Source organism: Salmo salar, chromosome 20 (assembly GCF_965601325.2).
Source record: "Salmo salar chromosome 20, fSalSal1, whole genome shotgun sequence".
Classification (NCBI taxonomy): Eukaryota; Metazoa; Chordata; class Actinopteri; order Salmoniformes; family Salmonidae; genus Salmo; species Salmo salar.
Window position 1 is genome coordinate 9,966,758 of NC_138310.1, and position 72,089 is coordinate 10,038,846.

At 41.9% G+C, this 72,089-nt stretch overlaps 1 protein-coding gene across 1 annotated transcript; it reads left to right on the forward strand.

The window, feature by feature from the left end:
• Window positions 1-2,503: 2,503 nt before the first annotated feature.
• LOC106580143 (uncharacterized) lies at window positions 2,504-60,159 on the forward strand. Its single transcript, XM_082966839.1, has 14 exons — window positions 2,504-2,867; window positions 4,520-4,694; window positions 9,498-9,625; window positions 11,064-11,357; window positions 16,956-19,034; window positions 30,334-31,452; window positions 36,226-44,160; window positions 44,330-44,443; window positions 44,726-44,839; window positions 49,341-49,499; window positions 50,108-50,190; window positions 56,680-56,824; window positions 57,108-57,290; window positions 57,395-60,159. Exons 1-14 carry the CDS (start codon window positions 2,504-2,506, stop codon window positions 57,556-57,558), a joined length of 13,056 nt encoding a protein of 4,351 aa, XP_082822965.1. The 3' UTR covers window positions 57,559-60,159.
• Window positions 60,160-72,089: the final 11,930 nt, after the last annotated feature.

Sequence of the window (72,089 nt, forward strand, 5' to 3'; positions counted from 1 at the left end):
TCATGTTGCGCAACATTTCTATTGGCTATGCAAAAACAAAGTGATGGCCTGTACTAAAAAGAGGTGCATCCCATCAGCTTTCTATGGGCAAGGCCTACTATATTTTTTTCTCAACTTTCCTAATATTAAGCACATAGTTTATCTTTACAACAGGAGTATAGCCTACCTGACTGGTATGAAAATGAACCACGGGAAAAGCGTCCTCCATTCGCTATTTTAGTACCTAGATGATATGTATTTCTTCCCGTTGTCCCTGTTTCGAGATAGGTGCATGATAATGGCCCATTCCAAGTCAAAACACATTTCACACATGCAGTACCAGTCAAAAGTTTGGAAACTCCTCCACAATCACCCCGACCTCAACCCAATTGAGATGGTTTGGGATGAGTTGGACTGCAGAGTGAAGGAAATGCAGCCAACAAGTGCTCAGCATATGTGGGAACTCCTTCAAGACTGTTGGAAAAGCATTCCAGGCGACTACCTCATGAAGCTGGTTGAGATACTCACAAGTGTGCAAAGCTGTCATCAAGGCAAAGGGTGGCTACTTTGAAGAATCTAAAAAATATTTTGATTTGTTTAACACTTTTTTGGTTACTACATGATTCCATATGTGTTATTTCCTAGTTTTGGCGTCTTCACTATTATTCTACAATGTATAAAATAGTAAAAATAAAGAAAAACCCTTAAATGAGTAGGTGTGTCCAAACTTTTGACTGGTACTGTATATTATTTAGTATGTATAAAGACAAGATTAAATCAAGAATAGTCTGATGGGTGACAATATTAGCCTATCACTTATATATTATCACTTGAGAATGATGCCCAACATAAACTGCCTTTTGTGACTTTTTCAAATCATAGCAACACGTGTTGCTACCATGCTGTGTTGTCATGTGCAGCTGCCATGCTATGTTGTCGTCTTAGGTCTCTCTTTATGTAGTGTTGTGTTGTCTCTCTTGTTGTTGCCTCGGCTGTCGAAAGGAGCGGACCAAAGTGCAGTGTGGTTATAGTTCCACATTTTATTAAATCCGTGAAACTTTGCAATACACAAATAACTGAAAATGACAAAACAACAAAACGTGACGCAGAGAGAAACAAACACTACTCAAAATATAATAACCCACAAACCCCAGGAAGAAAAACTCCTACTTAAATATGATCTCCAATTAGAGACAACGAGGACCAGCTGCCTCCAATCGGAGATCAACCCCCAAAAAACAACATAGAAATAGAAAAACTAGAACTAAAACATTAAAAAGGTATTTTGATGCTAGTGTTTGTATTAATTTGGGATCCCACAAATGTCCCAGACTATGTTAGGAATATGTATTTCTTGCACGGAATAGAATAGGTAAACTTTTGTACTATGGGGATAATAGATTGATATAGGCTAGTGATTTTGCTGTTCGTTAGGCCTACTCATCTTGTTGGCTGACAAAAAGTAAATGTGGACAGTTCTTCCAATATCTTCAATATGCACCTCGGAATTGGATAAGGATGCGCGCAGTTGCGTCCCCAATGTGTCTGTCTTCACTTGTAGCCTATGAGAAAGACCCGATCACGTGATGGAGAGCCATGTGAGTGAGAGGTGCTTAGGAGCGTGCAGCACTCAGGAAGAAGGGCGCAACGCAGCACTCCGGGCCAAGTGCACAACGGCCACTGGCTGCAAAAGGCATGGATTTTTGTGCTGTACGGCCACAAAGGGGATGCTACCGTGAAATTCGAGGCACTATCAAGTTCTTGTCAAATTGTGAATGAAAGACATGTAGTGTGTACAGCCTGCGCAAAAAAACAAAGCAGAGCTCACGCCTTTCAAGTAACTTTTTCAAATCATCATTCGAGTCGCATCATGCAGCCTTACAATGTATTAAACATCTAAACATACAGCCCAACGTTTGTAGAACAACTAAAGTTACATTAATAACGTTAAATTAAGCAAATAGGAGCACCTATTTATGTTAACCACTCAACACAGTATAACCACATGTGCCCCCTCCTTAAATAATTTAGAGAAAATATTTATATTTTATTCAGCTTTGTTCAATTGTATTCTTCATACTATAAAATAATACAAAATAATGCCACGGAATTTTAAGCAAATCTTGTCTGCTAAATGAACTAGTGTAGCCCACAGCAATTTGGCATAGCCAGATCAGGACCTAACATAAGGACAACTCAAAATATGCTATTAGGTTCTTCTGAAATAGACTACATTTTCTTCATATCATGCTTCTTTAGACCTGTCTAAAATAAATAATGGATTTATTGTGATGGTGTAGGCTATATTACAGGGATTTATTAGACTTTTTAAAATGTAGATGTTCCAAAAGTCTGCATCAGTAGCTTGTAGGCTATGTGTGGAAGCCAGGAGATGCTAATTGTGTTCATGTTAATTAACGGTCAATTACCGTGAGACTGACAGTTATTTGCTTGACAATCATCTATTTTGACTGCCTTACCTAGACTTTTTGTACTTTGTTTCCCAGTCTCCAACACATTAACCATGACGAGGCCCGTGAGTGGCTCCCTCTCGGGGAAGGTAGTTTTGCCGTGCCACTTCTCCACCATACCCACTACCATGCCCACCATCAACGCCAATGGCACCACCCCCAGCACCGACTACCTGCGCATCAAATGGACCAAAATGGATGGGGAAAAGGAATCCACAGTGCTGGTGGCCCAAAATGGCAAGATTAAAATAGGCTCCACCTACAGGAACCGCGTGTCGGTGCCCAGCCACCCAGAGGATGTGGGGGATTCTTCTCTGACCATGGTGAAGCTCCGAGCCAGCGATGCCGGCACCTACCGCTGTGAGGTCATGTACGGCATCGAGGACACGCAGGACACGGTCAACCTCAATGTCAACGGTTGGTGTCATCTGTTTTTTTCTCTCTTTTCACCACTGTTATTTACACCTCTCTAAAATGTATAAGAGGTCAAGTGAAGGTTAACCTTATAATAGTATGCCCAGTTCAGTCTTGTGTGCTATGGAATTTTTGTTGTTGTTGGTATGACGCTTATATTTGGCATAACGGTTTTGCTGATGCTTACTTAATCCACACTCAAAACATTTACAGTTATAAGTATAGTCAGTTTCTCTGCTCATTCCGTTATGCTGGAGCAAAAATCTTCTAGGCACATTGACACCCTGGTAAGTTCATGTTGGAGAAATATTAATACTTCTGAAGTTAATGAGCCAAGCTTTGAATGTATTGGGCGGTGGCGGATACGTTTTAGTGACAAATCAAAGCACTTTCCCTCAGTGTGCCAATCAGTAAAGATGAAATGAAGGAGCACATGTGTTGACTGTAGACTAGGGGTTTCCTGCATTTTGTGCAATAGGCACACATTCTCACTAGAGATGTATCTCATATGGGTTTTCTTAAAGACAGTTTCTGATTGTAAACAGTGGGTAGTGGATAGGCTCGTTGAGTCTTCTCATCAGGAAAACTGCATGATCAGAGTAAAGACAAACACGTTGCGGTCAGTCATCAATAAGGTGTTACCATAAAAGTAGAATCTTGTTGTTTGTAGTCTATGTTCCAAGTTGGATAGAACAGTTCCAAAGCTATGCCATCTGCACCATAGCCTCATATTACCAGACTGATTACCGCTGATTACCGCTGCACTATCATTTAACTGTGTAGCGAACTGTGGTGTAAATCTTAACTTAATAAGCCTCTATTCCCCCATCTTTATTTTGGGAGTTACTTTATCTGGGAGACATAGCTCAAATTTGGGATATGTTGAAAACAGGTATGGGTTGATATGGGATAGCTTTGGCTTTCACAGAGACCCAACTGCCCATCTCTCCAACTCGCTTCAATTATAATCAAGGCATCAGTCAGTCTACTTACGCAAATATGGGAAGTCAGGGCCATGGCATCGTCTATAAATCATCCAGAGTTATCTTGTGGTCATTGCAGAGGATTCTAGTAATCTTCCACTAAATTGTAATATACTGTATCATCACAAGAAACGTAGACCCTGATTTATTTCACACTTGTGCTATTTAGCCTTGTTCACAATGCAGGCCTTAATGCTCAAATTGTTTTAGTTTTTCAAATCCGTTTGGGAATGCTGACTCTACAATCGGCAAGTTACAAGTGGCCAAATCGGATGTGTGTGTTCAGACAGAAGTAATTTGCTGACATGGCTACGCTAGTTCTCATTGTAATGACGGGTGAGTGGGCAGTAGTGCAGGCTGATATCTCAGAAGTTATGTAGCAAGCTAAGGTGACAACAATGCCTGCCATAGATGGAATCAGATTTGTATCTGTCTTCAAACCATCTACGAAGGTGGTTTGAAATGTGGCTTGAAATATCCGATTCCATGTGCTTTTTGGCTGTTCAGACTGCAGGAAAAAGAACAGATTCGAATTGGATATGCAACAATTTTGATTTGAGTCACTTCAAACAGGCAATGTGACCAAGGCTTTAGACATTACCCCTGATTCAATTGTACTCTTTTACTTTTTTTTACACAGGACCTAATTTGTCTTTATGTGTTTATTCCCAGGTGTTGTGTTTCACTACCGGGCAAGCACCAGCAGGTACACCATGAACTATGAGAGCGCTGTCCAGGCCTGCCAAACCGTAGGAGCCTCCATTGCCACGCCTGACCAGCTGAAATCAGCGTATGAGGACGGCTTTGACCACTGTGATGCAGGTTGGATCGCAGATCTGTCAGTTAGGTAAGAAAATGAAATAATCTCCAAAATATCGCTATTTCTAAAACAAGAAATAGAAAGTTGGTCTGTTTAATCCACCAGAAAAGACAGAACAAATAGTAAAACAAATACTGTGGTTAAACTCAAATATACTAATTGATAAAGAAACATTCAATTATATCATAAATAGGACTGGTGGAGTTATGTCACACACGCAGCTAACAAAAATATATGGAAATGTCTGTTCTACCCAAAATTACAACCAACTAATTGCAGCATTACTGCAAAAATAGAAGAGGCAAGTAGAAAGGGGAAAAAGTATGGAACTTGTCTTTTGGCCCTGCATTAAAGACCAAAATTGGTGAAAGAAAATTGTGACAAATAAAAAAGTATACCAGTTTCATTTAAGGACCAAAAAATTGACAGCTGTGCCATATATATTGCAAAATAGTTGGGAAGAGATTTTCGATGTACCGATTCCATGCCACATGGTTTATGAACTGATAGGCAAAACAACGCCAGATTCAAAACGTATAATTTTTCAATGTAAATGATTATGCTAAATTCTTGGAACCAATAGAATGTTTTATATATATATATATATATATATATATATATATATATATATGGGGGACACAACCATCCCAGCTTTGCAGATGTCGCTGCGAAGAGACAAAATTATTAGATCTTTTGTTTTGGTACTGTCCATATGTAGCTTGTTTTTGGTCACAGGTCCAGGAATGGCTGAAGAAGTGCAACATTTACCTGGAGCTAACTCTGCAGATAACACTACTGGTTGATTTGAAAAGTCATAGTCAATCGATCAGTAATATAATAAAACTTTTAGCAAATATTTTTATCTTTAATTTACAATATGTAGAAACTTTGAGAATAGAAAGGCTCAGAACATTTGTGAAACATCACAGCTGAAAAATATATGTCAAATATAAATAAAAAATGGATGGTGTTAAGAGATAGATGGGAGGGGTTGTGTGTGGAGCTGAAGGGTGGGATTAAAAACAAGAAGATAGCTAATGTAAAATATACTGTGTCCATAAAATGTATATAGGTTCAGAATTTTTTATGAACAGCACAGTTAAAAATATATGGCAAAATAGAAATACTAGATGGTCTTCAGAGATAGATTGGAGGGGTTGATGGTAGCTGAAGGATGGGATTTAAAAACAAACAAAAGATAACTATTGTAAAATACATTGTGTCTGTATAATGTATATAGTATGTTTAAGCTGGAAATAGAAGCTGAAGTGTTATTGTCCATTCGTTTACTCCAATTAGCGGAGGGGTGGTAGGGTTAAGGGAAAATAATAAACAAAAATATATTTTAACCTGTTGGGGCTACAGGTTAGCAATGAACCCCGAGCCGGGATTGCTAACAAGGCTGGAAATTCAAAACATCAAAAATCTAATCATTTCAATTTCTCAAACAATCAACTATTTTACACAATTTAAATGATAAACATCTCCTTAATCTAACCACATTGTTCGATTTTCAAAGAGGCTTTACGGCAAAAGCATAAAGTTAGATTATGTTAGGACAGTACATAGCCACAAAAGTACAAACATCCATTTTCAATTCAAGGTCAGGCGTCACCAAAAGCAGAAACCAGCTTGAATTATGCACTAACTTTTGTCAATCTCCATCAGATGACACTCCTAGGACATTATGTTATACAATACATGCATTTTTTGTTCCATCAAGATCATATTTATATCCAAAAACAGCATTTTACAGTAGCGTGAAATTCAGATTTTTTTCTTCTCTGAAATGCTTCCGGTGAACATAACAAAATTACTATTCGAAAACATTGGTAAATTATAATATTGTCATTCAAAGAATAATATATTATCATCTCGTAATTGCTACCGAATGGCCAGATCTCAAAATAACTTTACTGGGAAATCACATTTTGCAATAAACGGGGTGCTATGCTAAGAACAACAGGCTATGCTATACAGTTAGCATCATCTAAAATCGATAATAACATTGTAAATACCCCCTTACCTTTGATTATCTCCATCAGAAGGCAGGATCCCACGTCCGGAAGGCATTCCAGGTCCGGAACAAATGTGGTTTCTTTTGACAAAGTTCATAATTTATGTCCAAATAACACCAAGTACTTAGCGTTCATTATGCTCCCACAAAACGTGGTGGGGGGCTGGTAAAATCACGCCGAAAAGCTAAAAAAAAACTAGTAAATAATCTATTTATGTTCGTTCAAACATGTCAAATGTTGTTTAGCATTAATCTTTTGGTCCATTTTTAATGTTAAACATCAGTAATATTTTCACACAACCTATCCTATGTCTAGATAAAAAATGATGACAAACTCACGTTTCTCAGATTTATGCGCAGGCGCAAAAAAATGAAGTGATGACATGTCAACTTCCTTGGATTCTAATTTGCTCTCTGTTTATCATAGACGCTTCAAACAACTTTATAAAGATCGTTGACATCTAGTGGAAGCCGTAGGTGTTGCGAAATGAATCCTTTCTCACTATGGTATCTATAAAACAATGACACTAAATAGTACAGTCACAAAATTCACATTTTTTTGGATCTATTTTTCACAGGTTTTTGCCTGCAATATGAGTTTTGTTATACTTACAGACACCATTCAAACTGTTTTAGAAAATTCAGAGTGTTTTCTATCCGAATGTGTTAATAATATGCATATCCTAGCTTCTGAGTTGGTGTAGGAGGCAGTTAAAAATGGGCACATATTTTTTTTAAATGTCTCAATACTGCCCCCGAGCCCCAACAGGTATATAAATATATTTTGTTATATTAGGGATTGGAAATGATGTAGACAATTCAATTGATGGAAGCTACAATATATCTGCAGTACTAAGCTAATCTACCCCCTAAAAAAAAAGATGACCATCAATTATACACTGCTCAAAAAAATAAAGGGAACACTTAAACAACACAATGTAACTCCAAGTCAATCACTCTTCTGTGAAATCAAACTGTCCACTTAGGAAGCAACACTGATTGACAATACATTTCACATGCTGTTGTGCAAATGGAATAGACAACAGGTGGAAATTATAGGCAATTAGCAAGACACCCCTAATAAAGGAGTGGTTCTGCAGGTGGTGACCACAGACCACTTCTCAGTTCCTATGCTTCCTGGCTGATGTTTTGGTCACTTTTGAATGCTGGCGGTGCTTTCACTCTAGTGGTAGCATGAGACGGAGTCTACAACCCACACAAGTGGCTCAGGTAGTGCAGCTCATCCAGGATGGCACATTAATGCGAGCTGTGGCAAGAAGGTTTGCTGTGTCTGTCAGTGTAGTGTCCAGAGCATGGAGGCGCTACCAGGAGACAGGCCAGTACATCAGGAGACGTGGAGGAGGCCGTAGGAGGGCATCAACCCAGCAGCAGGACCACTACCTCCGCCTTTGTGCAAGGAGGAGCAGGAGGAGCACTGCCAGAGCCCTGCAAAATGACCTCCAGCAGCCACAAATGTGCATGTGTCTGCTCAAACGGTCAGAAACAGACTCCATGAGGGTGGTATGAGGGCCCGACGTCCACAGGTGGGGGATGTGCTTAAAGCCCAACACCGTGCAGGACGTTTGGCATTTGCCAGAGAACACCAAGATTGGCAAATTCGCCACTGGTGCCCTGTGCTCTTCACAGATGAAAGCAGGTTCGCACTGAGCACATGTGACAGACGTGACAGAGTCTGGAGACGCCATGGAGAACGTTCTGCTGCCTGCAACATCCTCCAGCATGACCAGTTTGGCGGTGGGTCAGTCATGGTGTGGGGTGGCATTTGTTTGGGGGGCCGCACAGCCCTCCATGTGCTCGCCAGAGTAGCCTGACTGCCATTAGGTACCGAGATGAGATCCTCAGACCCCTTGTGAGACCATATGCTGGTGCGGTTGGCCCTGGGTTCCTCCTAATGCAAGACAATGCTAGACCTCATGTGGCTGGAGTGTGTCAGCGGTTCCTGCAAGAGGAAAGCATTGATGCTATGGACTGGCCCGCCCGTTCCCCAGACCTGAATCCAATTGAGCACATCTGGGACATCATGTCTCGCTCCATCCACCAACGCCACGTTGCACCACCGACTGTCCAGGAGTTAGCGGATGCTTTAGTCCAGATCTGGGAGGAGATCCCTCAGGAGACCATCCGCCACCTCATCAGGAGCATGCCCAGGCGTTGTAGGGAGGTCATACAGGCACGTGGAGGCCACACACACTACTGAGCCTCATTTTGACTTGTTTTAAGGACATTACATCAAAGTTGGATCAGCCTGTAGTGTGGTTTTCCACTTTAATTTTGAGTGTGACTCCAAATCCAGAACTCCATGGGTTGATAAATTGGATTTCCATTGATTATTTTTGTGTGATTTTGTTGTCAGCACATTCAACTATGTAAAGAAAGAAGTATTTAATAAGATTATTTCATTCATTCAGATCTAGGATGTGTTATTTTAGTGTTACCTTAATTTTTTTGAGCAGTGTATATTCTAGTCCATTTTGTGTCAAAGACAAAGTAGACATCTTTGGTTTAATCAGAAAAGGACTGGCTCCCAGGCTACTGGTAACTGGTTTTTACAGGGCCTAAAGTATAAAACTGCTTGGTTTACACACTGCTATAGTTGTCATTGGCCTGAATGTGAACTGCACATATACTGAGCTTGTTCAAGCCAGTGACAGTTCCAGCTGTATTCTAACTCACCTGCCAGTCCCTTTTGTCTTTGTCATAATTTTATGGTGTGAGGTTATAGGTTGACTGACACAATGACATTTCCAGTTGCAGATCAATTACATTATCTTATCTTTTCTTTTCATGTTTAGATACCCAATCACTAGACCGAGACCTGGCTGCTATGGAAACCTGCAGGGGAAGCCTGGGGTGAGGACATATGGACCCCGAAAGGCCACAGAGACCTATGATGTGTACTGTTATGTGGACAAGCTGAATGGTGAGAGAGCAAAATGTGGTACATAGTGGCCTAGTGATACATACAATGAAAACCTATGCAGGATCAGCACATCCAATGGAACCACGCACAGGTGCTGAGTACACTGATGCTAGTTAGGGGAGAAGTGAGTTTCTCTACACCTGAAGATGGAAAGAGGTGACAATGTACAATTTAGGTCTTTGTCTGGTATTTTAATGTAAGCAAGTAAATATACCTGGTGAGGCATTTCCTCTCCAAATATTTACTGGGCTATTTCTTGTTTTGTTGACTGTTAATAACATATTTTGGGGTATGTAAATAGAAATGAGTGAAAGGTACAGTAACTCTATGTAACTTTGACAAGCAGCAAAGTGCCAAATGTTTTTTCCCCGACAATCACAGCGATCAACAGAGACAAGTTGTCAGTCTCAACATTGGACCAGGCTCTAAAAGGCTCAACAAAAAAAAAGACACCAGAAACTATGTGATAATGGGAGCTTTAAATGCTGCTGGCACCATAAAGGAAAAGCTTCAGAGCTGCCAGTACACTTTATCATCTTTTTGTGTATCCTCCATGCTGAGCCTGATGACAAATTGAACCTCAGTTGCAGCGTGCCCCATTGCTCGTTTATAAGCTCTTACATCGCTCCTCACGCCACTAAACTGAAGGCACACTTTTAGAAAGAAAAGCTCTTTCTAGAACCGAAAAGGGTTCTTCGTAGGTCTCGATAGGAGAAACCTTGGTGGGAGCCTTGTTGGTACTAGGTAGAAGAACCCTTTTGGTTCCAGGTAGAACCCTCTTTGGAAAAGGGTTCTACCTTGAACCAAAAAGGGTTCTCCTATGGGGACAGCTGAAAAACCCTTCTGGAACCCTTGTTTTCTAAGAGTGCAGGCGTGAGACTAAAGATATTTGGGCCTACATTTTGATAAATTAATTTGACTACATTAACTATGGACTGCCACACCCACTGTGGGGGACCTAATGGCATGATAGACAGACTGTCTTTGTGAGTGCAAACACATAGTCAGCATTGCTAGCCCACCTCAGGATAATGGAATGAATGCTGTACTGTAGTCCCAAATGAATTAGTGGGAGAACGTTTGGGCCCAGAGCCCTCCACAGCATTGACACTGGGTTGTAATTATGGGTCTATATCTCTATGCAACTGCTACCATGGTCAAATTGGAATGATAAGTCATTCCCCCATATCCATATCGACTGGATATATTACTGTCACATAGAAGTTTATGAAAAGGTAAATCCAAATGCTTATAATAGTGAGGACTGAACTCAAATGTAGGTATAACTTAGTGATAACACTATGGTTAGTGTTAGCAGTTACAGTTCAGTATTTTAGCACACTAAATCAGTCATGGCAAACATAGACTTTTTATTAAAACATCCTGATGCTCAGTCACTAGAAAGTTGCCTTTTACATGTAATCCCTATTTGTCTCAGGTGAGGTGTACTACGCACCTGTGACCCATAAGATGACGTTTGAGGAGGCAAAGGAGGAGTGTGAGAACAGGAACGCTGTCCTGGCGTCGCCGGGTCAGCTCCACTCCGCCTGGAGACAGGGTCTGGACAGGTGTGACTATGGCTGGCTGGCCGACGGCAGCGCTCGCCACCCCGTCGCGGTACCCAGAATGCAGTGTGGCGGTGGTCTGCTGGGCGTCAGGACCTTGTACCGCTACAGGAACCAGACAGGCTTCCCAGAACCCATCACCCAGCTGGGAGCATACTGCTTCAAAGGTAAACATACATAGGCATTTTACTGTTATATTCTCATCTATGTGCAAATGTTACATTTTGGATTTGAAAGAGCACTCTATGAGCACACTACTCATAGAGTTGAGTGTTTTTGCTCAAGGCCAGCGCTGTGAGTAATTGTGATGTTACGCTCTTAGGGTGTAGCTCCTGCACCCCTCCCCAATCCTCATATTTTCAGCACGCTCTCTGACACAAATAATGAAATATCTACAAAACAGTCTTCTTGCAATGTAATGTCTATAACTCATCTTGAATCAATTGTTAGGTTTATTTGCATGATCACTTTCATGTTTCTTTTGTTTGTTGATAGAAGATACCTTCAACAAAACAGATGAAACGGACCCCTATGTAGAGCGTTGTGCGTTTTGTGCTAGAGCTAGACTGTGTAGCCCTGTTCAGTGAATTACTGACCTCACTGCATGTCCTTTTGGGTTACCACCCATTACCTCTGGAACCAAATTGGGATTGGCTAACAGGAGTGTGAAATCATCATTCTAAACTCATGCTGCCTTTGAACTCGATGCATTGCCCAATCTGATACTAATGATTTATTTAACAATAGTTTATTGGAGAGTCCTACACAATCATTATCTGTCCGGCTTTATTACCTGTATTACTGTACTTCAAGGCAGGACAAAGGTTTTGTTTTCTTTCTCTGTGGCTAGCCTTGGATAACCACATTGGTGCAGTTGAGCAGAGAAAACACTCACATACTCCTTCATAAAATATACAAATATAAGCTGTAAAAATACTTCATAATATACGGTCCCTTTAGAAAGTATTCACACCCCTTGACTTTTTCCACATTTTGTTGTGTTAAAGTCTGAATTTCAAATGGATAAAATTTAGATTTTTTTTGGTCACTGGTCTACACACAACACCCCAATTCCAAAGTGTTTTTCAGATATTTACAAATTAATAAAAAATGAAAAGCTGAAATGTCTTGAGTCAATACGTATTCAACCTCTTTGTTATGGCAAGCTTAAATAAGTTCAGGAGTAAAAATGTGCTTAACAAGTAACATAATAAGTTGCATGAATGACTACCGCATCTCTGTACCCAACACAATTATTTGTAAGGTCCCTCATTCGAGCAGTGAATTTCAAACACGGATTCAACCACAAAGACCACGGGAGGTTTTTCAATGCCTCATATAGAAGGGCACCTATTGGTAGATGGGTAAAAATATATATTTTTTTACATTAAATATCCCTTTGAGCATGATGAAATTATTAATGACACTTTGGATGATGTATAAATAAACTCAGTCACTACAAAGATAAAGGCGTTCTTAATTACTCAGTTGCCATAGAGGAAGGAAACCGCTCAGGGATTTCACCATGAGGCCAATGGTGACTCTAAAACAGTTACAGAATTTAATGGCTGTGATATGAGAAAACTAAGGATGGATCAACAACATTGTACAGTGCCTTGCAAAAGTATTCATCCCCCTTGGCATTTTTCCTATTTTGTTGTGTTACAACCTGTAATTTAAATGTATTTTTATTTGGATTTCATGTAACGGACATACACAAAATAGTCCAAATTGATGAAGTGAAATGAAAAAAAAATTACTTGTTTCAAATAATTCAAAAAAACAAAAAATGGAAAAGTGGTGCGTGCATGTGTATTCAAATTCTTGAGGGAAACCTGTTTCAGTCTTCCAGAGATTTGAGACTGGACAGAGGTTCAACTTCCAGCAGGACAATGAACCGAAGCATACTGCAAAAAGCAACACTCGAGTGGTTTAAGGAGAAACATTTAAATGTCTTGGAATGGCCTAGTCAAAGCCTAGACCTCAATCCAATTGAAAAGCTGTGGTATGACTTAAAGATTGCTGTACACCAGCGGAACCCATCCAACTTGAAGGAGCTGGAGCAGTTTTGCCTTGAAGATTGGACAAAAATCCCAGTGGCTAGATGTGCCAAGCTTATAGAGACATACCCCAAGATACTTGCAGCTGTAATTGCTGCAAAAGGGGGCTCTACAAAGTATTGACTTTGGGGAGGTTTCAGTTTTTTTGTCTTATTTCTTGTTTGTTTCACAATAAAAAATATTTTGCATCTTCAAAGTGGTAGGCATGTTGTGTAAATCAAATGATGCAAACCCCCCCAAAGATCTGTTTTAATTCCAGGTTGTAAGGCAACAACATAGGAAAAATGCCAAGGGGGGTGAATACTTTCGCAAGCCACTGTAGTTTCTCCACTATACTAACCCAATTGACAGAGGAAAAAGTAGGAAGCCTGGGCGGCAGGGTAGCCTAGTGGTTAGAGCATTGGGCTAGTAACCGAAAGGTTGCAAGTTCAAATCCCTGAGCTGACAAGGTACAAATCTGTCATTCTGCCCCTGAACAAGGCAATTAACCCACTGTTCCTAGGCTGTCATTGAAAATAAGAATGAGTTCTTAACTGACTTGCCTGGTAAAAAAAAAGAATAATCCTAATCATGCATCCTATTTACAACAAAAAATGTGGCAAAGCAATTAACTTGCAATTAACTTGTTGTCCTGAACACAAAGTGTTATGTTTGAGGCAAATCCAATACAACACATTTCCTAATACCACTCTTCATATTTTCAAGCATAGTGGTGGCTGCACCATGTTATGTGTATGCTTGTAATCGTTAAGGACTGGGGAATTTTTCCGAATAAATAAGAAATGGAATGGAACTAAACACAGGCAAAATCCTAATGGAAAACCTGTTTCAATCTGCTTTCCACCAGACACTGGCAGATTAATTCACCTTTCAGCAGGACCATAACCTAAAACACAAGGCCACATCTACACTGGAGTTACTTACCAAGAAGACAATGAATGTTCCTAAGTGGCCGACTTACAGTTTTGACTTAAATCTACTTGAAAATCTATGGCAAGACCTGAAAATGGTTGATCAACAACCAATTTGACAGAGCTTGGACAATTTTGAAAATAATAATGGGCAAATCGTGCACAATCCAGGTGTGGAAAACTCTTAAAGACTTACCCAGAAAAACTTACAGCAGTAATCACTGCCAAAGGTGCTTCTGCAAAGTCGGGACACAGGGGTGTGAATACATCAATAAATGGCAAAAATGTCTAAAAATGGGTTTTCACTTTGTAATTATCTGGTATTGTGTGTAGATGGGTGAGAATGTTTTGATTTAATCCATTTTGAATTCAGAGTGTAACACAACAAAATAAAGAAGGAACATATATTTAATTAGTTTACTCCAATTAGAGTGGTAGGTTAAGGGGGAAAATAGTAAAGATGGAAATAATAATTTACAAATAAAAAACATTATATAAAGGGGATTAGAAATGATGCAGACAATTACATTGATAGAAGCCACAATCCATTAAAGCTGATCCACCCCCCCCAAAAAATGTAAACGTCAAGGGGTATGATTACTTTCTGAAGGCACTGTACTTATTTGATCGAAGTTAGATCAACTGCATCTAAACATGACTATATCCGTGTGACGAAAAGTGCAGATACAGCACCTGTCAGCCTATCTCTCTCTTTCTTCCTCTTTCAGATTGTTTCAGCTGTCAGAGTTGCCCCTTTTCCATCGCTCTCACTTGGTAGTTATCGGAACAGACGTTAGGTTAATGGACGAAGCTCCTGGCCGGACTTCTAAAGCCAGTCAGCCTCGGTGACCTCTGACCTGGCCTTTCCATCTTTTTAAAAGAGGGTCAGCGAGATAAGCTGCCCCCTACCAGGCTATTGGGTCTCCCTGAGAGACGCTAGCTCTCTGTGTGATAAGTCCCCACAGGGTTAGGAGGTCACACAAACAGGGCACCCTGACCTCCCGCTTTGTGTATTCCATTTTAGCGCTCTCAGTGCTTTTTTGGTTTTGTTCTCACCTAAGTGCTTTTCAAGTAACCCCTTTTCCATTGGCTGGAATTCTTCACAATTTCCCTTTGCAGGAACACAAAAACACCAAAGAAGATGTTGTATAAACATTAGTCAGTTAGATGAAAGAGTGGCAGAGGATGAAAATGGAGGGATAATTGGTCCCTGGACTGGAGAAAACAAAGGCCCCAGTAAAAGTGACCGCACACAAACATCAGTGAGATAATGCAATCCCTCTGCTTTCTTATAGACCAGGGTCTATTTCTCCTGTTAGTGAAAAAAGTTTCTCAAACCTTACATTAGAGATAGCTGTGTGGAGAAGGAGGGCAAGTACGTAATGCTGAACAGTTGCTGTCTGCTTTACACAGTCTGTGTCGCGCCACTGAGGAGAGAATACTGAAACTGTCACACTGTCTGTGCCTGTGTCTGTACAGTATATGAGAGAGAGAGAGCGAGAGAGTGAGAGAGAGAGAGAGAGAAAGAGTATGAGTGAAGAGTGTGAGGGGGTCAGACATTGGGACAGGGTGATAACAAGCAAGGATGTGCCTTCTGAACAATCAAGCTTTGATCCAGTCACAAAGCAGTCTGGGAGGAACTCAGTCTCTTAGCAGCTTAACCTCTATTATTCAAACGGTGCTGTAACTTATAGGGAGGGATCATAATTATGATTAGTCTATTTATTATGAATACTGGAGTAGCAGACCAAGTGACTACAAATAAATATAAAAATCAGGAGCTGGACCACAGGGAGGGAAACACTAGTAAACACAGAGACTGTGGGAGGACAGGCATGGAAGAGACCAGAAGACAAGACTCAGGGCCACTCCACGAAACCACAACAGAAGATGCCGAAAAGTTTATATGCTGTTTAATTTACTCTTAAATGGCCCCACGAATGCCCATAGACACAATAGGAAATGTAAAATGAATGTTCAAAGTGTGCACTGAAATAGAAAGCTTTGAAAATGACCTCACCTACATTATCTGCCTTAGCGAGGTAAATTAGCCCATGTTAGTGGTGGGAATGGGGGAAAAGAACATTCAGAGTGGCTCAACATGATAATATTGGACTTCAAGATACAGTTTACAACCATTGCTTGGTAATGTCCACCCTTGTTATGATCACAAGTCTCTGGGGTGGATGCTGTGAAACTCCTTCCAAAGCCGATTCTCCAGAGTCTCCTCCATAACATTTCAGAATGATATCATTATTTCTTAGAGAGTAAGGGTGAATTTATTATTGGACCAGGGGTAGAAACAGTAGCTGTCAAAGCTTTGTGGGTAAGTCCCACAAGACAATGATGTCTCTCTAAGTGTCATGTTATTTCTAAAGACTACTTCTAACTGTAGGGTTCATACTGAAGTCTACACTGGCGTTGTGCCATGTAACAGTGTGTGTGCTGCATTGTGAGTGGGTAGTGCTGTGTGAAACCTGGTGGACTGAGTGAGTTGGCAAGGTATAGCCAAGACAAACGTGCCATTCTGGTGCCAGCCAAGGAGCCTCAGACAGGAACTGGATAGTTTGAAAATAGAATGAAAGATCCCAGATTAAATAGTTATGTGGTCCAAAAATAAAACGCTGGGATATTCATTTACTGTCTATTTATCACTCTGATCTTAAGTAACAAAGTATTTTTGGGCCTGGTAAAATGTTCCAATGCTGGTCATTGGTTATTTTGGTCTGCTGTTTTTTTTGTCTGGGGATTTATTTGACAGTAATACACTTTATTTATCTTTCTCTATCCTCAGCTAGGAAGAAGCTGATAAATCAGATGACCTGGGTGGAAGTGTCTGTGGAGGGTGCTACCACGTCCCCCCCCATGCTGGCCACATCCGCCATTGGTCCCACCACAGCTCTCTCTCCCCTGGACAGAGGCAGCATTACTCAGACCCCAAGTTTTGAATTTGTTTCAGAGACCGGAGAATCAGACGAAACAGCAGCCCATTCGTCTATCTTCTCAACCAGCATGGTATCGCCTCGCCCCACCCCGGTAACACATGAAGGCGATCTTGAGGAGGTGACCTCACCACACATCACTGCCGCTGCAAAACAAGATGGTGACATTTTCACAACAACATCCTTCCCCGATTACAACGTTGATAACTTTGAGGAAAGTCCAAGCCATGTGGAGTCGGTCCCTCCCCGTGGAGACACGTTCCAAGCTCCATCCACAACAGGAAGTCCACATCCTGGTGATTCTACCTTCCCTGCTCCCCCTCAGGCCACTGCAGTCGTCCAGGTAGAAGATGCCACGCCTGAAGTGTCCGTAGATACCGCCTTGGCCCAGCCATCGAGCACAGGGTCTGGGGAGAGATTGGCTGAGCCCACAGAAGAACCAGAAAATCACTATGTGATCGAAGTGGGCACAGTTCAGCCTGACATTCTTCTAGAGGCCTCTCCAAGCACAGAACCCATGTTTGCTCACGGAAACACAGAGGAAACCACCCTGGAAGGGATCACTGCAGAGATTACCTCTGACCTGATAGACACCCAATCAGTTTCGACAACCGAACCAACTGAACCAATCACCACTGAGAAAACTAAAGATGAACCTGTTAGTACTGAGAACACTACATATGAGTCCAGTCTACATGTAACTAAACAGCCCTCCACTCTTGAAACCACAGACGATTCCACAATGGTGATGGCCTCCGCCACTCCAGATGCGTCTGTAAGTGGAACTTCTTCTCAACTCATTGATCATAGGGAAGTCGAGGCCACTGCCCCGCCCACAACAGCAGAGGTCCTTGAGGGATCCCCTAATGCAGTCATCACTGAAACTACCCCACCCACAATATCCACTGTCACTCCCAGTATGGTTGTGACCTTATTCACTGAAGATGTGGAGGGCACTGGAATGGGTCCCGAAACCATCGTTGACCTGGGCTCCACTGCTGCGGTCACCTTGTCACCTACACCAAGGGCATCATCTACAGTGACAGTAAACACTGAGGACAGAAGCACACTTAGCCCCCACACTGATTCATCCAGTCCCGCTGGCACGACAGTGTACCCAGAAAGAGAGCCATACTCTGAGGAGGGCCTTCATTCAATGACCCCCTCCCCAGACTATGTTGGTGAGATTGGAACTGCAGGATTTGTAGAAGGTACCCCACCCGTTCCGCCAACCCAAGCGGTGCATGACGATCCCTCAACAAGCACCTCTCCCACCACTGTCATGGATGAAACAACCATGATTACCACCATCGTGTGTGATACAGAGCCCAACACCGGCATGGAGACCACCACCCCAACACAATCAGGAACTACGAGATCAGCAATACCAATAAAGTCATCATCAAATCCTTTAGATGGCTCAGCAACTGATGCCACGACCACACCCTCATCCCAATACTCAATCATACAAGTTGTCACTCACCCGGCTGAGACAGAAGGCGCTTCTAAAGCTGAGCCCACACAGAAACCTCTTCCTCAGGATGTAGAGACACCAGCCATTCTGTACAAGGAGGATGCGAGTCAAACACAGAACCCACCAAGTGATCCCACTACCACCACTTCACATGCAACCGTGACCTCTAAGGAATCTTCCTCAGTGAACCCAACAGCAGCCGCCATTCTCATCGACAGTGAGACGTCAGTTGAGGATGTGAGCTCAGGTGATCAGGTCATTGAAGAGTCCACCACTCACTTTCCTGAGTCCCCTAGTGAATCCTTGACTGAAGGCCAAGACACCACCACAGATATCGATACAGAGTACTTCACATTTACTCCCTTGACCACCAGCGCTCCAGCCACTGTGGGCCCAGATGGATTCCCCATCCAAGTCATCAACATCAATGCTGACGAGCAGAAGCAAAACGAGTCAGGTAAGAAGAATACCTCTTGTTCACTATATTCCATTAAGTGCAATGTTATGGTTATATGATATAGGTTAGACACTTGAGGTAAACGTTGCTCTGTAACAATTCAGAGTTCAGTGACCTATATAAAGTTTGTTATATAAAGGTCAAACTCCAAGTAGCTCTCCAGATGATGTCTCTTTTCCTGACATTAATGTTGTCTGCATGAGTTAATTGTGGTAGATAAAGTTTGCTGGAAAGACCAGTACTTCCTGTAATAGGATTAGACCTACTACATAGTAATGTGGTGCATAAGGACTAGTTCTTCAGATCAGCCCCTGTCTGGAATCCTTTATGTCTGCTCTGGTAGGAGGTCAGATGTGTTAGGCTACTGTTACTGGGGTGTGACTTCAACTTGATCACTTTCAAACTGTTGACTTGCTAAAAAGCTTATTGAAAACATAAGCACCGTACATGTTTAGGTTTTACTGTGGAGAACAGCTCTTGATGTTTTGGCCTAGGCCCTATGTGACAGAGAGTGGTTGTCTGTAACATAGGCATGTGTTAACACTTATAGCATACTGTGCTGCTGCTCTCTGCCAATGCACATGAATGTACAGTAGAGGGTTTTTGAGCAGATACAGTAAGACCATGTGCTGTCCAGGGTCCTGAAGTGGGGGTTTGGACTCTCAGCCAAGGAGAATGCATGTGCTGCTCTCTCTCTCTCTCTCTCTCTCTCTCACACACACACAGACATACGCATAGAGGCGTTGCTACATCAGCATCTGGTTTGGTTGTTGTTCATTTCAGTACCTTTATGGAACATCTCTCATCAGGATTTTACTACCTTCAAAGCTTACACCAACCATAATTGGAGCTATAATGTTTATAGTTTTTTGGCTTTGCAAATGGTGAAGCTGTCCTCTTTTGGAATACGCTAACAGCATTCTAATTTAGCATGGGTGCTAACTATGCTAGATGATTGAACACACCTTCATGGGTGACAACACAGTTAGCTATCTAGTTTATCATGCATCTCTACATATATGGGTGATTCTACAGACATGGTGCAAATTGCAGTCCCACCCCCAAAAATATCTAAAAAGGTTCAAGAAAAACTCTGACCAAAAACGTTCTTTTGGTATTTGCTTTACATTAGTCAATTGTTGATATAGACCCAAATTGTTTTGCATGTCAGCAATCATGTTTTCAAGATATATCACTTTAAAAGTACAGTAATAGAGCTGGTATAATTGCCATTACCGAAACAAACACATTAAAATACAGTAGAATTAATGTGCCATGAACAAAAAGTTTGCCTTTTTACAACCAAATCTCTATCTTTTATGTAAATGGAATGTTACAGTGCATTTGGAAGGTATTCAGACCCCTTCACTTTTTCCACATTGTGTTACATTACAGCCTTATTCTAAAATTGATTAAATAAAAAGAAATGTCCTCATCAATCTACACACAATACCCCATAATGACAAAACAAAAACAGGTTTTTAGAAATGTTTGCAAAAGTATAAATAATAAAAAAGACCATTCCTAGAGCTGGCCGCCTGGCCAAACTGAGCAGTCGGGGGAGAAGGGCCTTGGTCAGGGAGGTGACAGAGCTCTAGAGTTCCTCTGTGGAGATGGGAGAAACTTACAGAAGGACAACCATCTCTGCAGCACTGCACCAATCAGGCCTTTATGGTAGATTGGTCAGACGGAAGCCACTCCTCAGTAAAAGGCACATGACAGCCTGCTTGAAGTTTGTCAAAAGGCACCTAAAGGACTCTCAGACCATGATAATCAAGATTCTCTGGTCTGATGAAACCAAAATTGAGCTCTTTGGCCTGAATGCCAAGAGCTTGAGAGGATCAGTAGAGAAGAATGGGAGAAACTCCCCAAATGCAGGTGTGCGACACTTGTAGCGTCATACCCAAGACAACTCAAGACTGTAATCACTGCCAAAGGTGCTTCAACAAAGTACTGAGTAAAGGGTCTGAATACTTATGTAAATGTTATATATCAGTAAAAAAATTGAATATACTTTTATATAGATTTTGCTTTGTCATTATGGGTGTAGATTGATGAGGGAAAAAACTATTAAATACATTTAGAGTGTTTGTTCATGTTTTTTCATAGCACCCTTACTGCCCAACGAGGATGAGGAAATTAATCGCTGGGTTGGCTAATTTTCTCAAAAATGATTACAGATAATCCTGAATGAATCGTGAATAATGATGAGTGAGAAAGTTACAGAGGGTCAAACATCTTACAGCCAAGAAATGCTTGTTATTGGTAATAGTGAGAGGTCAGCATGTCTTGGGGGTATGATTATTGAACCTCTGTAACTTTCTCACTAATCAATATTAACGATTCATTCAGGATTATCCATAATCATCGTAGCATCCACATCAATGTAGAAGTGTTTAGAAGCATATCATATTCTTATTTACAATAAAAGTGACTTCAAAATGACACAATACCTTATTTAACTTTATTTATATTGGGCACAAAATGATCTGAAACACAACCAAAACTAACTGCAATGCATCCAACAAATTTGTAGTCACAAGCTTGATGTAGTGATTGCGTGCTAGCAATATCGGACCAAATACCAATTTTGACTAATCTATTTATAAGAATCTTTAGGGGTGTCAATAATTTGGAGGAAAATGTATTAATTGTTAAACAAAATCTCTGAACAATTGTATTCATGTCATATAATTTCCCTATTTTTTGTAGCAAACAATACACATGTAGCTCAGTATGTTAGCTATTTATTTTATACAGTCATTATTGCTCATCTTTATCAAGGATGTTAATCATTTCAGGCACCACTGGACATCCATCATTTCCATAATTGAATCACACAATTCAAAAACACATTTCATAGAGAATTTTACAAACTGGACTATACTGTATGTAGAGAATTACTTTGAAGAGATGGTGATTGGGTCTAAATAAGTGTTTGGTAGTTTAAAATCAGTGTACTTGTCTTTGTCATTTTCCGAAAGTCTCTTCCCACTCACTCTCCCCACATGCCAACAAATTGTTCTCGGCCTCAGAAGCATCTGCATTCACCAAATTGTGTGTGGTTATCCTTAGACATCATCTCCAGACATGCATAGAGAATTGTTGATATGTTGTCCAAAACATTTTGGGGATGACATTTTTCTTCTATAAGATAAGCCAAAAATGCATTTTACATACCTTTCTTTAGTATTTTACTGCTGGAAAGATGAAAAAAGTCTTTATCCACAAACAGCTATGTATACATTCAGTCCTGGAGTATCGTAACAAAAAGAAACCAACATATTTAGGCTGACTTCATCCAGTATCTAGAATGTTTTTTTTTGTGATATACAAATATGCACATATTTAATGAGGTATCACATCATTTGCATATTTCTGTACAATATTTAAAACGAATTGTAATACAAAAAAGTTAAACATTTGTGTCCACATTCAACTGGTAAAGGTTAGTTGTGATATGATTAAGGGAGAAAAAATTACCCTTACTAGGGTGTCTTGTCTGGCCTTAATTGAAATCATCACAACATTTTACTCTATATAGGCCACTTTAGCATATTTTTTTTAATACCTTAGACCAAGCAAAGAATCATGTAGGCTACTTAAAAAGTCCCTTTGAAAATGACAGAAGAAAAGGCCCTGAGTATCAGCCTATTGTCAGATTTTTACATGATCATACGCTGTAGTTACAAAGCGCAAAAAACAAATAAATAACATGACTTCCAATCAACTCGTTGGATTAAATAATAGTAAACAGGTATATATTCCATGTCCACCCTTCTAGACCTATCAAGGGACCTCTTGCAAAACCCGTTTTTTTGTTATTGTTTTCCTATCCCCCCTAGCGAGCTAGCGAATTCCTCTGTGGGTCCTCTCTCCCACATCTGTTGACAGACTGCAGCTTAGTGCCTGGACCACCTCAACTCGGTCAGTCAGTCCAGCTGAACAGATGTTCAGACAGACATGGGGGTCAATGGGAAATAAACACTGAATGAAAAATGAAAAAGGCCACAATCTCTCGGCATGCAGCTGTTTATTGTATTAACAGGTCTTGTGGTCAGCATAACAGTGAGGCCTCCGGAACCTCAGTTATGTAAATTCTGGCTTAGGCTTACTCCCCCCACTTTTCTTTTTCGCTATCTCTGGTATTCTCCTTCATGGAGGCAGCCGCAATGGTGTAAGACAACGGAATGCGGTGTATTGAGTTCCACAACTCACCTCACAGTCAATCGGCCAGTGGAGAGATTACTGAACAGGAGTGTCTTACGACTTAGTAGGCAGGTTATTGGTTGGATGATGGTTGCACAGAGTGGCAGTGTGTCTCAGGCTAAATCACTCATAATTGTTGAGTAATGCTGGGGTATAGTTAGGATAGCATAATTATAATATTTTACCATGAGTCATAATGCCACTCACTGTTCAGTGTAAGGCAATACAATCCTTATTATGTGTCATAAGCAAATTGGCAAGTAGTTTCTCCTGAAGTGGCCTTTTAACATGTGTCTAACATTACCTCACCCACTTCACATTACAGTATATGGGAATGTTTTATACTTTTGCCCTTAAGTCAGAAGGAGGATATGGCTGGTCTTGAAAAAAGTTGAGGCAGAGAAAGATGAGGAGAGAAGGAATACATGCACACACATGGTTTCCAGCATGGCAATAATGTTGTGACTCTAAGCATCCAACCAGAGCTATGCACTCAAGCGTCCCTGACCTAATGTGGTGCTACACTAATTGTAAATGAGTCTGGTGTTCTGGCACGGTGGTACAAGACACATATGGTTTGGGACTGCCATGGGCGGATGGCTGCCATGGAGCCTGGGTACTGGTGATCTGGACTCCCTCTCCCTCTGAGTGCAGGCCTGCTGGTGCAACCTGGGGAGAGAGCCAAAGCTGTGTGCAGATGAGCCACACCAAGGATCAAGGCCACACCCTCTGTGTGTGTGTGTGTGTGTGTGTGTGTGTGTGTGTGTGTGTGTGTGTGTGTGTGTGTGTGTGTGTGTGTGTGTGTGTGTGTGTGTGTGTGTGTGTGTGTGTGTGTGTGTGTGTGTGTGTGTGTGTGTGTGTGTGTAACTCCCTCTGCCAGCCTGGCAGCAAAGGAGGAGGCTTGGCAGCCTACCTGTCTAAGCACAGATGCCTGTCATCACACTGCAGCCTGAACACCAACTCAGGGGTGATGTCACCACTAAAGCGTAAAGCATAGTCCACAGATGCTGAGACTCAATAGTCTGATGCACACCCGAAGACGCACCTCCCCACAATTCCCAACCAACGCCGCTCCGGTACACGTCTTCTATTTATTTGAACATGTTGACAGTTGGAGAAATTGCTTGAGCTGCGCTGAGAATTTGAAAAGTGTGCAAGCCAACGGTTCAATATTCTCGAACACTGCTGTGTGTACTCGTACACATTTGTACTATGATAAACATTTAAGGCAAAGTCTCCCCTCTCTGTGCAGCCAGGCCACCTGTGATACAAGTCAGTATTCGACATCCATCCATATCTGAGGGCGTCGGGAGATGATGTGGAAACTGGCCACTAGGGGCAACAGTGATTCAGTTTTGTTAGGGCACTGTGGACAGGGATGGCGGATGGGCGTAAGCATCTGCCTCTGATTCCAAAGGTTCGACATTTGATGTCTGAGAAATGTGGATGAACATCTGCCTCAGGTGCCAAAGGTTGCATGTTTGAATCCAGCGATAGGAAGTTTGTTTGAGATTTTTGTTTTAAGTGTATCCCAAAGCTTAACTCTTACCTTAACCATTCGGAGTTAATGCCTAACCTTAAGATTTTAGAGTTAATGCCGAACTTAACATTAAACAATTTGATGTTTGCAACAACTTTTAAATTTGAGAACAATGGATGAATGTCTAATTCTGACACGGGACTGTGAAAGTTAGTTGCTCTGTAAGGACAGCTAACAAGCTGGTGTTGTGGTGACCTGACTAGAGAGTGGGTGTTTTAGTGCCGTATTGTTTGGTGCAACCAGGACATTCACAGAAGAAACCCCTGGTTTATGGAAATTGGCCTCTGAAAGATATTGTTTTGTGCACTCACTGGAGTCATAGTAAACAAAGGGCTTGAGAAGTTAGAATAATCATTCACATCTCCCAGATCAGAAAGAACAAACAGATCCCATAAGTGCACATTGGTATTTGTCCACTTATAATTTGATCTTCAAGTTTTAGTGTGTGGTCCAACCTTATTATGTGCTGTCCAGTACAAAATGATTCCTTCAAAGCAACCACATTATCTACCTGCCCATTGAATTGCAGTAATGAGATACACAAGGCCCTGTGGGGCTGGTGAGTTGTGTTGCTGAGTTCATGATTTGCACACAACAGAGCGTTTGTGCCTGTCCTCAGCATGGAGCACTGCTCTTCCTCCAGAGCCACCGCTGGCCTGCGTTTATGTGGGCGTCTGGTTTTATTTGAACAGATTCGTAATACGGCACCAGGAGCTTGGGCACCGGCCACTGAGCAACTGAGGCTGGAAGGGACAGGAGGGAAACGGGGAGCCATGGCAATTGTGGTAGTGGGGAGCAGAAAGGGGAGGGGAGTGGTTGTGAGTTGGGGCTGTCGAGTGAGGTAAGGTGCGGTGATTAAATAGGGGGGTTGTGTGTGTGTGTGTGTGTGTGTGTGTGTGTGTGTGTGTGTGTGTGTGTGTGTGTGTGTGTGTGTGTGTGAGGGGTTGGGTTATTGCTCTCTTGTGTTCCCAGGCTCCACTGGCCTTAAACAGGTGTCAGACTCCTGCAGGTGTTCTCTCTCCCAGCCACTAATCTAGCTGAGCCACAGCTTGTGGGAAACTCCACTTTTCAGATGGGGGAGAGAGAGATGGATGGAGGAGGAGTGAATAGTGAATGAATAACCATTATCCCCTACACTGGCGTTGGTTGGATTGCAAGTCACAAGCCAAAGAATGCAGAGCTGTTCACTATAACAGAGAGACCACAACACTGCTCTGTGTTAAGCCATTTGCCACCTGCTTTATAGCTAGTTTTAGTGTTGTCAGATCAGGGAGTGAAGCACAAAAAGTTTGTTAAAAATTTTGGAGAAGAAGAAAAAAAAACGGGAGTGTGCGTCTCGAGGGGACACGTGAGCACTTCTTTTCCAAAGGCTTTAGGCAGTTGTGTGGGCCGATCTACGGATGTTGCTCACGTTCCTCTCCGGGGAGACACTGACAACCAGTGGATCTGCTCAGGGCAGGAACAGGATGTCTATCTTTGCTCAGGGCCTAAGCTGACTTGGGGTCTGAGAGGGACCTTCAGCCCAAAGGGCAGGGGCTTAATAAGGTCAGTGTTACACCGAGCATACAGCACATTCGGAAAGTATTCAGACCCCTTGATTTTTTTCCACATTTTGCTACGTTATAGCCTTATTCTAAAATGATTTTAATTGTTTTTTTTCCCCCTCATCAATCTACACACTACCCCATAAAGACAAAGCAAAAACAGTTTTTTATACATTTTTGCAAAAGTATAAAAAAAACTGAAATATCACATTTACATAAGAATTCAGACACTTTACTCAGTGTACTTTGTTGAATCACCTTCGGCAGCGGTTACAACCTCGAGTCAGCTTGGGTATGACGCTACAAGCTTGGCACACCTCTGCAGATCCTCCCAAGCTCTGTCAGGATGGATGGGGAGCGTTAATGCACAGCTATTTTCAGGTCTCTCCAGAGATGTTCGATTGGGTTCAAGTCCGGGCTCTGGCTCGGCCACTCAAAGACATTAAGAGACTTGTCCCGAAACCACTCCTGGATTGTCTTGGCTTTGTGCTTAGGGTCGTTGTCCTGTTGGAAGGTGAACCTTCACCTCAGTCTGAGGTCTTGAGTGCTCTGGAGCAGGTTTTCATCAAGGATCTCTCTGTACTTTGCTCCGTTCATGATGCTGCCACCACCATGCTTCACCGTAGGGATGGTACCAGGTTTCCTCCAAACATGACGCTTGGCATTCAGGCCAAAGAGTTCAATCTTGGTTTCATCAGACCAGAGAATCTTGTTTCTCATGGTCTAAGAGTCCTTTAGGTGCCTTTTGGCAAACTCCAAGTGGGGTGTCATTCCGTCTGGCCACTGTACCATAAAGGCCTGAATGGTGGAGTGCTGCAGAGATGGTTGTCCTTCTGGAAGGTTCTCCCATCTCCACAGAGGAACTCTGGAGCTCCCTGACCAAGGCCCATCTCCCCCAATTGCTCAGTTACGCCGGGCGGCCAGCTCTAGAAATGGTATTGGTGGTTCCAAACTTCTTCCATTTAAGAATGATGGAGGCCACTGTTTTCTTGGGGACCTTCAATGCTGCAGACATTTTTTGGTACCCTTCCCCAAATCTGTGCCTCGACACAGTTCTGTCTCGGAGCTCTACGGACAATTCCTTCGACCTTGTGGCTTGGTTTTTGCTCTGACATGCATTGTCAACTGTGAGACCTTATATAGACAGGTGTGTTCCTTTCCAAATCATGTCCAATCAATAGATTTTTCCACAGGTGGACTCCAATCAAGTTGTAGGAACATCTCTAGGATGATCAATGGAAACAGAGTGCACCTGAGCTCAATTTCGAGTCTCATAGCAAAGGGTCTGAGTATTTATTTTCGCAAAGATGTGTAAAAGACTGTTTTCGCTTTGTCATTATGGGGTATTGTGTGTGAGGATTTTTTTTGTCATTTAATCGATTTTAGAATAAGGCTGTAACATAACAAAATGTGTAAAAATGGAAGGTGTCTGAATACTTTCCCAATGCTCCGTATACAATCAGTGTTCAAAACATTAGGAACACCTACCTATAATTAAGTTGCACCCCCTTTTGCCCTCAGAACAACCTCACTTCATAGGGCCATGGACTCTACAAGGTCTCGAAAGCACTCCAGAGGGATGCTGGCCCATGTTGACTCCAATACTTCCTACAGTTGTGTCAAGTTGCCTGGATGTCCTTTGGGTTGTGGATCATTCTTGATAATTACGGGAAACTGTTGAGCATGAAAAACCCAGCAGGATTGTAGTTTTTGACACACTCAAATCGGTGCACCTGACACCTACTACCATACCCCGTTCAAAGGCACTTAAATCTTTTGTCTTGCCCATTCACCCTCTGAATGGTTCACATCCACAATCCATGTCTCAATTGTCTCAAGGCTTAAAAATCCTTCTTGTCTCCCCCCCCTTCATCTACACTAATGAAAGGGGATTTAACAAGTGAAATCAATAAGGGATCATCACTTTCACCTGGATTCACCTGGTCAGTCTGTCATTAAAAGAGCAAATCATTAGGTGTTCCTAATGATTTGTACACTCAGTGTATATGGATTAATAATGCTCCCCGTAAGAGCCTGATTGAAGCATCAGTGCCAAACAATGTGAGGTTGGCCAGATGACATCACGTTAATTTGTGAAGCATGTCACTCAGTGTGCTTTCCAAACCAAGGCAGGCCACCAGAAATACAGAGTTTTTATAAGACCTGTGAAGCAACACTAAACCCAGAACAGCCAGCGATGTTCCACGAAGATCTAGTGTCACTGTTAAATTGGCAACATTTTTCAAGATTAGGAAAAGTCTAAATCATAAAACAAAGATTCATGTTTTGATTATTTGTAGGCTGACCTTTATTGTAAGACACTTTCTACTTGGACAATTAAATTCACTAGTCCTCTCGTGCTGTCTTGGTCATGAAGATGCTGTGACCATCTAAAATCATTAAGTCATATCCACATAACAGGGATAAGATGTTGAGCTCTACTTAGTGCAGAATTTAGCCACTTTTTTACCCCCCACCCCCCAGTTATGCCCTAGGCCTATGTTATCATACAGGAATGCAGGTTCATTGTTTTTGTAAAGCATTGAGCTGACTAGAGTTAATTAAACTGCAGGAGGTAGGACAAACATGGGATTGTTTTATTTGAATTACCACTAAATACAGCTTCAGGGCATTGAACGCTGACAGAAGAACTGTGGAGGTTGGGAAAATGCTTTTCAATTCATGTAATCGCAGGAATGTCATCTCACAAAATCAAATGTATTAATCTTTAGATAATCCATGCTATATTAAACATTTAAATTAGTTTTAAATCATGATGATGCTCTCTGACTTTCTAGTGTTAATATACACAATCACAAAGAAATCCATTCATATTTTGTTTAGGAAGGTCATAAAAAACATGATACAAGTCAATTTATTTCAAAAGAACAGAATAGCACATTGAGTAGTATTTATATGTGCTTAGTAGCCAAGGCTATGGCTGCGTCATGCCAATCTATGGCTGCTCCATGCCAATGAAATCATCTTGATCATTTAGCAGACATCACAGGCCCTGCCCTAACACAGTCAACACACATATATTTTACAGTAAGAATATAATGGAATGTAACAGAAGAAAATGGAAAGGATATTTCTTCCCAAATGGCTATTACTGATTGTCACCAGTAGTTTACTCAGATGACAAACATTCAAAGGAGCCACAGTTATTCTAGGAAAAAGTGATATATTGAAACGGAGACGATCAGTTAATCTGTCAATTTTTTTTTACATAAAAAACGTCATTATAAATCTTGGAATATGCTCTTTCTGCAAGCGTATAGCAATCAACATGTCTGACCTGCATGGACCTCTGTAGGATGATTATGGAAGAAGTGCTATTTATAATCTCTGTTCCCTTTTTTTCTCAATGCAAGCTGCACTGGTCATCTCTATTTGACAATTTATACTATTGTCACCCATCAGACTATTGTGAATTTAATACTGGCTTTATTAAGCCACATCTATTATTATATGTGTGAAATTAGTTTCAATATAGTTTAGGTGTAGTTAAGACAGGCCAGCTCGGTAGGCAACTGTTTTCTTACAGTCAGAAAATACACTATTGTCTTAATTGAGTATTTACAGTCTATGCTCTTCTGCATCAATTAATATATTTTCTGACTGATTGCAATTTACATTTGGTGTCCTAAGGTTTCTTATCACCATTTGTAACAGAATAAATGCATTAATTCAGCAATCATTTATTTATTATGTAATATTTACACATCAACGGTCAGATTGACCGTCATTGCCATTCCAGTAGTTATGGAATTTGAGCGCTCCGAGTGTTTAAATAGTTGAGAATGAGGGAAGAAATCAAATCAAAGTTAAAGAAAAATGTCACATTTCTTAATTTTGTGCACAGTATCAATCACTTTCATTTAGTAAATAGGAGTAAACGAATGCATTAACTAATGCTAGCCACACTATTGCTCATCATAGTGTCATTGTCATGTATTTCAAACACTCTCTCAACTTTTCTCTCCATTTTCCTCTCTCTTTTCAGTGGATATGACTCTGCCGATTTTAGACACTCTGAGTCAGTTCCCTGTGTTCTCAGAGGTGCCTGACCTGGGTCAGTTCCCTGTCATTCCTGTTGTTCCTGACCGGGCCACACCCTCCCTGGTGGACGGTGAACCTATCCCGGGCAGTGGAGAACCTGACTTCTTCTCCTCTGCTGCCGTCACCATGACTCCAACGCTGTTCTTCATCAATGGCAAACACGAGGTGACCCTGGAGCAAGAGAGAAGACAGGTAGAGGAGGAAGCAGGGAGAGGAAGAGGTGACCAGTTTGAGGAGAATGTGACTGCGCTGGGGGGCAGTGAGGAGGAGGTGACCCCCACTGTGTTTGATTACTCTCTGATAGAGACACCTGATACTATACCAGATAAGCCTGATCATGAGGAGACCTCTTTGGAGTCCACGGGGGACCCATTCTCACGTACCCCACTGCCTTTGTCGATGTCCACTCTGGATCATTTTTTTCATGACTATGGGCCTGAGGTGGTTCATGTGGAGTCAACTCCTACCACAAGCCCAGAGCAGGTTGAGGGAACCACACAAGGCCGTGCTGTGCAAACAGATGTGACTGCAACCTCTGCACCTGTCACAACAACGGTGGCAACCACTCCATCCAAAACGGAGCAAAGAGCTGAGGGTCTATCATCTGTTTCAGAGACCACAGGGGGACCAAGTGACGTCATAACTGCATCCACTGAAGCAGTGTCCACTGTTTCACCATCTGGCACAGCAGTGAGCAAAACTTCAGAACAAACCCAAAGCCAAACAGCGTATGCACCCAAGGCTCCTGAGGGAAGCCAACAAATCAGCACCTCTGTGTATGGCAAAGAGGTGGAGGGGTCAGGGACACAGCCCCAAGATGATGACAGGCATGCTGAGGTGACTCAGCCAGAAGGGGAAGAGTCCTCTGTTTCTCCTACAAAAGAAATACACGTGGCCACTGATGACACTGACACTGCAGACGTAACAAAGAGCACCTCTGCTCTTCCAGATTTTGAAATCTCCATTCAAACCCCTCTGCTGTCTGTCTCTACACCCTCTTCTGGAGATGTTGAAGATGTATCAGTGCCAGTGACCATAAGTGACATTGAGGGCACCACCTCAGGCGAGGAGAAAGGATCAGCACAGGCCACACACACTCCTCAGGAACCAGCTAGCATCGCTCTGCCTCCCTCAATGACAAGTGTCCAGGCACATTTAGTAGAAACAATCAAGACTGAGGTGATGCAATCCAAAGAGGCAGGCAGCACGGAATCACCTTCAATGATCTCTACCACAGCTGAATCTTTGACAAGCCAGCAAGAGGGAACAACGATTAGCCTGCCTTCAGTGTCTCCCACAGTGAAATACACTACTGCAACACATGTCATTTCTGTACCAGGGGAGGAGAGTTCAGGAGACCAAACACTTGAAATGTTCACGACCAGCTCTCCATTATCCAGCACAGAACAGATTTTGTTAGGATCCACAAAAACATCACCAAGAACAAGTTCAGCAGAAACTACACAACGAGAAACAATGGAAAGAGAGGTAACAGCATTCACCAAAGGCACAAGAAGCACAGAAAAACCATCAGTTGTTACTATCATTGATGAGACTGAGACAAGCTCAGTCTCCACTTCCACAGATAAAGACAGTTCTAAGAGTCCAGTGACATCTCCAATGCCAACCAAAGAATCTCCTGCAACAACTGTCTCTCCAATATATAGTACTATTCAGATGGTTAAGACAACCATGGCATCTCACTTAAACTTAGTTAGCCGATACACCACACAGGGCACAATTGTGACAAGTGATGTACCTAAACTAGAAGACACCATAAGCAAAGGTAAACCTTCACTTACCCTAAATCTTATGCAGGAGGAAAGTTCAGGTGATCCTGATATGTCTACTAGCATAGCTACGGAAACACATCTCTCTCCTCTTTATAGTATAGTCAAAACAGAAGAGGATGTGACCACAACCTCAACAGCAACCAGTGAGGCTACAGAGCAAACAGAGAAACCATCAGCTACTCCTGTTATTGATGACACAGAGACTAGCACAACCAAAGATGAAGATAGTTCTGGAGAAAAGACAACTCAGATGTCCAATAAGGAGTCTCCTGTGACAACAGCATTTCCTATGTTTAGCACGGGCAGAAAGGAGGATGATAGATCAACAGTATCATCAAGGATTGAACCCAGTGAAATGTTTGATGTATCATCAACAGTCTCACCTTCTGTAACTATCAGCACAGCTTTTTCTAGTGGTGCTGCAATGGATACTGAGGTAACAGATATAAGCTCAACCTTATCCTCTACAGACGAGGTGACCTCAGGTGACCAGGCAAGTGAGGTTTTCACCGAAGACACTGCAACTGACACACTGTCTTCTCTGTTTAGCCTTGATAAACCAGTAATTACTACAACAGTGTCACATAAAACTGCAGAGAGTGCAGTCACAGAGCAGACTGAGAAACTGGTAGGCTCAGAAAAACCTTCATCTTTTCATGTTACAGAGAAAAGCTCAGTCCTTGATTCCACAGACGAAGAGAGCTCAGGTGATCAGACTCCTGATATGTTCCCCACCGAGCCTACAGCCACAAGTGGCCCTACATTGTTCAGCTCAATCAAAAAGGAGATTGAGATGACTACCACTAAGCAACCTGTTGATATTACAGTCGGAAATGCTGCAAATGAAGACACATCAGTCACAGAAAAGCCCTCCACTGTCCACATAATTGATGAAACAGAGACAAGCTCAGTCCTCTCTTCTACAGATGAAGAGAGCTTGGGTGACCAGATGCCTGATATGTCTACCAAACACACTCCAACCAGCACAGTCTCCTATCTGTTGAGCACTGAGAAACCAAAAGATGTAATATCTCCAACGTCACATGAAACAGAGGACAGTAAAGCCACAGAAACTTCTGCTACTGATACAGAGACCAGCTCAATCCTCTCTGCAACAGATGAAAAGAGCTCAGGTGATCAGCCCTCTGATATGTTTACCAAAGAGCCTGTCATTGCAACTGTTTCTTCTGTTTATAGCACAGTCAAAGCAGAGCAAATGACAACCACTGCAATGCCAGATGTAACGATCACAAAAGGAGAAAGTGAAGTTACAGATCAGACTGAGAAACCATCAGTTACACCTATCATTGATGATGCAGTGATGAGCACAGTTATCTCTTCTACATTTGTAGAGAGCTCAGGTGACCAGACAAGTGATACCACAGACTCTCTAACTACAACAACCACAGCATATTCTCTGTTTACCACTGAGAAACCAAAACATGCCGTGACTACAGCATCACATGAAACTGCAACAGTTGACACTAAGACTGCTACTACTACAATTAGTTCTGTGTATAGCACAAAGAAAACAACAATGACACATGAGACTGCAACAGTGGAGAATGTCACAGAAGTCACAGAGAGGCACACAAACACAGAAAAACCTTCAGGTACCCATGTTACTAGTTACACAGAGACAAGCTCAGTCATCTTCTCTACTGGTGAGGAGAGTGCTGATGTTCAGACAATTGCATCAGTACTTACCATTACAGATGGGGAGAGCTCAGGTGATCAGACCCCTGATATGTTTACCAAAGACACTGCAACTACCACAGTGTCCTCTCTATTCAGTACAGAAAAACTAGGGCTTGTAGGGACTACAGCGTCATATGAATCTGCAACAGTTGAATCATCCCAAGAATCATCTATGAGTCCCGTAGTTACATTCATAGATCAGACTTGGGAACCGATGGGGACATCAGCTACAGTGATTGACATATCACAGGAAGTATTAACTGAGATAACAGAATCTGAACCAACCAAAGAAACAGTAAGGATATCAGGTGTTCCCATTATTGATGACACAGAGTCAAGCTCAATCCTTGATATGTTTACCAAAGACACTGCAACCACCAAAGTATTATCTCTGTTCAGTACAGAGAAACTAGGGCATGTAGGGATTACATTGTCACATGAAACTGCAACAGCTGAGACATCAAAGATGACAATATCTGCAGCATATTCTTTCTATAGCGCTGAGAAACCTACAACAATGTCACAAGCAACTGCAACATCAGAGAGTGGAAAGACCACTACATCTAAAGCAACATCTCTCTACAGCACAGAGAAAACTGCAGAAAGTACAGCCACAGATAAACCTTCAGTTACTTCTGTTTCTGATGGCACAGAAACAACTTCCTCATATACCACTACAGATGAAGAGAGTTCAGGTGACCAAACAAGTGAGATTTTTACAAAGACTTCTTCCGTGACACCTGTGTCTTTTTTGTACAGAACAGAAGCAACAAGTTTAGTTTCCATTACTGTCACATCATCGACGTTGCCAGATATTATTGAAGTGGTGGACTATGACACTAGTGAAGAGCTTTCACTTCTTGAATCTATACCTTCCGCTGTTCAAACAACCACAAAACCTGAGGGAGAACCTACAACCATCAGCACCGCCCCTGTTACAAGTTCAGTCCTCACCTCTATAGAAGAGAGCTCAGGTGATCAGACACCTGGTATGTTTACCAAAGACACCACAGTTTATTCTCTGTTCAGCACTGAGAAACCAGGACATGTAACGACTTCAGTATCAAATGAAACTGCAACAGCTGAGATTTCAAATATTACAATCTCTGTAACTTCTTTTCTGTATAACACTGAGAAACCTTCAACAATATCAGAAAAAACTACAACCACAGCAACTTCTCAGTACAGCACAGAAAGAATTGCAGAAAGTACAGTCACAGAAAAACTTCCAGTTTATCCTGTTTCTGATAACACAAGTTCAGTCCTCATTTCCAAAGACGAAGAGAGCTCAGGTGACCAGAATCCTGATATTTTTACCAAAGACACTGCAACCACCACAGTGTCCTCTCTATTCAGCACTGAGAAACCAGGAAAATTAGTAACTACAGCATTACATGAAACTGCAACCTCTGAGACTTCAAAGAATACAATCATCACAGCTTCTTCTCTGTTTAGCACTGAGAAACCTACCACAGCGTCACAGGGAACTGCATCAGCAGAGAGTGAAAAGACTGCTACAACTACAGCAACTTCTCTGTTCGTCACTGAGAAACCAGGACAAGTAGTGACAACAGTATCACTTGAAACTGCAACAGCTGAGACTTCAAAGATTACAATCGTTGCAGCTTCTTCCCTGTATAGCACTGAGAAACCTACAACAGCGTCAAAGGGAACTGCATCAGCAGAGATTGAAAAGACATCTGCAACTTCTTTCTTCAGCACTGAGAAACCAGGACATGTAATGACTTCAGCATCACAGGAAACTGCAACAGCAGAATGTAAAATGATTGCTACTGCTACTACAGTTTCTTCTCTACATAGCACAGATACCATTGCTCATGTTGAGAGTACCATCCCAGAAGAGATCTCAGGAGTTCAGACTCCTGATATGTTTACTACAAAGTCAGATGCAACACCTCTTCTTCCAGTGTATAGTACAGTTGGAACACAACAGCCAGAAGAACCAACAGGCTCAGAAATGTCATCAGCTGCTCTCATTATTGATGAAACAGAGACAATAGCCGTCCTCACTTCAGAAGAGGATATAATCTCAAGTGGTGCAACAACTGAGATTTTCACCAAGGAATCTGTTGCAACAACTGCATTCCCATCAGAGTCAGTTAGTGCGTACACTACATCAAGACCAACAGTGATATCAAGTTCAATCGTGACCCGTACAGAAGAAGACAGTTCTGGTGACCAGACCCCTGATATGTTTAGCAAGGTGCAAGCTACGATAATTGAGTTTGTCAGTAGTTATACCACTCCTCATACATCAACTGGACAGGTGACAGTACAAACCGGGGCCTCAACACAGGTTACTCACAGCACCTCTACACCCATAGACATGGAGAGATCTGGAATCTCAACTACAGAGGATGACCAAGAGACAACTCAGACAGAGGGTTCAGGTGAGGAGGTACCAGTGGAGACCTCCAATAATCCACAGGACCAGTTCACTGTAGCCACAGATGAGACAGAAATCAACGAGACAGAGAGTACATCTGATGCTCCAAGTTTTGCATCCTCAACACGGTCAACACAGATCAGCCAAGCATCTATGTCAACCCAATATCCTGTCTCCACTAGCACAGCTGAGACAATAGAATCAGCCACTGCTTCATTGTCTGAGCAGGGAAGTGGAGACTTAACAGAACCCTCTATTTCAGAAAGTGAGGGCAAAGAGGATGAGAGTTCAGGTGATGACACATCTGCTGTTACAACAGCCCCAATGCATACATCATCTTCAACAGACTCAATGGTTACAAAATCAGTAAGCACAGAGGTAACTGATGGAACCAAGGAGGTTGAACAGACAGAAGAACTAACAGGCACCGAGGGACATTCAGCTGGCTCTGACTCACATGTGGCGGCCTCAGTGGTCACATTCACAGATGAAGAGAGCTCTGGCGACCTGAAACCTGATATGTTTAACAAGGAATTTGCTACAGCAACATCACTCGGGTCAGAAGCTGTGATGACCAAATCTTCCTCCCCAATAATCAGCAGTGATCCCTTCCAAAGCACAACTGTAGGAACAGTCATCACACCCACAGAAGAAATAGATGAAACACCCTTATACACTCCCACTGCAGACATTGAAACTCTGGAGCTTTATGTGGACCAAACAAGTGGACTAGCAAGCACATCAAAACCCTTTGTCACTTCCTTCATTTATGTAGACATGGAGGTCTCTGAAATCTCACCAACAGATGATGCCATGGAGAAAATCCAAGCAGAAGGGTCAGGTGAGGAGGCACAAGTGCAGACCACCACTGAACCACAGAACCAGTTCACTGTTGCAACCAATGGGACTGAAATCAGAGAGACTGAAAGCACATCTGAAACACCTTGTGTTGAATCTTCAACAGAGTTCACACAGTCCCAGAAATCCACATTAATCCAATCTCCTTTCATGTCAAGCACAGATAAAACAACAGAGGCTTCCACAGCCTCTTTCACAGAGCAGGGTAGTGGGGACTTGACAATAGACTCTACAGCTGAGGCTGACGAGAGTTCAGGTGAAGACATCTCTGACGTGTCTACTCAGCAACCTGCAAGCACAACTTCTCCTGCCCTGTCTAGTACAGCAACAGCAAAGAAGGATTTTAACACATTTTCTTTCAGCATTGAAACAATCCAAGAAACAGATGTTGAGCTTGAGGTTACTTCTAGCAAAGCTCAGGCCCTGGAAAGTGATGTGACAGATAAACCATCAGTTGCTTCCATTTCAGACGTAACACTCACAGACAAAGAAAGCTCTGGTGACCAGACTCCGGATATGTTTACCAAAGAGTCTGTCACTGCAAAAGTGTATTCTGTATACAGCACAGACAAAACAGAACATGTCACATCCATGACTAGAGTTTCTTCTCTGTTCAGCACTGAGCAACCAGGAAAAGTATTGACAATAAAGTCACATAAAATTGCAATATATGATACTGCAAGGACTGCTACAACTTCTGTTTCTTCTCTATACAGCACAGATAAACCATCAACTGCTTCCATTTCAGATTTAACCTCCACAGATGAAGAAAGCTCTGGTGAACAGACCCCTGATATGTTTACCAAAGACAATGTAACTACAGCTTCTTCTCTGGATAGCACTAAGAAACCTACCACCGCGTCACAGGAAACTGCAACAGAAGAGAGTGAAAAGACTACTAGAGCTACAGCAACTTCAATGTTCAGCACTGACAAGCCAACACAAATACTGACCACAGCATCACATGAAACAACAGCTGAGACTGCAGGATCTGCTCCAACTTTACCTTCTTCTCTGTGTAGCACTGAAAAAACATCAGTTGATTCCATTTCAGATTTAACCTCCAAGGATGAAGAGAGCTCTGGTGACCTTACCCTTGATATGTTTACGCAAGAGTCTGTCACTGCAACTGTTACTTCATTGTACAGCACTGTCAAAGCAGAACAAGTGACAACCACAGCACTGCCATTTGTAATGACCACAGGAGAGAGCGAAGTTACAGAGAAAACATCAGGCTCAGAACAACTTGTTACTACCGTCACTTTCACACCATCCACTTTGCCAGATATTGATGAAATGGTGGACAATTTACCTTCACCTGTTCAAACTACCACAAAACCTGAGGGAGAAGCTACCATATTCAGAGTTTTCCCTAGCACAGAGACAAGCTTAGTAGTCTCCTCTACAGATGAAGAAAGCTCAGGTGATCAGACCCATGATATGTTTACCAAAGAGTCTGTCACAGCAACATTGTCCTCTCTTGACAGTACTGTCAAAACAGAACAAGTAATGACCACACCAATGTCAACAATAATGCAAGCTTCTCAGACTTCCATATTACCTCACTCTGACTACACCACTCCCAAGACAACCGGTGTCGATGTCATAACAAAACGGATGGTATTCACAACCAAACAACAACCATCAACTGAGAGAGACACATTCAGCGAGGCAACAGGCCAAACTGAATCCATTGTGTCAAGCACACCAGGCCCAGATGACGAAGGTCAAATCAGCCCAGACACAGAAACCATCTTTCCCGAGGCTACACAGCCCCCTGTTACTGTTACTGTGAGTGATCGTACAACTATGAGAGTCCATACAATGAGTGATCATTTAACCACTGGAGACCACACTGTAGCAAGGGACCACACAACTGTTAGAGACCATACAACAGTGACTTTTGGTTCACAGTCAGCCATATCCACTGCCATCCCCTCTATTATCTATCAGGGTGTTACTGACCAGCAGGTTATGATCATCACCTCAACCAGCAGCCAAACCAAAACTAACCAGACCCCCACCATGGTGCTGCATGGTACAAAACCATCGAAAAGCCCAGTTATCATATTTACAGAAGAGGCCAAAGATGAGGACGAACTGTTCTCCACTGTTGTGGACAGCATGACCACAACCCCTGAGATTATCGCTAAAGATGACACAATAATTGACGCTGATACTGTGACAATGGTGGACCCCTCCTCACAATTCCACCCCACCATCTTTGCTGAGGAAGCAGGGGGAGTCACAGCCCTTACCATGACATCACACTCCTCAATTGCAATGACAGAGGAACCTGAAGGGTCTGGGACCGATTACTACTTGTCTTCCACAATTGACCCACCGAGTCTGGCTACATCACAAATCCCTTCAGTCACCTCCGTAAATATATCTGCAGAGGCAAGTGCTGAGACGACAAGCAGCTCTACAAAAGTTGAAGATTCAGAGGTCATGTCCACTGTAGCTCAAACCACTCAAGCCAAAACTGTTTTCACAGAGTCCAGCTCTCAGACGGCCTTCACCACACCATATATATTTGTTAATGAGTTGTCCAGAGATGGTGTCACTGAAGAGGAGTCCAATACAGAGACTACTCCTTCTGCCCCTGTATCATCCCATGCATCAACTCAACCCATAGATGCAAGCACACAGACCACAGTTAGCAGTGAGGATGATGAATTCCTGACAGATGAGATGGAATTATCAACCACCCCTTCTCCTACTACTATTGCATCTGCAGGAGAAGGCCCATCTGATGAGCATTCTGAAGTGGAGAACACAACAACTTTATCTAGTTCCATGCAAGCCACCGTGGTGTCTGCTGTTGCTACACAACAGATGTCAGTGTCCACTGAGGAAGATAGAGAGACTGTGAAATCAACCAGTCCTCTGCCTGTTGATGAGTTTTCAGGAGATGACGACTTTGAAGGCTCTGGAACCTCCGCCTCTGTAGTGGAGACCTACCAAACCACAACTCCCACCCCAGACACGAGCTCAACAGCTACTAAGAAGGGTGAAGTGACAGAGGTTACAACTCCAGTACCTTCATTCTCAGAGGAGGGCATCTCTGGGGAGGAAATGACAACTTGGACACCCAAACCCTCTGAAACCACATCCTCTCTGTATAGCACAGATAAATCATCAGTAGCTTCCATTTCCGATTTAACCTCCACAGATGAAGAAAGCTCTGGTGACCAGGCCCCTGATATGTTTACCAAAGACTCTGTAACTTCAGGTTCTTCTCTGGATAGCACTAAGAAACCTACCACCGCGTCACAGGAAACTGCAACAGCAGAGAGTGAAAAGACTGCTACAGCTACAGCTTCTTCTCTGTTTAGCACTGAGAAAGCATTACAAGTAACAACAATGTCACATGAAACTGTAACAGATGAGACTGCAAGGACTGCTACAACTTCAGCGTCTTCTCTATATAGCACAGAGAAACCATCAGTTGTGTCCATTTCAGAAATAACCTCCGTGCGTGAAGAGAGCTCAGGTGAGCTGACCCCTGATATATTTGCCAAAGAGTCTGCAACTTCCACAGTTTCTCCATTTGACAGTACTGTCAAAATGGAGCAGGTAACAGCCACAACAATGTCACCTGAAAAAGCAATAGCAGAGAGTGAAAAGACTACATCTACCACAGTGTTGTCTCTGTTTAGCACTGAGAACACAGAGAAAGATTACTCCCAGCTGAGTTTGTCTGTCCATTCCACTGTTGAGCCATCTGTAATGCCTGATGTGGTGGTCCAGTTTGTCACAACCTTTGTCCCCGAGGTGGACATGACAAAGCCTGGGAAATCTTTCCATCAGGCCAGGTCTGAGATTGCATTTACCCAACATCCTCTCACTGACCTCTCATCTGAAAAAACTGCAGAGGACACCACGAGTCCCATGTTGCTTGAGGTAGATTCAAGGGACTCCATTGACACTGTAACCACACCTGCACAGGGCTCAGAATCACCTTTTGTTGCCACAGCTTCTACAGCAATACCATTTAAATCAGAAGTTGAATCTTCAAGCCAGGGACTTACAACAGAGAGAGTTTCTACTGATATAGACGTCAGCTCAGAACAAGACAGTGAGGTCAACAGGACTTGCACTCCCACCAGTATCTCTATAAAGGAAGAAGCGACCGGGTATATTGTTACTTCTCTAGTCACGGACATTGCCACTGCAGTGTACAGTACACCTCCTTCCGCTGCGGTCACATCTGCTTTGCCAGACATTGAGGAAGAGGCGGACTATGAAAATATTCCAGATCTGTCACAGGTTGAATCTGAACCTGCTCTTCAAACAACCACAAAACCAGAGGGAGAACCTACAGCTGTCAGCACTGCCCCTGACACAAGTTCAGTCCTCACCTCCATCGATGAAGAGATCTCAGGTGATCAGACACCTGCTATGTTTACCAAAGAGTATGCAACTACAACAACTACAGTTTTTTCTCTGTTTAGCACAGAGAAACTAACAACATTATTACAGGAATCTGGAACAACAGAGACTGAAGGCACAGACCAAACCGAGGGACCAGCAGTTACTCCTGTTATTGATGAGGCAGAGACGAGCCCAGTCCTACATGTAATGACAACAACAAAATCACCAGAAGCGAGTGCTGCTATTGATCATACCGAAAAACCATCCGACTCTGAGGAGTCTTTTACTCCAAGTGTTGATGACACAGAAACAGGTTCTACAGATGAAGATAGTTTTGTAGATGAGACAACTCCAATGACCACCCAGGAGTCTCTTGAAACAGAAGCTCATTTGCACAGTAGCACAGCCAAGCCATTGCAGACATCCACATCACCAGTCTCTGAATATGCTAAAATAACTGGTGATATTGAAGAAACAGAACAGACGGAATCAACCAGCACAGAACAACCATCAGACATTCCCAGTTCAATGAAAAGCACTGTGAACTCAGTCCTACCTGATACAGATGAGGAGAGTTCAGATGACCAGTCTCCTGATATGTTTACCAAAAAGTCTGTCACAACGTTAGCTTCATCTCTGTATAGCACTGGGAAACCTACTGTATCTTCACATGCAACTGTAACAGCAGAGACTGAAGTCACAGAAGAAACAGAGAGGCCATCAGGCTCAAAACAGCCATCATCTACTCCTGTTATTGATGAGACAGAGACAAGCCCAGTCCTCTCCTCTACAGACAAAAATAGTTCAGGTGATCAAACCCCTGATATGTCTACCAAAGAGTCTGCCACTGAACAAGTAACAACCACAGCAATGCCACACGTAATGGCCACAAAAGCAGATAGTGAAAAGATGGCAACTACAAAAGTGTCTTCTCTGTACAGCACAGAGAATACCGACTCAATGAGTAACCTCGCCTCTGCTGAAATAACTGCTGATTGTGAAGAAACAAAACAGATGGAATCAACAAGCATGGAACAGCCATCGGGTGTTTCCAGTTCAATGGAAAGCACTGTGAGCTCAGTCCTACCTGATACAGATGAGGAGAGCTCAGGTGACCAGACACCTCATATGTTTACCAAAGACTCACCAACTACTACAGTTTATTCTCTGTATAGCACTGAGAAAGCTACAACATCTTCACAGGAAACTGTAACAGCAGAAGAGAGTGAAGTCACTGAGCAAACAGAGAGACCAGCAGGCTCTGACAAACCATTAGTTATTGATGATACTGAAACCAGCTCCATCTTACCTTCTACAGATGACAAGAGCTCAGGGGACCAGACAAGTGAGGGTTTCACCACAGACGGTTTTGCCACAGAAGCTCCTCTCCTGGCTAGTACAGCCCCTCCAATTGTCTCTGTCCATTCCACTAAGGTGACAACGGAGGCCAATGTGATGATCCAGTTTGTCACAACATTTTCCCCCAAACCAGACCTGACAACACCTGAGGCTTTGCTCCAAGAGGCCCTGTCTGAGATCGCATTTACCCATCGTTCCCAACCTGACATATTTTCTGAGGAAACGGCAATGCCCACAACCAGTCCCATGCTGCCTGAGGAAGATCCAAGCCAGTCTGTTGACTCTATAACAACACCCGCACATAGCTCAGAGTCAAATTTAGTCTCCACTGCCTCTCCAGCGAAGACTGATGCTGTACTATCTACATCAGAGGAAGAAGAACAAGTTGAAGCTTCAAGCCAGGTACCTACAACAGAGGATGCTTCTCCTAGTGCAGAGGGCAGCTCCGAACAAGAGGCTGAGGTCAAAGTAACAGCCTTTCCTGCCATTGTCTCTCTTCTAACTGAGAAAGTGTTAGAAACTAAAGTGTATAGAACACCAATGATAGACATTGATGAAGAAGTGGACTATGAAAGTATTACAGAGCCCTTACAGGTTGAGTCTAAACCTTCCCTCATTGAAACCACCACAACACCTGAGGTAGAAGCAACCATGCTCAGCACTGTCCCAACAAAGACTCAGAAGATTGAGAGTGCATCATCAAGTTCAGAGAGCAGTTCATCGAGCAGCTCAGAGGAAGAGTCAAACCCATCTGTGACTCAGTCAGTATTGGCCTCCTCCAGCTCAGAAAGCAGCTCAGGAAGCAGCTTGGAGAAAAAGGTGACCATAGTTTCCACTATGAAGCCAGAGAGTGACACAACAGAGGAGACCACCCCATCCCTCTCTGTTACTCAGACAGAACTTGCAACCGCCATCACTGGTTCACCCTCTCTCACGCATCCAAGGGCTGAAATTGAGTCAGCGGGTTCTGAGAGCAGTCCCGAAGGAAAGACGGCTTCTGAAGTTGTTACTCCTGCCACTAAGATGCCAATGTGGGAAATGCCAGAGTACACAACTGTATCGCCAGCTGAAACACAGAGCCAGACAGAATCCGTCTCTATGATCCAAAGCACTCCTTCATCTGTGTCTGAGGAGGAGGAAAGTGTGGACTATGATAATGTATCAGGACCTACATTAGTTGAGGGTGAACCCCCCATCAAGGTAGTGGAAACTATCACTTCAGCTGAGACTAGAATGGATTTGGGCCACATGACTGTTGGTGAGACAGTTGAGATTGCAGGTATGTCATTTAAAAAATGGTTGTCAATAATACAATGCTATTGTGTGTTATGGAAATAATATCATCATATTATACTTTTTAACGTTTGTCATTTAACATTTGTCTTTTCTAGAATGTGAAATCAATTGAATGTTTGTTTTTCTCGTTTTACTTCTAATCTAAACCACAGGCATCCACTCCTGTGCTGAGAACATTTGTCTGAATGGGGGCTCTTGCTACAGAAGCGGAAGTTACCAATCTTGCAGCTGTGCCCCTGGCTACAGTGGAGATCGTTGTGAAACAGGTATGCCAAGAATCTTTTTTAGTCAGTGGTGGACTAAGCGTTTTAGAGTGTGATGATCAGTTCTCAATATGCTAATGAAATGAATTTTAAAGAAGACACATTTTGGTGGCTTACTGGTGTAGGGTTGGGTGCATTAGCCATGTGCCAAAATTTGACAAATGGTAGGATCTGCATAATATTTGAATTCATAGAGTTCTTCAGAAATATGATTTGCCCCCCCCCCATTCTTTTTGTTTTCCTATGCAGTGTAATCTACCCATGTTATTTCAAAATTATTTTCAGACATTGATGAATGTCAATCCAACCCCTGTCGCAATGGAGGTACCTGCATTGACGGCCGGAATTCCATCACCTGTGTTTGCCTCCCAAGCTATGCTGGATTGTACTGTGATGAAGGTATGTTTGTTACAATTTCCATGGGATCTGTCAGTATGAGCCTCTCCCTGTCGAACATATCAGCTGAATCAAATAATTTGATCAGATATTGGTTTTAGGTTGTTCCAGGATTCCAGCTAACCTTTCATTTTTTTTTTATGTCCAACCTACAGTGTATCCACACATTAGATCACTTGTACATACAAGGGAGAATATGACATAGTAAAATAAACTATGTCATTGTTCGTAGCAATGGTGTGAGGTGCTCCAGTGCTGGTTTCTATTTCACACAAAAATACATCACTGTCACGCCCTGACCATAGAGAGCCCTTGGTTCTCTATGGTGTTGTAGGTCAGGGCGTGACTAGGGTGTATTCTAGTCTTTCCATTTCTATGTTGGTGCTCTTAGTATGGTTCCCAATTAGAGGCAGCTGATGGTTTTTTTTGTCTCTAATTGGGGATCATGCTTAAGGGTCCCTGTTCCCACCTGCTTTGTGGGATATTGTTTTTGTGTTGTGCATATTGCACCACTGCTTTCACATTTCGTTGTTGGTTTATTGTTTTTCTGGAAGTTTCACTACTAATAAAGATATGGAACCCAACACACGCTGCGCCTTGGTCCCACCTTTATGACAATCGTGACAGAATATCCCACCACAAATGGACCAAGCAGCGTGCATTGGAGGAAGAAGTGAGTTGGACATGGAAGGAGATCCTGGTCGGACACGAGAACCTTCCTTGGCGGGAGTCGCCAAGGAGCATAGGGGGACAGCGACGACGCCGGGGACCGCGGCCACAGAAACACCAAGATTCTTTTGGGGGGGTCACATGGGGCGGACGGCTGAGCAGTGGAGAGTGCCAGAGCCCGAATGGGATACCAGGGAGAGGTTTTGGCTAGGAGTATGCTGCAGCGCAGGCGTTTGGAAGAGCAGGTCACCAGTCCGCTGCCACAGAAACCCCAAGATTCTTTTTTTTTTTGGGGGGGGGGGGGCACATGGAGCTAGCGGCTGAGCAGAGGGATGAGCCAGAGACCGTCAGGGAGGCGATGGAGAAGTCACTACTAATAAAGATGTGGAACTCAACACACGCTGCGCCTTGGTCCGACCTTTATGACGATCGTGACAATCACTGATCATTGAATTTAGATAACTTCTTTGGGATAGGGGGCAGTATTTTCACGGCCGGATAAAAAACGTACCCGATTTTAATCTGGTTACTACTCCTGCCCAGAAACTAGAATATGCATATAATTAGTAGATTTGGATAGAAAACACTCTAAAGTTTCTAACTGTTTGAATGGTGTCTGTGAGTATAACAGAACTCATATGGCAGGCAAAAACCTGAGAAGATTCCATGCAGGAAGTGCCCTGTCTGACAATTTGTTGTCCTTCTGTTGCATCTCTATCAAAATTACAGCATCTGAGCTGTTACGTGACACTTTCTAAGGCTTCCATTGGGGTGTCTGCTGTCTCTGGGCAAAGTATAGGAGCAGAGTTTGTAAGTGGTCAGCCTGGGGACAGTGAGACTGGAGATGCGCAGTCACGAGAACTCGCCATGTTTTCTTTCTCTTTGAATGAATACAACGTTGCCCGGTTAGAATATTATCGCTATTTTATGAGAAAAATAGCATAAAAATTGATTTTAAACAGCGTTTGACATACTTCTAAGTACGGTAATGGAATATTTAGAATTTTTTGGTCACGAAATGCGCATTACCCTTTGGATAGTGACCTGAACGCATGAACAAAACGGAGGTATTTGGATATAACTATGGATTATTTGGAACCAAAACATTTGTTGTTGAAGTATATGTCCTGGGAGTGCATTCTGACGAAGAACAGCAAAGGTAATCCAATTTTTCTAATAGTAATTCTGAGTTTAGGCTGCCCCGACGTTGGCGGGTCTGAATAGCTAGCCTTGATGGCCGAGCTATGTACTCAGAATATTGCAAAATGTGCTTTCGCCGAAAAGCTATTTTAAAATCGGACGTAGCGATTGCATAAAGGAGTTCTGTATCTATAATTCTTAAAATAATTGTTATGTATTTTGTCAACGTTTATCATGAGTAATTTAGTAAATTCACAGGAAGTTTTCGGTGGGTATGTTAGTTCTGAACATCACATGCTAATGTAAAAAGCTGGTTTTTGATATAAATATGAACTTGATTGAACAAAACATGCATATATTGTATAACATAATGTCCTAGGAGTGTCATCTGATGAAGATCATCAAAGGTTAGCGCTGCATTTAGCTGTGGTTTGGGTTTTTGCGACATATATGCTTGCTTTGAAAATGGCTGTGTGACTATTTTTGGCTGGGTACTCTCCTGACATAAACTAATGTTTTGCTTTCGCTGTAAAGCCTTTTTGAAATCGGACAATGTGGTTAGATTAACGAGAGTCTTATCTTTAAAATGGGGTAAAATAGTTGATTGTTTGAGAAAATTGAATTGTGGTATTTTAGTTGGTTTTGTATTTCATGCCGTGCGATGCCATTGGCTGTTGGCTAGGGGTTCCGCTAGCGGAACGTCTGTCCTCAACAGGATAACAGAGGAAAGACATTTGGCATTGTTGGAGAAAAGTGACATATCTCCAGATAGTGTTTGTGATCTATCTTAATATGTGATCAGTTACCTGAGCCCTTGGGAAATACAGTGAGACGATGAGACTGAGTCATTAAAACACTGGCGTAAGAGTAGAAATGTGATGGTCACCTCACAGTACAGCTCTGTTCAGTGCCTTCTCCATAACACCTGCTGCTTCCACTCACAGACAGTCTCTGAGTCATAAACATCTTTATTTATGTCTTCAGGACATCCACATTTTACCGGCCTTAGTGTCAGCCTCAGGCACTCATACTATTAAGATATATGGTAGTGTTACTAAACACATTGCCAGGGGCTACAGTCTCTACAAATTCCACATGACTGGAAACACAATGGCCTAATAAATAAATCAGACATTTGGTTGATACCCACCCAGTCAAGTTGTAAAGGAATTTACCAGTACAGGTGTGCAAGTCTTAATCAGCTCAACAATGATGCAATCATTCACTGGCCTTAAGCAGGGAATGTGAAAGGAATCAGTAGACATTACTGGATTTGTTCAACAGAACCTGGGTCGGGACACTCGTTGACATTGACGGGTGTAATGACTAAGGATGTCATCCAGACCAACTCATAGCATCTTATTTGAGTCTATAGCTTCTCTGCAGATCCTGTGTGCTAAGACCCAGCTGTTTTCTAAGGGTCTCGTGCCAGAGGAGAAACAGTAAGAGTGGACAAAAAGAGAAAAGGCCACGATTAATCCAAAGGGTTGTACAACTGTATTGAGGGAGTAACCACGACAAGAGAGAGAGTGAAAATAGTAAATATACGTGTCACAGTAGTACACACAACACACACACACACGATTGCATCATGACAGGGTTACAATCAAAATGGTTAATGAAATCTGATATTGAAAAAAGATACATCGATAACCACTAGTGTAGGCTACCAAAGGGCTGTGCTTACACAGGCAATCCAATTCTGATATTTTTTTCCACAAATATTTTTGGGACCAATCACATCAGATCTTTTTCAGAGCTGACCAAATGACTAATAAGTAAAAAAAAAAATATCAGAATTGGGCTGCCTGTGTAAATGCAGCCCTTATGTAACGAGGTTAGGAGATGTTATTCTTCCTGTGTGTCTATTAGAAACTAAGGGGATTGATAGCTGAATAATGTGTAATGCTTCATACTTAGATTCTTACGTTGGGAAACCCTTGGCTTGGTTCCAATTACAGTAACTGCTGTAGGAATTGCCAGCTGATGCTCAACTATATTATTTAATATTAATTGGTACCAGGTCAGGGGTTTTCCAACATAATTATCCATATCTGCAGTAAATGCAGAATGTGACCTGCCAACCCCTGTAACTATTCACCTTGCAGAGCTATATAAAATACATTCCAAAATCGTAGTCTTACAGTATTTCACTTTTAATTAGTTATCATAAGAATAATAACCTTAAATTGATTTGGGGAAGATCCAGTAGACAGTACACGTAGCTATCCAGGATGTTAGTGTGACACTCCTGCTGTTGTAGACCCTAAGTGTCTTTCTTTGTTTGACCTCCCCACTCGTTTAGTGGTGCTGGGGGGTAAAGGAGGCAGCAGCCATATCCTGACCCTGAGAGAGAAATACAGTGAGAGAGAGTGAGCGAGAGCTCTAATTAGTGTGTCCGAGATAGCAGCAAGGCCAGACACACAGTACCCTGCTCTCTGTCTTTCTCCCAAATATCTCCTTAATCTATTTGTTATGCACTGGAGGATTAGTAACAAACAAAGATAAACATGCAGATAGGACCAGGCTCCTACAGGTGTTGAACAGATTGGACATTCTTAGGGCAGATTCTATTTTTCAGTGAAATAATAGTGAAAGGTTATTGGAATATGTGTAACCTTTATATCTATTAATCATATTACCTCTCTCTCTCTCTCTCTCTCTCTCTCTCTCTCTCTCTCTCTCTCTCTCTCAGACACTCAGACATGTGACTACGGCTGGCATAAGTTCCACGGACACTGCTACAAGTACATCCCCCAGAGGAGGAACTGGGATACAGCGGAGAAGGAGTGTCGGGTACAGGGGGCACACCTCACCAGCATTCTCTCCCATGATGAGCAGCAGTTTGTCAACCGTAAGTGTGATGTCACACATGCACGTACACGACACGCAAACAACACTATTAGTTGCACACAAGACACAACCAACTAATAGTTCAAAGCATTTGCATTACCAGACAGGCAAGCAGACAGACACTCTTGCAGAGAAGAATGCTCAATAACACAGTATGAACAATCTGTAAGTTACTTCTATGGCATGTCAAAGACAGTATACCTCTTAAGGCACAACCCCTGCAGGGTAGCAGCCAATAGTAGGATTATCCTACATCTGGAACGGATTTCCAGAAACACCAGGGGATTCCCAACACATGCATCCCCATGATGCTCGCCTTAAAGTCAGTATTTGCTCATCTCATCAGTGTATATGGGCTGTGGAGCAATAGTTAAAGAGGCATAGTGGATGACTAAAGTAGTTTTCTGGCTGGTTGGCAGCGCCAGCAGAGTAGACGACAAACGTCACAACTGAGAGAGAGAGAGAATGCAGGCAGGCAGTTGGAACAGGAAGAGTGATGCATGTATTTAAAAACGCCTCTCCCTGTTTATGGAGGGACTGAAAGACACCTAATAAGGCAGTGGAATCAATTCATTGACCTCCTGTGTTTCATTGTGCCATGCACGCCAGGTCTTGGACAGGACTACCAATGGATCGGCCTGAACGATAAGATGTATGATAATGACTTCCGCTGGACCGACAGCATGCCCATGGTAAGAAGGGATTCTCACACTTTTTAGCCTCAATAAACAGTGTTGAATCCTGTTAAATATGTTGCTGACACCATCATCTGGGTGGCCATCACCTGAGTGGCGCAGTGGTCTAAGGCACTGCAATTCAGCATCACTACAGACACCCTGGTTCGAATCCAGGCTTTATCACAACCGGCCGTGATTGGGAGTCCCATAGGGTGGCGTACAATTGGCCCAGCATTGTCCGGGATTGTCCGGCGTACGCCGTCATTATGAATAAGAATTTGTTCTCAACTGACTTGCCTAGTTAAAGAAAGGTTACATTTTAAAAAATGATCCTGAAGTAGTGAAAAAATAAACTCACTGTGGTCACTTTCTCATGACGTACACTACTTTGTCCTCAACACCCTGTTGGACGAGCGCACTGGCTTGGTGTCACGCTACACTACATGTCCAGTGAGATTGGGTGCCACTCATTGACAACAATCTCTGTCATTCACAAACTTTAACAATAATAAAAAAAGAGCCACTAGGTTTGCCTCAGTATGTAGCGTTATGCGTCTGCACAAGTGGAAGTGTGTTTGTTTATGGTTGTTTAAACTTACTGCAGATTCCCCTCACTAAACAGGAAAGTGGTTAATTACTACTTTCAGCTACGTTATACTGATGAACTCTTCACTTCAAAGATAAGAGCCAACCATCACCAGGGGAGAGGGGGAGGGTGGAAGGGGGAAGGACAGAGAGTGCCTGGGGAGCAGGAGATAAGATGTGTCCGTTTGCAGCAGGATCCCTTCTCAGCTGGGAGAGATAGGAATGAAGGTGTCAGTGATGCGGAATAGAGAGGAGCTGACAGGCACAGACAGGTACAGGCCTCCCCCCCTCTTCCCTCTCCGCAGGAAGAACAGCAGGCACCCGGTGGAAGGGCCACCAACCAGCAGCCAGACACACAGATGGGCAACACCTGTGCACGGCAGCAGATAGAGAGAAGGAGAGGGGGGGGGGGGGTAGTGGGCCTGGGTGGGTGGTCAGCTTTAATGTATCTCGGCTTTATCTGGGAGCAGAGAGTGTATTAACAGAACTGGTATTAAATCATCTCTTGCATAAGAAGCTGGACAGAAGAAGAAAAAAAACATATTAGACGTACACTACATTTCAAAAGTTTGGGGTCACTTAGAAATGTCCTTGTTTTTGAAAGAAAAGCACATTATTTTGCCATTAAAATAACATTAAATTGATCAGAAATACAGTGTAGACATTGTTAATGTTGTAAATGACTATTGTAGCTCGAAACGGCTGATTTTTTTATGGAATATCTACGTAGGTGTACAGAGGCCCATTATCAGCAACCATCACTCATGTGTTCCAATGGCACGATGTGTTAGCTAATCCAAGTTTATAATTTTAAAAGGCTAATTGATCATTAGAAAACCCTTTTGCAATTATGTTTGCACAGCTGAAAACTGTTGTTCTGATTAAAGAGGCAATAAAACTGGCCTTTAGACTAGTTGAGTATCTGGAACATCAGCATTTGTGGGTTCGATTACAGGCTCAAAATGGCCAGAAACAAAGAACTTTCTTCTGAAACCTGTCAGTCTATTCTTGTTCTGAGAAATGAAGGCTATTCCATGCGAGAAATTGCCAAGAAACTGAAGATCTCGTACAACGCTGTGTACTACTCCCTTCACAGAACAGTGCAAACTGGTTCTAACCAGAATAGAAAGAGAAGTGGGAGGCTCCGGTGCACAACTGAGCAAGAGGACAAGTACATTATAGTGTATAGTTTGAGAAACACCAGTCTCAACGTCAACAGTGAAGAGGCAACTCCAGGATGATGGCCTTCTAGGCAGAGTTGCAAAGAAAAATGCATATCTCAGACTGGCCAATAAAAATAAAATATTAACATGGGCAAAAGAACAGACACTGTACAGAGGAGCTCTGCCTAGAAGGCCAGCATCCCTGAGTCACCTCTTCATTGTTGCTGATAATGGGCCTCTGTATGCCTATGTAGATATACCATTAAAATCAGCCGTTTCCAGGTACAATAGTGATTTATAACATTAATATGTCTACACGGTATTTCTGATCAATTTTATGTTATTTTAATGGAAGAATGTGCTTTTCTTTCAGAAACAAGGACATTTGTAAGTGGCAACAAACTTTTGAACAGTAGTGTACATATACAGTTGAAGTCAGAAGTTTACATACACTTAGGTTGGCGTGATTAAAACTTATTTTTCAACCACTCCACAAATTTCTTATTAACAAACTATAGTTTTGGCAAGTCGGTTAGGACATCTACTGTGTGCATGACACAAGTCATTTTTCCAACAATTGTTAACAGACAGATTATTTCACTTATAATTCACTGTATCATAATTCCAGTGGGTCAGAAGTTTACATACACTAAGTTGACTGTGCTTTTAAAAAGCTTGGAAAATTCCAGAAAATGATGTCATGGCTTTAGAAGCTTCTGATAGGCTAATTGACATAATTTGAGTCAATTGGAGGTGTACCTGTGGATGTATTTCAAGGCTTACCTTCAAACTCAGTGCCTCTTTGCTTGACATCATGGGAAAATCCAAAGAAATCAGCCAAGACCTCAGAAAATAAATTGTAGACCTCCCCAAGTCTGGTTCATCCTTGGGAGCAATTTCCAAAAGCCTGAAGGTACCACGTTCATCTGTAAAAACAATAGTACACAAGTATAAACACCATGGGACCACGCAGCCGCTGTACCGCTCAGGAAGGAGACGGGTTCTGTCTCCTAGAGATGAACGTACTTTGGTGCGAAAAGTGCAAATCAATCCCAGAACAACAGCAAAGGACCTTGTGAAGATGCTGGAGGAAACAGGTACAAAAGTATCTATATCCACAGTAAAAAACGAGTCCTATGTCGCCATAACCTGAAAGGCCGCTCAGCAAGGAAGATGCCACTGCTCCAAGAGCGCCATAAAAAAGCCAGACTACGGTTTGCAACTGCACATGGGGACAAAGATTGTACTTTTTGGCGAAATGTCCTCTGTTCAGATGAAACAAAAATAGAAATGTTTGGCCGTAATGACCATCGTTATGTTTGGAGGAAAAAGAGGGAGGCTTGCAAGCCGAAAAACACCATCCCAACCGTGAAGCACAGAATGGCAGCATCATGTTGAGGGGGTGCTTTGCTGCAGGAGGGACTGATGCACTTCATAACATAGATGGCATCAGGAAGAAAGTTAAATTATGTGGATATTTTGAAGCAACATCTCAAGACATCATTCAGGAAGTTAAAGGTTGGTCGCAAATGGTTCTTCCAAATTGACAATGACCCCAAACATACTTCCAAAGTTGTGGCAAAATGGCTTAAGGACAACAAAGTCAAGGTATTGGAGTGGTCATCACAAAGCCCTGACCTCAATCCTATGGAACAATTGTGGGCAGAACTGAAAAAGCAAGTGCGAGCAAGGAGGCCTACCAGCCGGACTCAGTTATACCAGCTCTGTCAGGAGGAATGGGCCAAAATTCACCCAACTTATTGAGGGAAGCTTGTGGAAGGCTACCCGAAATGTTTGACCCAATTTAAAGGCAATGCTACCAAATACTAATTGAGTGTATGTAAACTTCTGATCCTCTGGGAATGTGATGTTAGAAATAAAAGCTGAAATAAATCATTCTCTCTACTATTATTCTGACATTTCACATTCTTAAAATAAGGTGGTGATCCTACCTGACCTAAGACATGGAATTTTTACTAGGATTAAATGTCAGGAATTGTGAAAAACTGAGTTCATATGTATTTGGCTAAGGTGTATGTAAACTTCCGACTTCAACTGTAACACGCACAGCCTTGATTCTCAATTAATTCAGGACATGTATAAATCCTACTGTGGGGGGGGGGGGGGGGGGGATGGGGGGGGTGAAGAGGCTGTTTGATTATTTTGTGGAGGATGCAGGGGGCTGTTGTTGGGTTGCCCAAGCGGGTGTTTGTTGAGTCAGTCAGCTGAGCAGGAAGCTGATGTGTTTGCTAACCGTAATAACAGGGTCTCTGCATGGGGCCTTAGGGAAGGAATGGGGAGAAGGGGGGTGGGGTCAGAGCTTTGAACAGACTATTTGAACAAAAAGCCTCGCTGAGAGATGGTAGCTCTGATCAATGCTGCAGTGCATTCCAAGCAGCTCTGAAGCTGTGTCAAAATATTCTCTACATGTACAGTTGAAGTCAGAAGTTTACATACACCTTAGCCAAATACATTCAAACTCAGTTTTTCACATTTCCTGACATTTAATCCTAGTAAAAATTCCCTGTCTTAGGTCAGTTAGGATCACCACTTTATTTTAAGAATGTGAAGTGTCAGAATAATAGTAGAGAGAATGATTTATTTGACCTTTGAAGTGAAGCCTCTCTCAGAAAACTCTGTACAATTATGTCATAGTGTAGCGGGTCTTGCAGTATCCTTTGGGGTCTCTGAGGCAGCAGGGTAGATGGGGTGATGTGAGGATAGAGGACAGAGGGGTGGATGGGGTGAGGACAGAGAGGTGGAGAGGGTGAGGATAAAGGACAGGGGTGGAGGATAGAGGACAGAGGGGTGGAGAGGGGTAAGGATAGAGGACAGAGAGGAGGAGGGGGTTAGGATAGAGGTTAAGAGGGTGGTCAGAGAGACAGAGGGGTAGGAGAGTCAGTTTGAAAGTGGGAGAAAATTAAAAGGTATTTAGCTTACCCAAAGTGACAGTACATTTTACAACTCTTTGCCTGATCTTGTTTGTAAGTAAACACGTGTTTAAATAAGAAATATTATTTTAAAAATGTTTTTGTTGTGATGTCTATAGGGCCACAACATGACCATTATAATAGTTACAGATGTGTCAAAAGTCTGTATTGATCTGAACAGGAAAAAGGAAAATAGTGCCCCCGTGTGGGGAATCTAAGAATCACATACAGCTGTCACATTCAGAAATTGCCTCACCAACCTAACTACACTGAACAAAAATATAAACGCAACATGCAAAGTGTTGGTCCCATGTCTAATAAGCTGAAATAAAAGATCCCAGAAATGTTTCATACACACAAAAATCGTATTTCTCTCAAATGCACACATTTGTTTACATCACTGTTAGTTAACATTTCTCCTTTGCTAAAATAATCCATCCACCTGACAGGTGTGGCATATCAAGAAGCTGATTAAACATCATGATCATTACACAAGTGCACCTTGTGCTGGGGACAATAAATGGCCACTCTAAAATGTGCAGTTTTGTCACACAACACAATGACACAGGTGTCTCAAGTTTTGAGGGAGTGTGCAATTGGCATGCTGACTGCAGGAATGTCCACCAGAGCTGTTGCCAGATAATTTAATGTCTACCATAAGCCACCTGAAATGTCGTTTTAGAGAATTTGGCACTATGTCCAACTGGCCTCACAACCGCAGACCACGTGTATGGCGTCCTGTGGGCGAGCGGTTTGCTGATGTCAACGTTGTGAACAGAGTGCCCCATGGTGACGGTGGGGTTATTGTATGGGCAGGCATAATCTACGGACGACAAACACAATTGCATTTTATTGATGGCAATTTCAACGCACAGAAATATCGTGAAGAGATTCTGAGTCCCATTGTGAGGCCCATTTCTTTTAAGGTATCTGTGTCCAACAGATGCATATCTGTATTCCCAGTCATGTGAAATCCATAGATTAGGGTTTAATGAATTTATTTAAATTTACTGATTTCTTCATATGAACTGTAACTCAGTAAAATCTTTGAAATTGTTGCAATATTTTTGTTCAGTATACATACTGAAAGGCTGTTGGTAACACAGACTGCAAATGTGAAACCAATGGCATTTGTTTTATATTTTCAACAGCAGTGTTGCTCCCTCCTGCTGCATCAAACAATGCATCTTACACATTATTGGTAAAAGCCCAAGTTCCTTTATTATCAATTGAGTCTAACTTGGTACACTTACATGCAATAGCAAGGGGGAGCTGGTGGGTCATGTTAGGGGTAAGCAATATTTTGGATTTACTGTGATAGTGAATGTACTGATTGTGTTGCCGTTGCCCTAGAGGGGGCTTAAGACTGGACTATCACTGACCATATCTACTGTTCCAATTATACCCCAGAGATAAGCAGTGTTGTCAGCATGCTGTTAGCTGTCATTCTTAGAGAGACAGAGTAGGTGTTTCTGTATTGTATGGGGTAGGACAACGTGAGACACTTGCTAGTGGAAAATCTCTAAGTTGTATTTACGGAGACCCTGGTCTGATCCTATTGTGATTGTGATTCATTGATGATACACTGATCATATATTTTACTTGTGTTTTATATTGTATTGCATCAGATTTTAAATATGTTTCTCCATATCTACCAAGATATTGAAATAAACATAATCCTAAACCTGATGATGCTGAGGTGGATGCTGATGAGGACGACGATGATTATGATGCTGCTGCTGCTACTGATGATGATGATGATGATCATCCTTTCATAATAGTTTGTTTCTGTTCTTTCTTTCCCCCCCCCCCCCCCCCCCCATCAGCAATATGAAAACTGGCGCCCCAACCAACCGGACAGTTTCTTCTCGTCTGGAGAGGACTGTGTGGTGATGATCTGGCACGAGGACGGCCAGTGGAACGATGTGCCCTGTAATTATCACCTCACCTTCACCTGCAAGAAAGGCACAGGTAAGACAAAGTTGTTTTTTGTTGTTGTTTTTATTTTTATTTTCTTTGAAAACAATACTTTTTGCCATATTTTAAAAAAGGGAGTGTGTTCACCACAACTACACAATGTAAAACATGCAGTGCCTTGTTGAGAGCTATTTCAATCCACTGACTGTGTACATTATTAAATCATCCATTCATCAATCAATCCATCCATCCATCCATCCATTAATCTATTCAGCCATCCATTCAGCCATCCATTCAGCCATCCATTCTTCCATCTACCCCTGTGTGTTCTCCTCAGTGGCCTGTAATCAGCCCCCTTTGGTACAGAATGCTCAGACCTTCGGCAGGAAGAGGTCACGCTATGAAATCAATGCTCTGGTGAGGTACCAGTGTAAGGACGGCTTCATCCAGAGGCATGTGCCAACCATCCGTTGCCGTGGAGATGGCCGATGGGACATCCCCAAAATTGCTTGCATGAGTCGTAAGTACAATAGTATGATTAATTGACTTATTCTAGTGAGGATACCTTTGTTTATTGGTTTTCAGTCCACATTTTCTGACAAAGTGCTATTGTTTCTTCCTCAGCATCAAACTCCCAAAGGGTATTCTCAAGGACGCACCAGAGCTACAGCCTGTTCAGCAGTACTAACTACAAGTGGCGGTCCGACGAGGCGGAGGCCCGACACCGTCCTCACCATCGAGGAAGGAGATTGAGGAGATCGGTGAACAGGCGAAACAGAAGACAGTGATCGCCATGGTTAGGCTAGGTTACGCCTGCTCACAATCTGCAGAACCTACACAATAGGAATGCATGACTGTCACTCATGTGGAGATGGGTTCTTTTACAAATGAAAAAAGAAAAATACATTTTAACAAAAAAGGAACAAAAAAAACAAACCCAAAGGAAATGTGAAATTTTCTTACCATTTTGATGATGGAATCTTGGAATGAAGTGCCTTTTCAAAGAATATTCTGATAAAGGGACACTAATTTATAACAACGCCAAAGTGGATACCTTCCGCTGGCTACTGGAAAATAAAGAAAAATAACCTCTCATGAGTGTGCGGGGGAAGAACTTTGAACCAAATAGTGCATTCATTAGACAGTTCTCTATTTTACACAGACTGAAGATTGTTCAACTCTAACATGGTGAAAAAGATACAGACAAATGCTAGCTTTTGTGAAATTATTGCGCTTGTGTTATGCAAAAGAATACAAAACATTTTCAAATAGTCTGTGCTACGCAGCTCCTAACGCTCAAATGAATCCACAGTACCCAATACATCTCCCATTTCAAAGAAAGAGGATCTATCCTTGGGTTTATCATCAATAGAGGTCTTGTTGTTAAACATGATTACTGTATGTATTTTATGCAGTTTTTAATCCAAGATTTCATCTTTACCAGAGGAACTGAGCAGGCCCTGGGACTATTGGATGGCAAACGTCACTGACCAATCAGATCACCGAAAGAAAAAAGAAACATGGGGGAGGCCGATCCAATCAATTTAGAGTGCTTGTGACGGCAGTTTTGAACAAATAACCAGTACCTTGTCCTCAGCTGCAGCCTTCATCCCATCTCATACGTGTCTTGTAAAGATAAATATACAGTTGAAGTCGGAAGTTTACATACACCATAGCCCAATACATTTAAACTCAGTTTTTCACAATTCCTGATATTTAATCCTAGTCTGTAATACCAACATGTTTTAAAAGAACACTAAGGTAACCTGCCTAGATGACTACTGACACAGCACTCACGTCTGTCGCCATTAAGTGCTTTGAAAGGCTGGTCATGGCTCTCATCAACACCATGATCCCAGAAATCCTAGACCCACTCCAATTTGCATACCAACCAAACAGATCCACAGACGATGCAGTCTCTTGCACTCCACACTGCCCTTTCCCACCTCGACAAAAGGAACACCTACAGTTGAAGTCGGAAGTTTACACACACCTTAGCCAAATATATTTAAACTCAGTTTTTCACAATTCCTGATATTTAATCCTAGTAAAAATTCTCAGATTTAGGTCAGTTAGGATCACCACTTTATTTTAAGAATGTGAAATGTCAGAATAATAGTTGAGAGAATTATTTATTTCAGCTTTTATTTCTTTCATCACATTCCCAGTGGGTCAGAAGTTTACATACACTCAATTAGTATTTGGTAGCATTGGCATTAAATTGTTTAACTTGGGTCAAACGTTTCGGGTAGCCTTCCACAAGCTTCCCACGATAAGTTGGGTGAATATTGGCCTATTCGTCCAGACAGAGCTGGTGTAACTGAGTCAGGTTTGTAAGCCTCCTTTCTCACACACGCTTTTTCAGTTCTGCCCACAACTTTTCTATAGGTTTGAGGTCAGGGCCTTGTGATGGTCACTCCAATACCTTGACGTTGTTGTCATGACATAATTTTCTGGAATTTTCCAAGTTGTTTAAAGGCACAGTCAAACTTAGTGTATGTAAACTTCTGACCTACTGGAATTGTGAGACAGTGAAGTGAAATACTCTGTCTGTAAACATTTGTTTACATGTGTTTGCATGTGTCATGCACAAAGTAGATGTCCTAACTGACTTGCCAAAACTATAGTTTGTTAACAAGTAATTTGTGGAGTGGTTGAAAAATGAGTTTTAATGACTTCCGACTTCAACTGTATATGAATAGATATTTAAAGAATATATAATACATTGATAATGGGTGCCATTTTCTTAGGTCAATGCAAAATGACAATTGAGAGAATGTGCTCCGTGAAACACTCCAAAAGACTTGAACAAAAACCTTTTTCAACAAGAGATGTGATATAATTTATTTTTTCAAGCTGTTATTTCATCAGTGAAATATTCTGATGATGCAATCAGTTGGCCTGACTACAGTCTCAATACTTTGTACATGTATTGTACAGGCTTTGCAGGAGACAGCTATCATCACAGTATTAGTCAATGTGATGAAGATATTCCTTTACTACACACTACACTAAATTTACCTTATAGTTTGACATTTAGGGGTCAACAATGGACCAAAGTGTAGGGCTTCAATCAGCTGATTATGCCTTGTCCTCATCACAATATTACCAAACACTTTGTAGAGATTTTGTGTGTCACAATTGAAGACTGTCATCAATTTGTGTCGTCGCCAGCAGTTGTGCTTTTTAAAACCGTTTTTGTCTTGTATGTTTGTCTCGTTTTGCCAGTTGTGTTTTAGCATTAAAGTGCACATAATAATGTTTTATATTCATAGCATAACTTTTTATTTTACTATGTGAATGTCTGGGATGTTTGTGTTTTTATTTTTAAAGAAAACAAGACCTGCTCTCTGTCACCCCCCAAAAAGAATAAATGTTTGTACATTTTACTTAGGCTCCTCTTTGTTTGTAAGCTCACCACCATTACATTGAGTGCCAGTCTGGTAGAGGCTAAGTTTCAAACCATATTCCAAACCATGAATTCATGTTCAGAAGTAAGCTTAGACTTTTATGATTCTGTTGGTCAACATGACCTCCCTGTGTTAGTAGTACAGACTTATTACCAGCCGGTGGCGCTGTTCAACATTTGCACTACAGTAGTTGCAAGACATGACATTGAACTGGGATAGTTACTTTCACTTGAAAATCTTGAGTAACTCCTGAACATTGCTTCCGTGCGACAATGCAACATTTATCCAGGAGGTACTCTATTCCTGCCTGAATGTTTTAATGCACAACAGTGTTTAAAGAAAACGGTGCACAAAAAACATGCAGTCGTATGGGTGAAAACAGCTTATTGATGAGAGGTCGAAGGAGAATGGCAACAATCGTGCAAGCTAACAGGCGGGCCGCAAACAGACAAATAATGGCGCAGTACAACTGATGTGCAGAGCGGCATCTCAGAACTCACATCTCAACGATCCTTGTCATGGATGGGCTATTGCAACAGACAACCACACTGGGTTCCAATCCTATCAGCTAAAAACAAGAAGAAGCGCATCCAGTGGGCACACGATCACCAACTCTGGACAATTAAGGAGTGGAAAAACATCGCCTGTAATGACAGCGAGTCCAATTTACTTGAGTGGCCTGTACAGTCCACAGACCTCAACCCAATTGGGCAGCTTTGGGATGAGATGGAACGGGCTGTTCACAGCATGAATGTACCGCCGTCCAATCTGTAGCAACTGTGTGATGCCATCGCGTCAGCATGGACCATCATCCCTGTGGAATGCTTCCAACACCTTGTAGAATTCCCCAAAGAATTAAGGCTGTTCTGGAGGAAAAGTGGGTCCAACCCAGTACTAGAAAGGTGTACCTAATAAATTGTATTTTAAAATGTGAGTGATATGACAGAACAAATTAATTAGAGGAAATGTAATGGCTACCAAAGCAAGACTCCGTATTGTTGTACAGTTCACATTCTAAAACAACCCACTCACACTTTGAGGCACAAGTCATCTCCATATCAAATCAAATCAAGCCTTATTTGTCACATGCTTGAAATGCTTACTTACAAGCCCTTAACTAACAATGAAGTTCAAGAAAGAGTTAAGAAAATCTTTACCAAATAAACTAAAGTAAAAAATTATAAAAAGTAACATAATGAAATAACAATAATGAGGCTGTATACAGGGGGTACCGTTACTGAGTCAATGTGTGAGGGTACAGGTTAACGAGGTCATTTGTACATATAGGTAGGGGTAAAGTGACTATGGACAGATAATAATCAGTGAGTAGCAGCAGTGTAAAAACAAATGGGGGGGTGTCAATGTAAATAGTCTGAGTGGCCATTTGATTAATTGTTCAGAAGTCTTATGGCATGGGGTAGAAGATGTTAAGGAGCCTTTTGGTCCTAGACTTGGAACTTTTTCCATTCTGAGAGAGAGAACAGTCTATGACTTGGGTGACTGGAGTCTTTGAAAATGTTTTGGGCTTTCCTCAGACACCGCCTAGTATATAGGTCCTGGAAGGCAGGAAGCTTGGCCCAGTGATGTACTGGGCCATACCCACTACCCTCTGTAGCGCCTTATAGTCAGATGCCAAGCAGTTTCCATACCAGGCGGTTGATGGAACGGGTCAGGATGCTCACGATGGTAAAGCTGTAGATCTTTTTGAGGATCTGGTGATGGGTCACTGGGCAGCTCTTGGCTGGATATCCTTTTGTTGTCCGTAATATTTTTCAAGCCCTGCCACATTCGACGAGCATCAAAGCCGGTGCAATCTTAATCCTGTATTGACGCTTTGCCTGTTTGATGGTTCGTCTGAGGGCATAGCGGGATTTATTACAAGCCTCCGGGTAAGTGTCCCGCTCCTTGAAAGCGGCAGCTCTAGCCTTTAGCTTGATGCGGATGTTGCCTGTAATCCATGGCATCTGGTTGTGATATGTACGTACGGTCACTGTGGGGACCACGTCGTCGATGCACTTATTGATTATTTTTATTTTTTATTTAACCAGGTAGGCCAGTTGAGAACAAGTTCTCATTTACAACTGCGACCCGGCCAAGATAAAGCAAAGCAGTGCGACAAAAACAACACAGAGTTACACATAAACAAATGCATAGTCAATAACACAATAGAAAAAAAATATGAAAAATATATGTACAGTGTGTGCAAATGTAGAAGAGTAGGGAGGTAGGCAATAAATAGGCCATAGAGGCAAAATAATTATAATTTAGCATTAACACTGGAGTAATAGATGAAGCCGATGACTGAGATGGTATACTCCTCAATGCCATTGGATGAATCCCAGAACACATTCCAGTTTGTGCTAGCAAAACAGTCCCGTATTGAGTGAGTCACCAGTACTTCCTGCTTTAGTTTTTGCTTGTAAGCATGAAATAGGATAGAATTATGGTCAGATTTGCTAAATGGAGGGCAAGGGAGAGTTTTGTATGCGTCTCTGTGTGTGGAGTAAAGGTGGTCTAGAGTTTTTTTCCCTCTGGTTGCACATGTGACATGCTGGTAGAAATGAGGTAAAACAGATTTAAGTTTGCCTGCATTAAAGTCCCCGGCCACGAGGAGTGCCACTTCTGGATGAACATTTTCTTGTTTGCTTATGGCCTTATACAGCTCCTTGAGTGTGGTCTTAGTGCCATTATCGGTTTGTGGTGGTAAATAGATGGCTCCGAATAATATAGATGGTGTGGTCTACAGCTCTTGGTAGATAGTGTGGTCTACAGCTTCTCATAAGGTACTCTACCTCAGGCGAGCAATACCTCTAGACTTCTTTATTATTAGACATAGCGCACCAGCTGTTATTGACAAACAGACACACACCCCTGCCCCTCGTCTTACCAGACGCATCTTTTCCGTCCCAGCTCTATACAATCTGTGTCGTCGTTCAGCCATGACTCTGTGAAAATTAGATATTTATTGCACATTGGCCAATAGAACAGATGGCAGTGGAGGTTTTACAACTCACCTACGAATTCTCAGAAGGCAGCCCGAACTCCGCCCCCTTTTTCACAGTCTTTTCCTCATGCAAATGACAGGGATTTCGGCCTGTTCCAGAGAAAGCAGTACATCCTTTGCGTTGGACTCGTTAAAGAAAAAATCTTTGTGCTGTTTGAGGTGTTCTGATGTCCAGAAGTTATAAGAGTTATAAGAAATTATAAGGTCATAAAAGACATTCGCAGCAACATTATGTAGAAAATAAGTTAATAAATAAGTTACAAACAGCGTGAAAAAACTAACAAAATAGCACAGTTGGATAGGAACCGGCAGCCATCCCCCCGGGGCCATTCTCCATTATCACATTTGAACACAGCCCCCTAATGGATTTCAGCCCTGCACAGCACACTATAAGTAATTTATCCAGCGCTTTTGTGCACACCTCCTTGCAGGGAGAAACAATACATGTGAATCTGGAAAGTGTATTACGCTTACTCCAGAAACCCACCTACAGACATACATTCATGGAGATGTCATTGATAGACTGATTGTGAATTATGGTTGGCATATGGAACAGAGAGATGAGAAGGGGGGAGAAAATGACACTTATGCCCAAATGGACTACATTGTAGAAAGAGTAGAGTTCATAAACGTGTTAAATTGTTCCTCTTGGCTCTGGAGCACAGGTCTGTGTTGTGAAACATAGAGAAAGCAGGCTTGGTACAGTAGGGTCCAGATTCAATCAGATCATGCTTATCGGCGGTAGCCTTTGGCGGTGTAACTGCGTTGGAGCTGTCAAATTGGTGAGTAGCTGCTCTTGATCATTGTCACTAAGCCACAGCTGTCCCACTTGCGTTAGACATTCAGAATTAGAAGATGTAGGCCAAATGACACTCAAATTGAAAATCATTCAACAAAATAATGAGGATTTCTATCAGCCTAATCGAGGTGTAGATTACACCTCACATTCCAGTGTTCGAACTTGTAAGCAAGGCTGCATGGTATTTCTGTTAAACAAACACAACGGAAATAAACTTTGCTGTTATTCTGGCTGCAGAGGTAGTGACTGTGTAGCCGTAGCTAGTTGGCTAGCTACAGTAGCAGCAAGCAAGGGATAAGAATGTTGCCACTGTTCATGGCAACGGTTAAAAAAGAACAAACGACTGGGTCACATCTGTAAATATCGAACTAATCGAACGAACGACTGGGTCATGTCTCTCGCAACCAAAAGATGAGAAAGAATGAATTCACTTATATATCAAATATCAATGTAAAAAAGTATTTATAACAGTAAAGGTGTGCATTCATTATTGTTTTCTATGGCAACTATGGTATAAGCAGGATAAACACCTCCTTTCTGTACATTACCTTGGAAAAATGAACTCTGTAAAGGGACTCGGCGCCACCTCATCCCGCTGCGTTGTCAATTATTTCCAAGGTAATGTACAGCACGTCGGCGTTGATACCTTACTTCATTATTTTTAAGGCATTGAGTATTCCAACCCATACCAATATTCTGAGCCACACTGAGCTCAGTACCCGATAAGTGATGTGCTTTTGACCTCTTCTGTTAAAGGCATTGACTATGGCCATCAGAGTCCCCTAAAAGTGAACCGTATGTGCTTGTTCATATGCTGTTGAGACGACAGGGAGGTGATCCATCCACCTCTGTTCTGTACTGTCTACTGTTGACATAAGTGTTGCAACAATCCAAATCCCAAATGAGAATGTAACGAGGTTCCCAGTTTCAGAGTGGACATGTTCCATTGACATAGGAAAACATATATTCCTTGTCATAACATTGGACCACTGAAAACTATGCAACTAGCCGATCAAGGTTTTGGGGTGTGGTATAGCATGCCTTACATAGCATGCCTTACCCCCAGGGCCAGGCTCCCCAGGCAATTGTAGACTAAGGCCTCTATTAAATCAGAAAGCTTTAGCCGACATCCGCATTGCGGTTGTTTTGACGTGTCACATTAAGCAATTTTTCCCGCTTATACCACAGTTGCCAAAGAAAACAGTAAGAAGAATACATTTACATTTATACATATTTATTCGTAGAAATAAAACTTTTCTGGTGATATTTTAATTTATATGAGAGAATATATACTTTATCATCTTTCGGTTGCTAGAGATGTGACCCAGTCGTTTGATCGATTAGTTCTATATTTATGGCCGCCACCCAGTCGTTCGTTCTTTATGTTCCGTTGCCTTGCTCGCTGGCAACTTTCTTATCCCTTGCTTGCTAGCTAGCCAGTTAGCTACGGTTAACACAGTCACAACCTCTTTAGCCAGAACAACAGCATTCATTTGACATTCATTGACAGTCATTTGGATACATCCATAATAATGAGCTGATAATGCCCGATTTTGTCGGGCATAGCTAGAAAAGTTAGCCTTCTCATCAGGACACTCTTCAACACTAAGTATTAATTACGAAGAGATCACATTGCACATCAAACACTAGGCTAGAAGCTTGCTAAATAGTTTGTTGCTAGCAAACCTGCCAATAGGACAACCAGATTCAAAAATATCAGTTGCTGAAAACAGCTGGTCAAACTAGAAACACTTGGGAGGATTTGACAGCTTTAGCATTGGAGGGGACAGGAGAAATTAATGTTCATCACTCACCATATAAGGCCATCATCAAAAAATATGTTTCTGCAAGAAACAAATCAATGCTAGCTAGCTAAGTTTTTTCCTCATTGGACCTGCGTTTACAATGTATCCAATTTCAGTTTGTGTGGTTGTTGATTTAGCTTTCTGTAACTTTGTAGCAAACACGGCTTGCATGTATAGGCGCATATTGCGTCATGATTGCAAGGTGTCCCGATATCTTAAATGTCCCATGATCTGGTTTTAATGTCCATTCTAAAATGCCATTCTAGCCAATCAGCAACGTGTATTAAACAATGCTGTGGTACAGTATTAAAACAAATAATGGTTGATGTTAGTGTGCCCTCTTCAGTTCCACCGAGCATGATCAAATCAAACTTTATTTGCCACATGTGCCGAATACAAGTGTAGACTTTACCGTGAAATGCTTAAATAAAAAGTAATAATATAAAGTAACACAATAAGAATAACAATAACGAGGCAATATACAGGGGGCACCAGTACCGAGTCAGTGTGCAGGGGTACAGGCTAGTTGAGGTCCATGGTCACCAATGCCTGCTTATTGAGAAGCCAGCTCTGTCTATACTCTACAAAACTACAATGGTGTGAAGTAATGTGCCATTACTTACAGTAGGCAATAACATAGGTCGAAAAATGTAGTCTTTGTCTAGATTGTGGTTTCCGGTGTGTGAAGAAGAAACCGAAGCGGCGGATCGGACAGTAGGAGACAGACAGGATGTTCTGGTGCTCACCTCTCTGAGGCTTTTATTTACAATATTGACAAGTGCAGGACTAAATGGCCAATACACTTTGTACAGAAAATAACAAACAGGATGTTAACAAAGACTTGAAGAACTGAAACATATACTCAGTTTAAACTATTCCGGCAACAACTCTTTGCCTATAACAAAACTCAGGTATAACTCTAACCTAGCCAACATATTACCTGCCCAGCCTGCTCTTCCCCAAGTAAAACCCAACTAAGCACCTACTGTAAGTACTTCTTTCCAGGAACTCCCTTCAGCTAGGAATGTTCCATCATGATAGCCCCAAAACACATTTCTACCATAAATGCCTAATTTCCCATGGACATATAACATCATAAACAACAGTTTAAGATTTGTAATCATTTTCGGGCGGGTTGATTGAAAGTTTGTTTTCGTGGAGCAGTGACCACTGTTTGGAAAGCTGTGGCTAGCGATCAATCATTGATTAACAAACAATCAAACTTTACTCGGTGTGGTGGCGTTTCGGCACGACTGTGCTGTGACTGGGTTAGAGATGGTAGGAGAGAGAGATGGAGAAGAAAGTGAAGCATAGTGATGCAAATAATGGTGGGAGTAAGAAAGAGAAAAAGAAAGCAGCACAGAAAAGGAGCAGAGGTTTGAAGGGGAGCGAGAGGTCTATAGAGGCAGAAAAGGAAGTTTGAGGAGAGCAACATAGTTTACAACGGCAGCGGCAGTTCGGAGGTAGAAAGTGCAGAGGACGGGGAAGATAAGACGCAAGGGGAGCATGGAGTTGAGGAGGAGCATAAAGTGATTCTGAAGTTTAGGGCGGAAGGGGGAGTTGGGGCAATGAGTCCGATAAGGTCGACGGCTGTGATAAAAGAGTTGTTTGGGGAAGTTGTCATTGCTAAAGTGTTAAGAGATGAGAACTTGTTGGTGTTCTGTAAGGACATGGCGCGGAGGGAAAAATCTCTCAGAGTGAAACAAATAGGAAAGTGTAAGGTGGTGTCGAGCAACTGGACTGATCAACCGTCTAGCAGGGAAGCAGTGGATTAAAGGGGTGATAAAGGTAGTGCCTGTGAGTGTCAGCACTAAAGAGGTAAGCGACAATTTGAGAGGAGGCGTTCTAGTGAATGTTCAAAGATTGCAAGCATCATGGGGTGGAGTTAACAAAACAGTACCATTTGGACCATGCAACATTTCAAAATTGTTTTTCAGAATTTGTATTCCATTCATGTTTTACTATAAAAAGGAAATATTAGACTTGTAGAAAAACATGTTGGCCAAGCTGCAGCACTTAAGAGTTAGATAATTATAAACACATTTTCAGTGAATCAGCCTTAGAGATCCCTTTTATTCTCTATTTGGTTAGGTCAGGGTGTGACTAGGGTGGGCAATCTATGTTTTCTATTTCTTTGTTTGCCGGGTATGGTTCTCAATCAGAGGCAGCTGTCTATCGTTGTCTCTGATTGGGGATCATACTTAGGCAGCCTTTTTTTCCCACCTTTACTTGTGGGATCTTGATTTTGTATTGCTGCTGTGTAGCCTGCAGAACTTTACGTTCGTTTTTGTATTTTGTTGTTTTGACGGTGTTCATTTTAAAATAAAGTAAAATGTTCGCCTACCACGCTGCACCTTGGTCTCATTCCAACAACGAGCGTAACATCCACCCTGTTACAGACATGCACTTAACTGTCTTTAATTAATTTCATTGGACTATTTTAATAATATTTACATTTTCATAAAGATATTGTGTCCCCTTTTCAACCCTGTCCATTTGTTCTGGTCAAATTATAAAGAAATAACAGATTTTGTATACAATGTGTGGTTTTATACAGAATTTTATCTAATTTGCACCATATCTTTCTAAATTGAGACCGGTATTAATGATATTTTATCCAAGTTTATAGTTGTGTGGTGTTGGCTGTGTCTTACTCTTTAAAATACATGACACAAATCCTTGATATTTGACAATGTAACTGAATTAATTTGAAAAAGATGCCAAGATAACAGGGTGGACAGCTATAACGGGACAGAACATAAATGAAACCCTGAACACTGAATATACATCTACATAGTAATACATGTAGTAACAACATTGGAACTGCTATTTAGTTACATATTCATTGTGAAAAACAACAACACAAAAATACATTGCCGGTACAAAATCATTGGAATTAGCATTAAAACACATTCCTGTCCCTCTCTTCCTCTCCCCCTCTCTCGCTCCCCCTCATTCCATCTCTCCCCCTTTCACCCCAAATGCTCTTCCACATACTTCCAGGTGGATTTTTCCATCTACACAGAGCATTTATTAACAGCATGTTAATGGCATCAGACAAATGATCTGTCCGTCAGTGTATCTTCCTTTGGACATGGCCAGAAGAATTTGTTGATGCCATTCCGGTGCATGCACGCCACCTTAATCTTATGTTCCTCTACATCCAGAAAGTTTAGCAACTAATAATCTTAAATGCCTTATCTTAAGCTTATACTAACCTTGAAGGCCCAGGCTGATTTTCAGGAGTTGAGGGCAGTGTTTGGGACTGCAGCAACGCACTAGCCTTGGCCTTGAGTATCCTTTTTGAATCTCTCCATTTCTTCCTTTCTGCACACTACACTCTGTCACTGAGTTCAGCTATTGCCTTCTTCTTCCCTGTCTATCTTTCCTCCATTTCTCCCTCTCTTTCTCTAGATACTCTCTCCTTCTTTCTGGGTCAGCATTACGTCGTTCTCTGTATTGCCGCTGTCTTTCAACTGCACTAAGAGGAGGTGCCATTCCTTCATAAAAACCTGATTCAATTGATATTTATTTATTATTAAAATACTATACCTGATATGTATACTCTAAATATGAAATACAATTTATGAACAAAAACACATTTTGCAACACATTAATGCAAGATATCCATTTGTCCACCCTGTTGAGTGAATGTCCACCCTGTTAAGTGTACAGTACATAGATAACAGGGTGGACAATAACAGGGTGGACATTTTGAGCTAAAATTAGCAACTATGCTCCAATTGATCGTGATGAAGCTAGGATAATGGTTGCCACTTGAAAAGGAATTTGCAGTGTTTGACAAATATATTTTGAAATTATGAAATTTGATTAACGTCTTTTGTATTTTTGCTTAACAATGTGGACAAGTTATGCTTTCCCACATAACCTTACCAACATATAATGATGAAAATGTAATAGTATGAAATCTAGATAATCACCAGGTTCACCATAGTTGTTTTCCCAACCAAGGAAGTCACATCATTTCCTGTTTGTGATGTCATTGTAGAAAATATATATTTTCTTAAAGTGCCAGTAACAGGGTGGACAACGACTTTGAGGAAGTATAGAAAATAGTCAATATTCTCATAAAAAGTGCAGCATTTAACATAAAAAGACGATAAATAAGATAACATTTAATGAAGAAAATTTGAAAATATTTTTTTTTATGTTTAATTTTATTCATAATTATTCTTGTTGAAGATGATTGAGCAGCACTTGGGACATTGAAAAATTGCATCCTTCCACTGAAATAAAGTAGTCTAAAATAGATAGGACATTTTTGTCCGATACCGATATTTTCCTTAACCAAAAATAATGATACCAATAACTGTTATTACATATTTTATAGGCCTTTTAAGCATTCTAGTACAGTTAAATAATTAACACACACACATGCACAAAGCGGTCTAAGGAACTGCATCTCAGTGCAAGAGGCGTCACTACAGTTCATATCCAGGCTGGTTCATATTCAGGCTGTATCACATCCGGCCGTGACTGGGAGTGCCATAGGGAGTCGAACAATTGGCCCAGCGTCATCCGGGCCATCATTGTAAATAAGAATTTGTTCTTAACTGACTTCCCTAGTTAAAAAAAGGTTACACACACACACACACACACACACACACACACACACACACACACACACACACACACACACACACACACACACACACACACACACACACACACACACACACACACACACACACACACACACACACACCAAAACGTTTTTTTTTGTTGGCATTTACATATGTACCCAATACCAGCAAAACCTATTTATTTCACTTACTTGCTGTGCTGTTTCATTGTTCATTTGTTCAGTCGTTTTATTTGCAACCAGGATTTCTATGGAACACCATTTGTGTCTTTGCGTGTCAAAAAAGATACACATCAAATAACATGACATAATCTGTTTCAATAGCTATAGTTAGCTAGCTAATTATCATCTTACAGCTCCTTAACCTCTCTAGGGTCGGCGGGACGAAATCGTCCCACCTACTCAACAGCCAGTTGAATCCCGTGGCGCGTTATTCAAATACCTTAGAAATGCTATTACTTCAATTTCTCAAACATATGACTATTTTACACCATTTCAAGACAAGACTCTCGTTAATCTAACCACACTGTCCGATTTCAAAAAGGATTTACAACGAAAGCAAAACATTAGATTATGTCAGCAGAGTACCCAGCCAGAAATAATCAGACACCCATTTTTCAAGCTAGCATATAATGTCACAGAAACCCAAACCACAGCTAAATGCAGCACTAACCTTTGATGATCTTCATCAGATGACAACCCTAGGACATTATGTTATACAATACATGCATGTTTTGTTCAATCAAGTTCATATTTATATCAAAAACCAGCTTTTTACATTAGCATGTGACGTTCAGAACTAGCATACCCCCCGCAAACTTCCGGTGAATTTACTAAATTACTCACGATAAACGTTCACAAAAAACATAACAATTATTTTAAGAATTATAGATACAGAACTCCTCTATGCACTCGATATGTCCGATTTTAAAATAGCTTTTCGATGAAAGCACATTTTGCAATATTCTCAGTAGATAGCCCGGCATCACAGGGCTAGCTATTTAGACACCCACCAAGTTTAGCACTCACCAAAATCAGATTTACTGTAAGAAAAATGTTATTACCTTTGCTGTTCTTCGTCAGAATGCCGTTTGGTTCAAAATAATCCATAGTTATATCCAAATAGCGGCGTTTTGTTCGTGCGTTCAAGACACTATCCGAAGTGTAAATAAGGGTCACGCGCACAACGCATTTCGTGACAAAAAAATTCTAAATATTCCATTACCGTACTTCGAAGCATGTCAACCGCTGTTTAAAATCAATTTTTATGCAATTTTTCTCGTAAAAAAGCGATAATATTCCGACCGGGAATCTGTGTTTAGGTTCAAAGACGATAGAAAATAAAACCATGGGGTCGACTCGTGCATGCGCCTCAGCCCATTGTCCTCTGATAGAGCACTTGCCAAAAGCGCTAATGTGTTGCAGCCTGGGGCTGGAATTATATCATTCAGCTTTTTCCCGTCTTCTGAGAGCCTACGGGAGCCGTAGGAAGTGTCACGTTACAGCAAAGATCCTCAGTCTTCAATAAACAGAGTCAAGAAGCTCAAGGAATGGTCAGAGAGGGCACTTCCTGTAAGGAATCTTCTCAGGTTTTTGCCTGCCATATGAGTTCTGTTATACTCACAGACACCATTCAAACAGTTTTAGAAACGTTAGGGTGTTTTCTATCCAAAGCCAATAATTATATGCATATTCTAG

Bases quoted from the DNA above. Each gene is read 5' to 3' on its own strand.
- LOC106580143 (XM_082966839.1), top strand. From the start codon at position 2,504: ATGACGAGGCCCGTGAGTGGCTCCCTCTCGGGGAAGGTAGTTTTGCCG. The intron at 11,358-16,955 runs GTAAACATACAT...CTCTATCCTCAG, and splicing joins GGGAGCATACTGCTTCAAAG to CTAGGAAGAAGCTGATAAAT. The intron at 49,500-50,107 runs GTAAGTGTGATG...CATGCACGCCAG, and splicing joins TGAGCAGCAGTTTGTCAACC to GTCTTGGACAGGACTACCAA.